This window comes from Carcharodon carcharias, chromosome 10 (genome assembly GCF_017639515.1).
Source record: "Carcharodon carcharias isolate sCarCar2 chromosome 10, sCarCar2.pri, whole genome shotgun sequence".
Lineage (NCBI taxonomy): Eukaryota > Metazoa > Chordata > Chondrichthyes > Lamniformes > Lamnidae > Carcharodon > Carcharodon carcharias.
This window is the reverse complement of record NC_054476.1, coordinates 150,927,756-150,999,844: the sequence shown is the minus strand read 5'-3', so window position 1 is coordinate 150,999,844 and position 72,089 is coordinate 150,927,756. Positions and strand designations below refer to the sequence as shown.

Here is a 72,089-nt window from a genome sequence, read left to right as displayed (position 1 = left end):
CATGTTTTACTTTTATTTCCACAGGGTGCATCTCCTCAGTAGATGCAGTGATACTTGGAGCAATAAAAGTTCTGGTAGACTATATCTTTACCAATGACAAGTTAGTAAAAAAAAAACACCTTCTACAAGTATAAAACTTCTCAACAGACATTTACAAAATGGATTCAGAATCATGTGAAAGCTGTCTAATATCCCTCTTTTAATCTTCCAGAGAAATTGTTCATTTAGTTGCAGAAGTAATTCCATTATGTGCTGCTTTTCATTGGATTGATGCCTTGGGGGTGAGTATTTCCATATCTGTGATATCAGTACAGGTTTACAAGTGACATTTCTTTTGTTGCTATTTTTAAATATTAACTCCATTATTTTAAATTTATTCCACCATATCAATGAAGTCTTGCCTACAGCACAGATTCTGTCAGGTTCTGCATGTCACACTTCATAGTGTAGGGTTGTCAACCTTCCAGGATTGGCCTGGAGTCTCCAGGAATTGAAGATCAATCTCCAGGACACTGCTGTGTGCAAACCTGGAGAAAAATAATCAGGATGTTAAAGAAGACAGGTTTTTAAAAATTTTCTTTAAACATTTCACTTTACCAGATATAGAAATATTGGGGGAATAAAAGGCCGTTTAGCTGACAGTCCAGCATTGTCAAATTGGGTAATCAGTCTTTTGCTTTCCAATTGGTGTAGGAAGGCAGTACATCACAAGGATGGATGTTATGATATTAATGGCACACAAAAAATTGGATACTGTTCCACTAAATGTGATACACCTGTATTAAATCTTGAAGCAATAGTACATACTCACAATGACACTGGTTGCTTAGGAATCCCACATGCTCGGGTCCATCTCAGGTGGTCAGTCCTTCGACAGACCTCCAGGAGTGACTTCAGAATGGCTGACCAGGTCACTCTACCTACTGCAGTAACAATGTCCTTGAGGACTTTGTCTTTACATACCTCCCTGACCCTGGCCCTTGGTATATAAGGCAATATCTTAAATCAGATCCTCTGGGTTATTAATCCACCCTGGCCATCCAGGACCACCTCCCCCCATGGTCATATCCTGCCCTCAGGTGCATGCTAATAATGGGTGCGATTACTGTATCTTGGGGCAGGAAGAACACCATCCACACATTCCCGAGTGCCCATTGTCTAGTTCAGTTTCTATAGATCGAGTGTCTGTAGCTCACTGCCACCTCAGGGGCATGTCCTCACATCTCTTTGTGTGTGTCTGTTTTAGTTAAAACTGTCCCAGCAAGAATCTCCTTGGTCAGAATGGTACAGTGAGAATGGAGACAATGCTGTTGAGTTTTCCTTCCATTTCTACTCCTTTGTGGAATATTTCATCTTTATCAGATGACTGGTGTCAGCCTGCACGGAGCTACTGGTCCACATTTGGCCTCAGCACCCACTTCTGACTAACATCTAACAATCCGTGTTGGAAATGTGTCTTTGTGTCTCCCTTGGTAGCTCCATTTTCTTAGCACCATGAGACAAGCTCTGCCCACAGAACTCCATCACAACCATTAATAAGGAAAGAGATAAAAACATGGTTACATGATTAAAAGTGATTAATGCAATACAAAGGTTAATAATGCATTGGCTTATACCATCAATCCTCACTCTGTCCCATTAAATAGGGCACCTTCCCCAATGGCCATTTTTCACCTGTAATAGACATTGGAATATTGGCAGAAGCAGAGCATCACAGTTGAGCCAAGTCAAGGGTCTCACGCACATTCCACAAAGACACATTTCCAACACGGATTGTTAGATGTTAGTCAGAAGTGGGATCCCTGGCTGAATTCTTAATTCCAGAATCCATGGGTGCTGAGGCCAAATGTGGACCAGTAGCTCCGTGCAGGCTGACACCAGTCATCTGATAAAGATGAAATATTCCACAAAGGAGTAGAAATGGAAGGAAAACTCAACAGCATTGTCTCCATTCTCACTGTACCATTATTACAGAATCAACTGGAACGAAGCATCCAATGAGGTAAGAGCAGATCCTCTTCTTCTTCAGTTTCCTGTCCGAAGGCAGATCTGACCCACAGCATTGTGCCCTCCGACACAGGTTGGGCAAGGAAGCAGGTTCTGTTCCACCCCAGCCAGATTGGGGATCGAACCTAATGCTGTTGGCAGCGGTCTGATCCACACCAGCCATCCAGCCAATGGAGCCCCCCAAGAGTCCAAGTTGCTGTGGCAACATGTGTTTTTACATGCATGTTGTAGTCCAGAGTTGTGCATAATGATGTTAGATCTGTTGTGGTATACTTTTAAGGGTATGGATATGAATATGTACACATCACTAGAAGAGAAATGATGCAATGTATCATGTGATTCAGCCTTAGTCTCAGTCCCTGTATTCAGTGAGCAGACAACAGCTCAGGCGTGCTTTCAAGATCTGCAACAACCTAGGGCTGCTATCAACCATCTCATCCTTAATAAATGAAGCTAGGATAATGTGTTAACCAATCCCTTATGCTCTACCAGCTTATATTTCACCTCATTTCTCTATTCCCTTAGTTCTGATGAAGAGTCATATGGACTCAAAACGTCAACTGTATCCCTCTCCGCAGATGCTGTCAGACCTGCTGAGTTTTTGCAGGTATTTTTGTTTTTTTTTCAGATTTCCAGCAAAGCGACACTCATCCCAGGTACTACAGCAGTCGCTGGATGCAAACTGGCGAGCAGAGGAAGCTGGCAGGCAGCAATTTATTTAAAGCACTCACAGTCCTCAATTCACGTAACTACAACAGCAGCAATGTCTGTTCAAACATTGCAGCAGAACGAAGGTCCAGGGAATATTGCAAAAACACCTACAAAATCACCAAACTTGAATTGGAATGCAGCCGACCTACCCTCCGAGTTCAAAATATTTAACGAGTGGACAGAGCTATAGTTTCTCGAGTCGGGAGTTTCTGAAACTGACAAGCAAGCCAAAAAGGTTTGACTAGTGGTTGGAAATGAAGGTCTGCTTTGGCTAAACACACCTGGGCTAATGGAAGAAGAACAAAACAGATCCCAAAAGATTTGGACAACTTTGGAAGATCGATTCAGAGTCAGATTACATTTCCTTATCCATCACTTGGAATTCATGTCAAGTGGTGATTGCATCCAGTCCAATGGAAGCATCTCGGAAAAATCTGCTGATCAAAGCCAAAAGCTACAGCATCGATGAGATACTCAAGGATGGACAAATGTATGAAGTGTTCATCACAGGTCAACAAAGCTTGCATTGTCTTACATACAACCCCAACCATTGACATAATCACTAGAATATCCAAACCTGGGAAGACATTGGAAGATGCAGACATCTACATACGCCAAAGAAATGTCCAGTATTTCATGATTTCTGCAAGGCATGTCACAATAAGGGCCACTAGAGTGGTGGTGCAACAAAGCAAAGGCCAAACATGCTATGGAGTTGTCCAAATAGACCATAAACAGGTGGTTCCTTCGAGCAACAACAGTGACCATACCGTATCCCATAAGAAACACATACATGAGGTGGTTGATGAACCAGACAATGATGATGATGCAAAGTGCAGTAAGCATACATTTCACAGTGGCAATCTCACAGAACGTATAACTTCCATCACACCATCAGAAGTGTTTACTGAGATTCAGGTCATTGGTCCTCAAAGTCAGTAACTGCTTACTATTGGCAAAGACAGACATGGGGACAAGTGCCAACATACTACCCCTGAGAATTCTACAAGACATGTGTCGTTGTCTTTCAGAGTCTGCTGCCACCATATATGTTGAGGGTCTCGATGTAGGTCTCAAGGGGCCTGTCTCTATCTATGCTAAGCAAGATATTGAGACTGACAAGGGTTCTGGTTGAACACAATTACATGAAGTTTATTACTAGCAGCAACTACATACAGCTCTGCACAGGCCTTGATCCTAACAGCCTGGTTCCTAACAGTTACATAGACTGATTACTTGATTAAAAACAAAAAAACTGCGGATGCTGGAAATCCAAAACAAAAACAGAATTACCTGGAAAAACTCAGCAGGTCTGGCAGCATCGGCGGAGAAGAAAACAGTTGAAGTTTCAAGTCCTCATGACCCTTCAACAGAATTGGGATTCACCTAGTTCTGTTGAAGGGTCATGAGGACTCGAAACGTCAACTCTTTTCTTCTCCGCCGATGCTTCCAGACCTGCTGAGTTTTTCCAGGTAATTCTGTGATTACTTGATTATATGCCTGACTCATAAGGTGTGCATAAAGTCTTACTGATACAGAATCACAGACAGTAGTGAACATCTGCAGTAGAGATCACAGGTAATCGTAAACATCTAACATGGAGGCTGCACCTTTTATCCTCCAGCCTTACAGACGGTGATGTCATAGTGATGTCACTGTGCAGCTTCTTTAAAGAACATTTCATTGTCTGCATTGGCACGCACACAATATCACCTTTTCCCTTATGATAAAAGAAAGACTTTGTGAGAGCAGACATAACAGTGAATATCAAGCATAAGATTGAGTCACGGTTTTGAGCCTTTGCACATAAAGATAACGTTTGGGTGGACAAATGATGTGACTGTATCGTGTTCTCATGTAGTTTTCAAAGTGCTGTGTTACGTTCTGTGGTTGTGCATTCTTGGTTTGTGTTCCTTGGTTGTTCACTGCGGGATCATCTTGCCTTAGAGTGCTAGTACTTGTGTGGTCCTCAGCGACTGAAATAACACTCTCTGTGTCAGGGTTGTTGTCAGTCTGATCCGTCTGTGGTGCAGCACACGCGATGCGAATGTGCCGACAATTGCTTCTGAAGATATGTCCATTTGGCATCTCAACCTCGTATGACCGTGGCTGTGTGCACTTTCGCAGTACCTTTCCCTGTACCCATGTCTTTGTGTGGTGATCCGGTATGCGAACACTTTGACCTACATTTAACTGTGGTAACGGTTTTGCCCTCCAGTCATGCTGCTGGGACACCCTCTATCTCCACTCCAATAGAATATCATGAGCCTCCGCCTGGACTGGGAGTAAATGGGTTGGGAAAGCGGTACGGACTTGCCTCCCAAACATCAATTTGGGAGGTGAGGGTAGACCCTCTCCCTGTGCTATGGCACAAAGGTTGAGCATGGCAATTCGGAAACCGTGCTTGCTTGCCTTACACTTTAGAAGTGTTGCTTTGACCTTCTTGATGGTCCATTTGGCCAACCCGTTGGACTGAGGGTAGGGTGGGGAAGATGTGATGAATTTCACACCCCATTTTTTGCACATGTCCTGAAAGGGTTATCCAGTATATTGAAGACTGTTGCCTGAGATGATGGTTTCAGGCACACCAAACATGCTGAAAATCGCAGTGATTGTGTCAAACCTGTAAACCTTGTTGCATCCTCGATGTGGCGAGCAGAAGGGAATTTAGTAAAATAGTTCGTTACAAAGATGTAATCTTCACTGTCTAGATGGAATAAATCAGTAGCTGTTTTCAACCATGAGACAGAGGGGATTTCATGGGGTAACAATGATTCTCTGCCCTACTGTCCTGCAGGGGAGGCAGTGGCATAATGGTATTGTCACTGAACTGGTATTCCCGAGACACAGGGTAATGCTCTGGGGACCTGGGTTAAAATCCCACCATGGCAGATGATGAAATTGCAATTCAATTAAAATCTGATGCTGACCATGAAGCCACTATTGACTGTTTCTGTTAAAAACCCATCTGGTTAACTAATGCCCCATCTACCATCCCTGTAACTCCAGACCCACAGCAATGTGGCTGACTCTTAGCTGTCCTCTGAACAAGGGTAAGTAGGGCTGGGCAATAAATGCTGGCCTAGCCAGTGATGCCCACATCCAATGAATGAAAAAAAAGGTATGGGCATGTTTGTGTCAATGCCCTTGTTAATACCTAGCCAATAACTCGATTCTCTAGCGAGGCGTTTTGTTCATTCTGTGCCTCTGACCTGTAGATGACTTAACATAGTTTGACACATTGCCTGAGGTGTGAAGATTTGCTTGCCTTTGAATATGATGCCTCTGGAGATGCCCAGCTCATCTCTGTAGTGCCAAAATGATTGGATACTTTTGTGAACATCTTTGATATGATCGGGCCAACCTGTGATAATAATTTGCTTCGGTTGTTGTAGCTGTGTGTCTTCTTGGGTGGCCTGTTGCATCATTTCAGCTTGATCTTGCACAAAATGGACCAAGTCGACGTGGAGATTGTCTTCCACCTCATATTAGATATTGTCCATATGGAGGCCTAGAGGCACATCTGTGTTGTTGGCTGAGTTGGATAACCAACTCAGTGTGTCAGAAGTTACCATTGAGACAATGGTAAGATGTTAGCACTTGCACCAGTATCGCTTTTTGCACGTATGGTATACCGTCCATAGTGTTGAGGATACTTAATGTTTTCAGTGACAAATGCTTCAGCTCATCTGACACCGTCCACATGATGAGTGAGGTTGACGATATGTACTGTTCAGCTTGGATCTGTACTCTATGGTGACTTGGGGGGTCTTTCACTTCGTTGGTATGATTACATTTTGCAGGATGACCCCTGGAACTGTCACTTGTGTTGGATTTCTGTGCAATCCTTCTTTGTTGTGAGCTGCCCACTTTGGGCACGCCTGGTTTGTTGCAGTTGTGACACATTTCACCCAATGCCTTTTGGCGGAGCATAGTTGGCACATGTTGAAATATGTGGGGACATTGCCTGGGTAATCATGGACACCGCTTGTAGGTTTTGGGTTTCTGGTTACCGTGGCAATGGTAGATAGGTGATCAAGGGCTTGAAGATGCAGTTCACTAGCCACCAATGACTCAAATTTTCTACCTTCACCCAGTAGTACAGCTATTGAGCAACCTTTGGCTTTGCCTAGTAGGCCCTTCCTAAAAGACTTGATGGGCATTGAAGCAAGGACAAGCTCCATCAATCTCTCCACAAGGTCACTGGCAATGAAGTCACATTCGGCTCCTTGGAGCCAGCAACACTTTCACTTGGCTGTTGTCAATAGGAGATGAACACTAGCCTGTGAATTCCAAAGTTGGCTCAGACCTTTAGTTGATCTTCGATGAGTTTGAAGATTTTATCAGGGCCCTTTTGGTCTTTATCAGATAGGCCTGATGAGTTTGCATGCATTAGCCTGTCGTTTCCCAGAGCAATTAGTAATTTGGCAGCTTTTTTCTCTTGGTCCTATACCTGCTGGTCTACAAAGCGTAAGCGCATCTCCATCTAAAGAGTTGAAATTCTGCAAGAAGATCTCCTGCTTGCCAGTTCATAGTCAAATCTCTTTTTGCCATTGTGATGTTCTTGGATAAAAGCAAAAACCTGCAGATGCTGGAAATCCGAAACAAAATCAAAAATACCTGGAAAAACTCAGCAGCATCTGCGGAGAGGAACACAGTTAACATTTCGAGTCCGTATGACTCTTCACCAGAGCAGATGTTCTTGGATATTGGCTGCACTGGGTGCTACACAAATGTAGTTGCTGAGTGCTGTGTCTCTCGGATGAGATTTTGCACTTGCTCCCTGTCTGTTGTCCCTGTGCTTTTGGACAACAGATGCTGCAACAACATATCACTTTTGACTCATAATAGTGTGCTGCTCAAGGACCATACAAGCATACAAAATCAGAGCATGAGTAGGCCATTCGGCCCCTCAAGCCTGCCCCGACATTAATTAAGATCATGGCTGATCTGTTTGCGTTTCAAATTCCACATTCCCATCTACCCCTGATAACTTTTGATTCCCTGGCCTACCAAGGATCTATCTACCGCCGCCTTAAAAGTATTCAATGACCCCGCCTCCACTGCCTCCTAAGGCAGAGTGGCACTACCCTCTGGGAGAAAATGGGGTGGGGGGGTGAGGGGTGTCATTGACAAAGCCAGCATTTGTTGGTCATCCCCAATTGCCCTTGAATTGAGCATTTCGAAGGACAGTTAAGAGTCAACCATAGTGGGTCTGGGGTCAGACTGGCTAAGGACGGCAGATTTTCTTCCCTAAAGGTCAAGAGTGAACCAGATTGGATTAAACCAATTGAACAAACTTCATAAAAATGAGGGACAAATTAAGAAGTTGTCCCTTAAAGGGATACAGCAAAAACAAAGGCAAAACCTTAAAGCTCAAATCCAAACATGATTAAAGGAGTCAATAAAGCACCCCAGTCCCAACCAGGGATAGAAGGCCTCGATTGTGCCAGTAGACATCACGTGACCCCTCTCCAAGGACACCAGCTGCGAACAAGGGGCAGACAGTCAGGATCAATGGTAGTTTCATGGGCACCATTACTGAGGCTAGCATTTTTATATTCCAGATTTATTAATTGAATTCAAATTCCTCCAGCTGCTGTAGTGGTATTTGAACCTATGTCCACAGAGCATACAACTGAGCTCCTGGATTACTGGTCCAGTGACATTACCACTTTGTAACCATGTCCTCCCATGTCAGTCAAACACCCCAAGATAAGGAAGATCTGCAAAGATCTTTGGGTCTCCTTAATTTCTTGTCTTCTTACATTCTCAATTCCCAAAATTATCATCTTTAAGGGAATTACTGAGAAGGAAGGTACCTTTTCCATGGCACGAGGACAACCAACATTACTTCAAAGCACTGAAACAGTCATTTTCAGGAGCATTGGGATTGCAATTTTACAATCCTAGGGAGATAACCACCCGAGGTGCATCACAGAAAAGTTTAGGAACTTGCATATCCCAAAAAGCTAAACCCATTTCATTTGCTTCGAAATCACTACATGTTGCACACTTCAATTACTCCAACACCGAGGAACATGTTTGGAGTTATGTGGTTTCACACCTACTTATTCAGCAAGATATTTGTATTAGAAACTGACCACAAGCCACTGAAGATGATTTGGAGGAAACCATTGACCAGTGCACTGCCAAGATTGCAGTGTCTCTTGATAAAGATCAAAGGTTCCACCTGTGAGATTAACTTGGTAACTTGATAGTCACATCACATACATTTAGCAGGTTGCCTAATCCAGTGATAACAGCAGATTTATCCTTAGATCTACAGGTTAACTTGATCAACATTGAACTTGAAGATGTTTCTACAAACTGACCTGATGCATTTTGCACAACGCAAATGTCAGCAACTCAACAGGAAACGGCGGAAGATTCTACACTCCAGGAAGTCTGGAAAACCATCATTGAAGAGTGGCCTGCCACTATTCAGCATATCCACGGACACGTGAGACCCTTTTTAACCTAATCAGGGTGAGCTAGGCATCTTCTGGGGAGTTATTTTTAAAGACAAGTCAGGTCATTGTACTGCAATCTTTGTGACATAATATACTGCAACAACTTCATCATTCACTTATGGGTGTAGATCAGATCACAAGAAAGACAGTCTATTGGCTGGGTTTAATCAATGACATTGAAGTCACCATCAAGAAGTGCAAGGCATGCCAAGAGAATTTGTCAATTCAACACAAGGAACCGCTTCTACCAAATGACGTTCCCACCCATCCTTGGCCCAATATTTTCCATGTCTACGGCACTGATTTCCTAGTTGTCATTGATTACTTTTAGAAATACTCTATCCTCCATCAATTGCACGATACATCAAGCGCAACTGTAGCACACATTCTAAATGATGGTTTCCGTTTATTTGGTGCATCCAGAGAGATCACCTCAGATAATGGCCTTAGTTTATTGGCAAGCCATTCCATAATATGTGTGAGAAGTGGAATATCAATTACACTACTTTTTCTCTTCACTACTCTAAATCTAACAGCCTGGCTGAAAGAATGATTCATACGGTGAAAACACTAATTCTCAGATGTAGACAACCAAACAAGATCTACACATTGCACAGTTACCCCTGAAAGCGACATCCTTCAGTGTAACCATTCCTTCACCATCTGAACTCCTGTTTGGCAGACCAATCTACCTAGTCTTATTCACTCTACTCTCTCAGAAGCTAGGGAACAGCTTTTAAAAACACGGTGGGGTTGACCAACGTGCACAACAGGAATGCAGGTGCAGGGTTGCCAAGCTTACAGCTGGGACAAGTTTGAATCCAAGATCCCACAGAAGGTATGTGGCAACCAGTCGAGGTGACAAGGGTCTGTTCGGTCGGATCCGAGGTCCATTGGAGTCATCGCACACAAAGCTGCAATGGCGAGGACAAATCAGAAACATAGCAACTCCTCAACCACTGTGCAATCCTATTGCATCCAGAACAAGGTCCCAAACACAGTCAGGAACAATACCCAAGAGTGACACTCCCTCAGTGCATGGTGAGAAGATAAAGAAATATCCAGATATTACAAGCACAAAATCGGGCATCCAAGCAGGCCACCTTTACACTTCAGAAGCTTATCAGTACACGAGTTTCTCAGATCACAAATCTGTCATGTGTAAATAAGCACACACACATGTACTGTAAATAGTTAGTTATTTGCAATGGGAATTATCTTAAAAAAATGAGTGGGGATGTTGTGATTTATCTTTAAGGGTATGAATATATATCTGTCTACATCACTAGAAAGGAAATGATGCAATGTATCGTGCGATTCAGCCTTAGTCTCGGTCTCTGTATTCAGTGAGCAGACAACAGCTCAGACATGTTTCCAGGCTCTACAACAATATAAGCCCACAATCAACCAACTGCCCCCAATAACTGAATTTACAAGTAATGTATTAGCTAATCCCTTCTGCATGATTGGTGCCGTGATATTTATATAGCATATAAGCTTCAGGATTTATTTTATAAGAATACGTCAAGAAGCTCCAGTTTCCTTTCCATCGCATGGCCGGCCAGGACTCTCTCCCACTCTTACCACCTGCCATTGCCGTTTCTTGGAAGGATTTACAAGGTGGTATTCAACTTGTTTGGCAGCATTATGAATGCACCTTTCTTGGCTGTAAAAGCAGATAATAAAGATTATTTTTACAGCAATATTTTGTGTAACTTTCTCTTTTCTTCCCAATCATCCACCCATCCCCCACCTCACCGCTCCCTCCCCAACAACCCCCCCCCTCCCCCCCCGCCGCCCCCCCCCCCCCCCCCACCACCCCCCCCCACCCCCCCCACCCCCCATACCATGCACTGTACGCAGTTGGAAGAGTGAACACTCAGAGTGTCTCTTGGTTATTTTGCCACCCAAAAGGAAAGTGTAAAATCTTTGATGTAAATTTCCAATCTGGATGGCTGGTGTAATCACCTTTAAGAGTTCACAAGTGCCCGCGTTTAAAAATGCATTAAAATGCAGACTGAAGATTGTTTTGTACAGAAAGTGTTTCCCCTGTTGAGCCCGTCTGTTGCTTTGATGATGGTTTTTGTGTTTTGCTTAAAGGCTCTGGTTAATGCTGGTGTGATGAGAGATGTGGACACCTCAAACAAAGCCTCTGGTGGTCAAACCCAATATAGGTCAACAGGTAAAAAAGGGTCGTACAGACTCGAAATGTCAACTGTATCCCTCTCCTCAGATGCTGTCAGACCTGCTGAGTTTTTCCAGGTATTTTTGTTTTTGTTCTAGATTTCCAGCATCTGCAGTATTATGCTTTTATCTTAGGTAAAAAAGAATGTTGTGCCGATTTAGATCATTCTCTAATTAACAAATAAGAGTTGAGTGAGAATCTTCTTTCATATATTTTCATTAAATTATTCAGTTATAATTTAGATCATCTAATTTCTATCACAGTGACTAGAAATGTAAAAGGACCAAAACAGACAGTGGAAATGGTGCAGGTTAATCCCCTGTTATGAGTTGTGTTGAGTGTGGCCCCTTAAACTTGTTGGGAAGGCTACACAGCCAACTCTATGAAGACCGTGATTGGAGAGCCACTTTAATGTGTAATCCAATCTAGGAGTCCAGTTGTAGGCTGATCACTGTGCTTTTGACAAGATGGATCTCCTGTATATAGATCATTTGGTATTGCCAATGGCTGCGGTCATGAGGAGATCATTGGTCTGATCACCAGCCTTCCTAATAACAATTGGATCAACTGGTACCATCGTTTACTTGCAACTTTTCAATTTAACTTTCCTTCACAGAGGATGCAGGAAACAGCGCAGTGAATCCGATTCCCAATGTCTGTCAATTGGAACAAAAGATAAACAAGGACCAGGTGACAGATGAGTCTTCCATTGTGGACACTGGAGTGACCACAGTTGGAGAAATCTTGTCCACAAAACAACAGATCATTCGTCGTGGCCTAGCCTTCCTTTCAGGACCACTTGTACTGGCAATTGGACTGGTGATACACTTCATTCTTGCAAAGGACAGGTAGACCCCAGTGAACAATGGAGAGACAGAGCAAGATTATTTTCTGCAGCATGAATAGTAAGACTGTGCCCAAAGGACAACAGAAGCCAAAGTTCACACAAAACCCGTTGCGACTGATGAACTCCAATAAATTTTCAAATAAGTAGTCAAGAAATAATTATTAACAATGATCAGTTGTGAACAGATTTCCATATATCTCATGTACTGTTGTCATCTCAGTTGAATGATTTAAAGGTTTGGGCTTGAAAAGACCATTTTCCTATTCAGAGTCTGAATGTGTAAGCTTCCACTGGTGTGACCAGAGGGTGCATGTCTTAGACTAGATAGCAAAGCCTGGCTTAGTTATTAAGCCATGCCCCAGCCTCTTCCATCACACTCCCTGGATTTATTTCGTCACACCAGAAGGCTTGATCCTCCAGAAGTGGGGGTACAATCAGTGGAGGGGTGATTATTCAACAAAGGACCAGGCACAATGTCATCTTATTGCTTCAGATCATGTATAAGCAAGGAAACCTCCTGCCAATTATCATGTACCATTTAGCATCAAGTGATGAATCAGGATTGCTCCATGGTGACAGCACGTGGAGGAAGCACTGAGGGTAGAAAGGGCACAGAATGTTCTTTGTTGGGAGGTTTCTATGTCCAAACCAAGAGTGACTTGGCAGTAGCACCATGGTTAAAAGCATGGATGCTTAAGAGGATTGGAGGAGCGGTGATATCTTAGAGGGTTGTAGGGATGGAGCAAGTCTCTAGGGTAAATGGAAACAATGATGGGAGTTTTAAAATCAAGACATTGCTTAAATGAGAGCCAGTGTAGGACACTGCGCACAGGGGTAATGGATAAACTGGGCATGGCGTGAGTTAAGATATGAGCAGCAGGGACTTTGATAACCTGAAATTTACAGAGGGTAAAACATTGGAGGCCAACTGGATGACAGATTTAAAAGACAGAGTGGCACCATCTGAAGACAGAGAATGGTTTACAATATCGGCTAACATAAGGACCAGGAGGGGAGTTGGGTGGTCAGCAGTTTAGTGATAATAGGATTGAGAAAGCAGAAAATGGGGTCGTGGACAAGATGAGCTCAGAGAGGGCATGAGGGGAAATAGGAGAAAAACTAGAGAAAGAAGTGAGTTCAATGTTTGGGCAGCAGAGACCTTTTGAGGAGCTTGTAGTATAATTCAATGGCTAATTTCAACTCAGTTGCTGACTATCCAACTTCCTTTCCTGGCTCCCATTTCAGCTGATATTGTTTCTCCTTCCTCAGGTACCATTCTCCTCTCCTTCAAACCTGTCGCTATCACCCTCTCCTCAAAAATACAACCATTGCCAACTCCATCCTTGCAAATTACTGCCCCATCTCCACCTCCCTTTCTTCCCCAGAACTTCAACATGTTGTCATCTCCCAAATCCATGTCCATCTGTCCTGAAATTCCTAGTTTGAATCCCTCCAGTCAGGTTTCATCCATAACCTGTACCAAAATGGATCTCATCAGAGTCACAAACGACATCCATTGTGATATGATAAAGGTAAACTATCACTTCTTGTCCTTTTCAGTTGACACACTTGATCACACTGTCCTTCTCCAATACCATCCCATTGTTGTTCAGTTGGGTGAAACTGTACACACCTGGTCCCATTCTTATGCATCCAGCCATACCAAGAGAAGCACCTGCAATGGCCCCTCTTCCAGTTCCTGCACTGTTACCTCAGGTATTGCCCAAGGATTTATCCTTAGTCCCTTCTATTTCTCATCCACAAGCTGCACCTTGGTGACATCATTCAAAAACTGTGTCACTTTTTCCATGTACACTTACGACGGCCAGCTCTAACTCATCACGATCTCTCTGGACCCATACACTGTCTCTAAATTGTCAGACTGCTTCTCCACCATCCAATACTGGAAGAGCAGAAATTTCCCCAAATTAAATACTCAGAAAACTGAAGCCACTGTCTACAGGCCCATCACAATCTTCATCCCCCAACCACCAACTCCATCCCTCTCACTGGCAACTGCCTGAGGATGAAACAGTCTGTTCACAACTTTGGTGTCATATTTGACTCTGAGATGAGCTTTTCATCACATATCCGCACCATCCCTAAGACCGCTCTTTCTACCTCTGTAACATTGTCCAACACTGTCCTTGCCTCAGCCCATCTGCAATAGAAACCCTCATCCATTCCTTTGTTAGCTCTCGACTTGAATATTACAGCACACTTCTGGTTGTCCTCCGATGTTCTGCACTCCTTAAACTTCAGGTTATCAAAGGCTCTGCTGCCCATGCCCTAACTCACACCAAGCCCAGTTTATCACCCCTGTGCTCAGTGACCTATACATTGGCAGCCAGTTAAGCAGTGCCTTTATTTTAAAACTCTCATTGTTGTTTTAATTTCTCCCCAAGGACTTGTTCCACCACCCAACCCCCACAACCCCCTAGGATATCTTTCAATTGTAGCCTCTTAAGCATCCCTGATTTTAATCATGGTGCCACTAACCAAGTCACTCTTGGTCATGTACATGGAAACCTCCCAAACAAAGAACACTCTGTGCCCTTTCTACCCTCAATGCCAAAACCATTCCCTTTAAAGGTGCAATCAAGAAAGCCAGACAGAAAGGCAGACTAGACAGTGCAATAAGCAAATCTGAAAAATGTTTTGAAAACCATATAAAGGAGATGTCCTTATGTAAATCATCTTGTAAACTCAATTTGCAAGTAGGCAGTCCTCAGGGTTTGTTACAAGTCAGGTTTTTCTGCTCATTGTTATTTTGATACGATCAGTGTGTTTTATGTGTCAGACCACAACGCACCTTCTAAAAACCTTTCTGATGATAATCGTGAAACAAAGTGATTCAGGTAAGGTTCTAACAAACAATTATTTAGAAGCAAAAACAGAATTACCTGGAAAAACTCAGCAGGTCTGGCAGCATCGGCGGAGAAGAAAAGAGTTGATGTTTCGAGTCCTCATGACCCTTCGACAGAACTTGCGTTCGAGTCCAAGAAAGAGTTGAAATATAAGCTGGTTTAAGGTGTGTGTGTGGGGGGGCGGAGAGATAGAGAGACAAAGAGGTGGAGCGGGGGGGCGGGGGTGTGGTTGTAGGGACAAACAAGCAGTGATAGAAGCAGCTCATCAAAAGATGTCAACGACAATAGTACAATAGAACACATAGGTGTTAAAATTAAAGTTGGTGATATTATCTAAACGAATGTGCTAATTAAGAATGGATGGTAGGGCACTCAAGGTATAGCTCTAGTGGGGTTTTTTTTTTATTTATATAATGGAAATAGGTGGGAAAAGGAAAATCTTTATAATTTATTGGGAAAAAAAAAAAGGGAAGGGGGAAACAGAAAGGGGGTGGGGATGGGGGAGGGAGCTTACGACCTAAAGTTGTTGAATTCAATATTCAGTCCGGAAGGCTGTAAAGTCCCTAGTCGGAAGATGAGGTGTTGTTCCTCCAGTTTGCGTTGGGCTTCACTGGAACAATGCAGCAAGCCAAGGACAGACATGTGGGCAAGAGAGCAGGGTGGAGTGTTGAAATGGCAAGCGACAGGGAGGTTTGGGTCATTCTTGCGGACAGACCGCAGGTGTTCTGCAAAGCGGTCGCCCAGTTTACGTTTGGTCTCTCCAATGTAGAGGAGACCACATTGGGAGCAACGAATGCAGTAGAAGCATTATTTAGAAGCATTTGGAAGATTTTTATGTTATAATGTAATTCAGCTATGCAAATCAAACTTACCCTGTAACATGAGGCATTAACAATAGAAACTTCACTCACTGACCCAGGCTGTCAATGCTAGGTGGTAGTGTATAACAACTTGTTTGATGCCCTTGATGTAGGACTATATCACAAGGTGCTTCAAATGGTGTAATCAGATTAACACATGCCCACAATGTGGGTCAGTGAGCACAGGGGTGACGGGTGAATGGGATTTGGTGCAAGTTAGGATATGAGATGCAGAGTTTTGGGTGAGCACAAGTTTATGGAGGTTGCGAGTGAGTGGTCTTTCTGGAAGGAAGAGCAGAGCAGTGCAGTGACTATGTCTGTCGATAGAGGTGAGTTGGTTAGTGAGGTGAGTAGCATAGGAAGACAGTCGGTGAGACTAATCCACAGTGGGTGTGAAGAAGTAAGGTGGAGCAGTTGGGATTGCTGCTCTTGATGAGGCTACAATGGGTTCATCGGAAGATGTCGAGAAAGATACAAAGGGTAGCCTTGAACGTGCTCAAGATTCATTCAAATCTGGGTTGGCATCGAAGGAAGGAAAGCTGAGGCACAGTGATATGCTGGGACTAGGGTTAGAAGAGGGGACAGGGATGCAAAATATCTTAGGGGACAGGAATTACTTTATTTCCATTGTACCTAAAATTCTAGGCTTAAATGTACACTCATTTTGAACTAGCATAAGCATAGGAAATTTGTGGATAACTCTCTAGCCTGGCAGTTTTATGGCAAATGAACTGAATGCAAAGAAATTAAAATTATGTGAAAGGAAAAAGAGTGAATTGAAGTATATGGTAAATATGGAAAAATTATTCAACTCAGTGTGTCTCTGGCCAGTCTGTTCCATATATTCACCAGCCTCTATGCAATATGTAACTTTATCCAAATTCACTATCAATCTTCCTCAATTTCATTTAAGTCTCTGCTCCCTTATTGTAAAGCTTGCCATTTTATCTAACCTACTTTTTCTCCAAAAAATATTCTTATAAGTATACAACATAACAGTTCAAATTTGACATTCCACAAAGTACAATTCAGTTCAATTTCTTTCAATACAATGTGTGGCATTTTGATGTGCCTCACTATATTTACAGTTACAGGTTATGTTTACAATATATATTTCATGTCAAACATACAGCCCGAGGGATTTTACACTGGTTCCAGCCAAAGAGTCCTCAACTTAGCATCTCATCCACAAGACGACACTTCCAACTTTGGCTGCGGGTGCAATCACCACGAAACCTGACCTTCCTCACACTTGCCAGCAGGGTTTACTGCATAATGATCAGGAGCAGGAATCCAGGTTCACTACCAAACTGTACGACCTCTACCTCCACCCCAGCTGAGATGAGATAATTCAACACAATCAGATTTTCAGGAGGGGAAAAGGGGGCCAAATATGGACAATGCTGGCTTGCAGGTTAGGTAAAGTAAAATGCGGCAGCAGATCCCATAGCCAAGGGAAAAGTTTTCCCCCAGTTGTGGGGGTGGTGGGGGTGGGTGGGGGGTGTTGTGCGGGGTCAGGCACAGACCAGATCGGTGCTCCTAAACAGGGCCACGCTGCCATTTTACGTGGGCAGGCCAATTAAGGCTCACCCATCATGACGCTCGCCCGGAAGTGCTGTGCGGGCAGTGGGGGGGATTCCCTGAGTCGTTCCCTGCTCACTTTCACGCATGTGCACGGAAGAGCGCAGAAATCTCCCTGAGGCACAGAGGAGTTTGACATGTGTAAATTTAAATAAAGGAGAAAAGAACTTTTAAAACATGTCCCCTCATGTGACACTGTCACATGAGCTGGGACATGTCAAAGAAGTAAAGTAAAAAATTTTCTTACATCTTAAAACACTTCATGCAAAGTTATTCTGCCCGTGGATGAGGTTTCATGAAAAATATGAAAGCTCTTTGCCTGCCCGCCACCCTTAAGGTTGGACAGGCAGCTCATTTAATTGAGTTAATTAGGTGTTAAATGGCCTTAATAGGCCTCTGACAGGTCGGCGGGTGTGCAGCTGAGTCGGCTGCGCGCCCGCCAAACTGAAAATCTAAATGATGCGCAGAAACGTTGGGACACCCGCCCGACGTCACCGCGGGTCATTTTATGCATCGGCGATCAGCCCCCCCGCACCCCCCACCCACCACCCCCCCCCACCCCACCCTCCCCAGCCACCCCCCCAACCCCGCTCACCAACTGGAGAATTCAGCCCCAATTGTTTGTTTTTAAAGTTTATGTAACAATATGTTTGAAAGGTGTTCTTGATCTGCCCAAAACTTGTTGGTCTTCGTGTGCTAAAAGCCACCCGTGACCAAGTGTTAGAGGCTGGCCCCCTCTAAGGTCCAGTATAACGTGCTGAGGAATGAGTTTAATCTTGGGGCAGCTGCGTAATGAAACTGTATCTAAATTCCCTGTTGACCTTCCTCATGTACAAGAACACCTAGATCCCTTTGCGCCTCAGAATTATGCAGCCGTTCTCCATTTAAGTAACACTCTGCTTTTTGTTCTTCCTGCCAGAGTGAACAACTTCACATTTTCCCACATTAAACTCCATTACACCAACATTTACCCCTTTTGTTTTGTTCCTTCATTCAAAGGTACGGATGTTGCCGTCAAAGCCAGCATTTATTGACTGAACAGCGAGGGACTTCTCCCAGAGCTGAATTTTTTGGGCCCAGTTTAACTCGGTCATCCCGCAGATCTTTACCAGCCATCGGGGAGGTGAGCTGGGCAGATGCTCAGAGCGACACCACTGGCATAGTGCCCAATTTTACAGCCCCCCCACCAACACCACCACCAATTGAGTGACAGTGGGGAGTTAATAGTGGTTAATAAGAAAACGGCGGAAGAAATGAACAAATATTTCGCTTCTATGTTCACTATAGAGGATACAAAAAACATTCCAATAATAGCTGCATTTCAGGAGGTGAACGGGAGAAAGGAACTTGGTGAAATTGAAATCACTAGGGAAACGGCACTGAGTAAATTGATAGAGCTGCAGGCTGGCAAGTCTCCGGGTCCGGATGGACTACATCCTCGGGTCTTAAAAGAGGCGGCTAATGAGGTAGTTGATGGCGCTGGTGTTAATTTTCCAAAATTTGCTAGATTCTGGAAAGGTTCCATCAGATTGGAAAGTAGCAAATATAACCCCTCTATTCAAGAAGGGAGGGAGGCAGAAAACAGGAAACTATCGGCCAGTTAGCTTGATATCTGTTATGGGGATGTTAGTGGAATCCATCATTAAGGAGGTTATAGCTGGGCACTTAGCAGAGCTCAATGCAATAGGGAAGAGTCAGCAAGGTTTTGTGAAAGGAAAATCATGTTTAACCAATTTATTGGAGTTTTTTGAAGGCGAAACATGTGCAGTGAATAAAGGGGAGCTTGTAGATGTACTGTACTTGGATTTCCAGAAAGCATTTGATAAGGTGCCACCTCAAAGATTATTATGGAAAATAAAAGCTCATGGTGTAGTGCATAACTTATTAGTATGGATAGCAGATTGGCTGGCTGGTAGATAGCAGAGAGTATGCATAAATCGGTCTTTTTCTGATTGGCAGGGTGTGGTGGGTGGTGTCCCACAGCGGCCTGTACTTGGACCTCAACTTTTTATGATTTACATCAATGACTTAGATGAGGGGAGTGAAGACATTGTAGCTAAATTTGCAGATGACACAAAGATAGGTAAGAAAGTATGTTGTGAAGAGGACTTGAGGAGGTTGCAGATGGATATAGATAGGTTGAGTGAGCGGGCAAAGATCTGGCAAATGGAGTTTAATGTGGGAAAATGTGAAGTTGTTCACTCTGGCAGGAAAAACAAAAGCAGAGTATTACTTAAATGGAGAACGGCTGCATAATTCTGAGGTGCAACGGGGTCTAGGTGTTCTTATACATGAGTCACAAAAGTTGGTGTGCAGGTACAGCAAGTAATTAATGGAATGCTATCCTTTATTACAAGAGGGATTGAACATAAAAGTAAGGATGTTATGCTTCAGTTATACAGGACATTGGTGAGACCGCATCTTGAATACTGTGTGCAGTTTTGGTCTCCTTATTTAAGGAAGGATGTAAATGTGTTGGAGGCGGTTCAAAGGAGGTTTACTAGATTGGTACCTGGAAGGAGTGGGCTGTCTTATGAGGAAAGTTTGGACTAACTGGGCTTGTTTCCACTGGAGTTTAGAAGAGTGAGAGGTGACTTGGTTGAAGTACAATGTTCCTGAACGGCCTTGATAAGGTGGACGTCGAAAGGATGTTTCCTCTTGTGGGTGAGTCCAGAACTAGGAGGCACTGTTTTAAAATTAGAGGTCGCCCTTTTAGGACAGAGATAAGGAGAATTTTTTTCTCCCAGAGGGTTGTGCGACTCTGGAACTCTCTGCCTCAGAAAGTGGTGGAGGCGGGGTCATGGAATATTTTTAAGGCAGAGGTAGATAGATTGTTGTTAGGCAAGGGAATCAAAGGTTATCGGAGTTAGACAGGAATATGGAAATTGAAACACAAGAAGATCAGCCATGATCTTATTGAATGGCGGAGCAGACTCGAGGGGCCGAATGGTCTACTCCCATTCCTTTTTCTTATGTTCTCATGTTCAATAATCACAAACCTGGGATGGCCCACAAAATTCCAGCTCCCATGTTCTGACCACCATATATCCTTCAACCAATACATAAAACACACTGTGTGTTACATCACCACATTACTCTTTGTGGGAGCTTGCTGTGCATAAATTTGTTGCTGTGTTTTCCATACCACAACAATGTCTAAGCTTCAAAAGTATTTCATTGGCTGGAAAGCATTTTTAGATGTCCTGAGGCTGTACAAGGTGCTATATAAATGCGTCTTTGTTTTCCTTTCTTTCTTTATGGTTCTCTGTGAAGTACATCAATGTTAACATCCATGCCATGTCCTTTAACGACACACTGATTTCCTCATAAAATGTCATTAATCCAATCGCGCTGACCAGGAATCCATTTCAAGCCCATCTGGGCTGTCCATGGTCAGTTAATGATTTTCTCAATGTTCATTTATCCCAATGAGATGATTTGCATCAAAACTTATCATCGACTACAGAACAGCAGCACCTCGGTTTTTGTGTCACTTTAAATGACATCGCGCGACCACTAACTTGACTGTAAATTGGATGAGCTGAGGTCTGGCAAACCCAATGAGAATCAAATTGCCCTTTCTGTTGCATGATCGTTGCGTGCAGTCCGAGCTGTGGGGTTGTGGTTTGTCATGAGTTCAAACCGTCTAGAGATCTAAAGTGAATATTTCACCTTTCCCCCACTTCACCACGGAAATTGACTTAAAATTGTAACCATATATTACATCAAAAAGTAAGGGTGGGGGGGCGGCTGTGGAACACAGTGGAGAGGGGTAACGTGCTTGGGGTGGTTGGTGTTCAGGGTGTCGGGGAGGGGGTATCCAAATGAGAAAAGTGAAATGACTGGTTTATTTTTCTTTAGCAGCGAAGGATTGGAAAGATGGGGAATTCAAAGGAACCGAGCTCTGACAATGTTGCCCAGACATGTGGAACCTGTGGTAACCTGTTCATGAGGAAAATAAGGGGATTGATACCCATCAACTTCTGGCAGGAAGTGAAACGTATTTCCAGACTGGCTGGGCCAGTGGTGAGTTTACACCCACCTAATATCCTATCACACTCCACTCTCTCCAAAAGCATATCTATTTGTCTACCAAACCCATTTACCTCCTTTCCCTCAATTAACTAATTGGACTGAATTTTCTCAGGAGCACCATTCCTTCCATCGGAAGCATAATAATGCACTGTAATGTTCTTCATCTGTTCAATGTGAACGTACCAGGGTTGGTGAAACAATAATGTGGTTCTTTATTTGAAGATAAAACTATATAAATATTATATTCACTGGGAGGCTTTAAGGCACATGTCTGACCTCGACCAGTGCTGCTTGCAGACTGCAAGTCATGGGGACTAATACATTGCGTCCTGTTGAGGTGCTATTGATTGACAGTAGTGGTCGAGGTCAGACATGTGCCTTACAGCCTCCCAGTGAACATGCTATAACAGAGCCCCCTGTGCAAACAGGGAGGTTCTTCATCACAACCCTAACTTTCCTGCCCAACTCCATTACCATGAATACAAAAATTATAGAAAGTGCAAATGTGACATGGTATTTTTCAAATATATATTTGATTTATAAATATTTCACATTACATTGATTTCACATTATTTATCTATGCATCACTGTTGTTTGTTGGTACTAGCTTAGTGAGAGATCTAAATGTACTGGCACACATCATGGTTGGCACACATTGACGCTTACAGGACAGTTAGGGATATTTCCTTTATTGTGGAAGAAACAGTATTGTGTTTTTTGTTCACTGTTTGTTGAATGTTCATATTAGCATCCAGAGTTGTACTCATCACTGGCTGATTTGGCTGATCGCTCTCAGCGGTGATAATTCAAATGTTGTGGATGAAGTCAAAGACCTGTAAGGACCCTGCTAGTCAAAACCCTAAGATGGACCCATATTTAGAAAGGACTTACATGACCCTTTGGTGCCACAATTTCGTACCTTGACTTCCCACCAACCCCCACCACACCCAGGATGCCAGGCCCTTTCCACTTCACACTTCCATGCCCGCAACACCACCCGCTGTCCTCCCTTGGATTCCTCTTGCACTCCTTCTCACTCCTGACCCCACCCTACCCAACCCCCTGACCCCTGACTCACCCTTCCTGGTCCCAGGTCTCCATTCAAGCTGCCATTTTCCTGCTCCCCTCCCCTGTGCCACAAGATTCAATAAGGAAAACTGCTGACCTCAGACACAACTGCACAAAGCCAACTGGTGCATGTCACATTTAAACAAACGTGAACTGGTTGAGATGAGATTCTCTTGGGCTACTCATTTTATCTTGAAAGTAGGATTTTATTCAAAAGAATGCTACAAATACACTACTAACACCCCGCTCTGCATCTCAACCTGCCATCGGGAAATCAAGATTTCCCATCCCGCTTAACTCAGTCACCCCACACGCTATGTTTCCCGTTCTTGTGGGCTCCATAAAATTGGCCCATTTATATAATTCCCTTTACAGTGCCATATTTATGGTCCTCTTCAATGCGTCCATTATAAAATCACGTTCACTGAGCATATTGATCAAAGTCTCTTCACTCACTGCATTTATACAATTCAACTTATTGAGCCCATTTAGAAAATCCACCTCATTAAGTTGCCTGTTAACTTATTCCTCAGTTCCCTACCTTAAAAGTAAAAATTTTCTGCTTGGCTTTGTTTATTACTTCAAAAACCATAATTCCCAATTTTTGTAACCTGACATCTGAAACCTTTACACAGCAAATGATTTACCTGCATCAACATTTCTACTTTCCTTCATAATCTTGAAAATCTCAGTGAAATCATTTGAAAAGTGCAAAATTTATTGAGAAGGAAAAAGGACAATTACATTCAGTAAGGAATATTATTAGTTTAATTCAATTTTTTAGATATAAAACAGCTTGATTAAAATTGTGGCCAGTGTATATTATTTATCATTCATTTTCCTTTGACAGTTTTTATCACAGCTGATGATAGCTCTCACAATTATTGTCAACTCCACATTCTGTGGACATTTAGGAAAAATTGAATTGGACGCAGTTAGTCTTGCCTCAGCGGTGAGTTTATGTTCAGAATGTGCACATTTATTCATCATAATGTATCCTCTATAAAATAGTGATGGAATTGCATTGCTTCCGATCAGTTTGAAGCTTAGTGCCTTTACCTGAAATGCTCCTTGTGAAAAAGCCTGGGCGTTACCTGCTGTTCTCAATGGAAGGACAGTGAGAGAGCAGCAGTTGCTTCAGTGGCCCTAGGCTAAAGGACAGAAACACCAGCTAGGAATCCCAATTCATCACCATCATCAATGAGCCATCCTGGAAGTCCAATGTGTGTGGACATTGGGTGAGAATGAGATTGGGCTCAGTCTGACCGCTCTTCATGGGCAGATAATCCTCTGGCAGCCACTTGGATCACACATGGGGACTGGTCACTTGTGCAAGGTATTCATGGGCTGCTGAGGAACTGTACCAACATCAACAATAGTGTTTATGTGCCGTATTAACATAATAAACATCCCAAGGAGCTTTTCAGGAGCGTAATCAGACAACGAATCTTGAGACTAAAGTAAAGGAGGAGACATTAGGGTCAGTGACCAAAAGGTTCATCAAGGAAGTAGGTTTTAAGGAAAGTCTGAAAAGAAGCAGAGAGAAGTGACAAGCCTGAGACAGTTAGGGTGGAAATTCTAGAGGTCAGGGTCCAGATAGCTGAAGGCACGGCTGCCAATGGCAGGGGAATGAAAGTTGGGGATGTACCACAGGCCAGAATTGGAGGAACACAGAGTTCGCAGAGGGAGGAATAGGGAATGGCAAGATCATGGAGTCATTTGAACACAGGATTAAGAATTCTAACTGGAGGCATAGATTGGCTTCAATGGAGCCAACATAGGTCAGTGTGTATAGGAGTCATGTAGAAAGAGGACCTGGCATGAATTAGGACATGGGTAGCTGAGTTTTGGGTGAGCTCAAGGTTAGGGAGGGTGGAAGTTGGATGCTGGTCAGAAAACCACTGAGCAGTTGAGTCTGGAGCAACCAAAAGATTAGCAACAATTGGGATTTGCCAGGAAAAAGAGAAGGAGAAAGAATGAGGAATAAAAAAACAAAAAAATCACAATTGCCAGGATTTTCCAGCCCCACCCACCACTGAGGTCTTCCAGTCCCGCCGAACGTCAATGGACTTTAGGCTAGCTAGCCCACCACATCCCCGCAGGAGATCCCACCAAGGCAGGACTGGAAGATCCTGGCCTATGTTTGTGTAAAAGAGATCATATTTTGTACTGTTGTAGCATATTGTTGGCATCTATGACAATATTGCTAAATGCTTCCTTTTCTTTAATCCTTTTTGACAGGTAATAATTATATTGGGTGCCTCCATAGGTATTGGGTTGTCTACAGCATGTGACACACTCATATCTCAGGTAGGTGCAGCTAACTCCAGGCTGTGTTAGGAGCAGGGATGTCCGCTTAATGCAGCAAAAATGATTTTTTTATATCAGACAAGAGAAAGCCTTTAACCTCAGGCCTTGAGACACACATTTCCCCCTGTGAATTTGAGCCAGACAGGCCAGGGATGTACCAGATACAATTCCTGGACTGTCCTGAATGAGCTGATTTCAGCTGCTCCAAGGCTTCTGTAATTGGCCTTCTGTAATTGCACTCTGGGTCTATACTCGATGGAGTTTAGAAGGTTGAGGGGGGGATCTGATTGAAACTTACAGAATACTGAAAGGCCTGGATAGAGTGGACATGGGGAAGATGTTTCCATTAGTAGGAGAGACTAGGAGCTGAGGGCACAGCCTCAGCGTAAAGGGAAGACCTTTTAGAACAGAGATGAGGAGAAACTTCTTTAGCCAGAGAGTGGTGAATCTATGGAATTCATTACCACAGCAGGCTGTGGAGGCCAGGTCATTGAGTGTATTTAAGACCGAGATAAATAGGTTCTTGATTGGTAAGGGGATCAAAGGTTACGGGGTGAAGGCGGGAGAATCGGGTTGAGAAACTTATCAGCCATGATTGAATGGCGGAGCAGACTCGATGGGCCGATTGGCCTAATTTCTGCTCCTATATTTTATGGTCTTATGGTCTAAACACTCTTGAGCTGTGAGTAGGAAAACGATGCAGAGAATCTGAACCAACAAGTAAGGATATTGGAGCGAAGTTCATCTTGAAGCAGGGTGCAGAATGGTCAAGAACAAATCAGTGTCCCATTTCATACTCTGCCCAGTTACACTGCAGAAAGCAAAACAGGCTGGTTATTCACGAGTGCTCGCTTTATGTTACTGCACAAAGTGAACTGCACCCTATTGAGCGTCTTAGGGCAGAATTTTCCATAAATGGAGCTAAATGTGGTGGTGGGCATTTTTGGCAGCGCCCATCCCGCTCTCTGTAATGGCGAGAACTCGTGCCCGATTCTGCACTTGGAGCTTCATGAATTATGCAAAGGCGCATTTCTCTCCGAATCATCTGACAGGTCGGGAGTTGATTCATGTGGTTGCTGTCAGCTGGCAGGTTCAAAGGTCTGGGTGCCATATTTAAAGGCTAGTCCAACACACAATCTCAATCTCTCCAGCCCACCAGAGATGTCTAGCAGGCAGAAGAGGAAGGCCGAAAGCCTCAAGAAGAAGGCAGCACCCACCAGGCCCTCCAGGCCTTAATCAGAGGGGTACAGGCACAAAGGCACACACTCAATCCCAGGGATGGCTGCAGGAAGCACAGCTTATCAGTGCGGCACAGCTGTAGATTAGGCTCAGGCTCCCTTTCTGGGGAACACCTCGCTGGCGTGTCCCCACAGCAGTCAGAGGCAGGGACAGCCCAAGCCTCCAATTCTTGGAGGGCTGCTGGAGACCAGCCACTCGCTCAGTCCATGTCAGATGATGAGCTTCTGGAAGCGGCCGCCAAATCTATGCTGGAGATGCAACGACAGGCAGCGGAATATCAGGCAGAGATTCGACAGTCACTCAGCAGACATGAGCGAGCAATGGAGGGGTCCATCCGTGTCCTGTCTGATGTCATGTCTCCAACAGGCGAGTGCCTCAAGGTCACCATGGGAAGGTTGGCCATGGAGACCTTGGTCCAACAGGTCTTACCAGATTTGTGCTCGAACCTGCACTCCATGGTCACACATCCTTATGGGCACCATCAAGATGTAGGTGACATGGGGACGAAGCATCTTGACCTGCCTCCAGGTGAACCATCTCCTGCAGGAGCCTGGGTGGGGTCCTCAGGCACCCACAGAGAGGATGAGCATCAGCCAGACACCCCAGGGCCTCCTCTCAGGACACTCCAAGGGTGTGCAGCCACTCACAGCCTGTGACCCCATTCACTCCAGCTTCTCAGGCCGCCAAGGGTGCTTCTGGTCCTGAGCCTTGGGCCACCAGAGGATGTCTACCAAGGTCATCACAGACATCAGGATGTAACACTCAACAGGCTGCCTCCACCTCTGCTGCAGATGTTGGGGCAGCACCCAGGCGTAGCGCTAAAGTTAAGAAAATTAAGAAAAATTGATGTTACTTTTGGGTCATGTAAAGAAATTGCACTTTTGTTAATACATTTGATGGCTATGTGAATCTTCCTGTCAACTGAAGGTGTTAGTTTGTGGACAGGTGTTATTTTGTAGACAACTGAAGGTGTTGTCATTTCAATGTTATGACAAAGCCAATAGTAAATGCTGAGCTGTTCAAATCCCAGAGGGAAACTTGAAACAACTGTCACAACTAATTTTAAATTTGTATGTTTCGAGATGCTGGCTATGAATTCAATAATAATAAGACCACCGAGTCTTAGGAGGTTTTTATAAAACTAAATTAAACATTTATTAATAAGGGAAATACATTTTAAATACATACAAAGATCTACAAATTACTACAGTGATAACTTTTAAATCCTCTAATCAATCTAACTCCCAGTTACACGTTTAAGGAAACAGTAAGACACACAGATTTTAAAAGACCCGGCAAAGAAACATGATACCCTGAACAAATCGAACTCAAAGTGAGTTTTCTTAACTTCAGCTCTTTGAAGACAGCAGCTTGAGACATAGATGCTGTAGACTTTTCACACTTGTTGAATCTCAGACTGTTTACCCTTACACATAGCCTTCGCTCCTTATACATATTTTCCCCTTTGAATGCAGATTCCCATTGTTTCACTATGTCTTTTGACTTTATCTTTTTGATAATAAAAATCTCTATAGTACTAAGTTTTACCAATAATCTTTGAGAAAAATAAACACACTGTTTCTAAACTTCACCTGGCTAGGTGACACATTTCACTCCCTCTTTTGAAAACAATCTAGTCTGGTTTATTTTAAAATGCAAATGTTCCCCTGACACCTATGTTTCTAAACATCCCCATATTTACCAAATTAACATTTCAAACCTAACTTCTCTTCTTACATCAAAGCATCCAGACCAGCTGCCTCTAATTCAATTAAGTCTCACGCACAGACACATATAAACATATAGACACATCCCACTATTACTCTATTTTACAATAAATTCCAATAACATTATGAGAATTTTTATATCTTCCTAACAATAGTGATAGTGTGCTACTGTGTGAATCACATTCTTGTGATTCAACCTCAGTTGAACTAGTCTCCACAGCCTTGTGTGATGTCAGAGAGCTCTGTTGAAATCTTTATTGGAAATGTGTGATGTAAGCATTTCTAACCCTTCTTCCTCAAGTGAGAGCAGCTCATCAGCTTTGATATTCTAGCAGCATTTGTGTCTCCTCAGTGGCAGTGGCAGAAGAGAAGACTTGCACGGGGGGAGGAGATCCCTAAGCGTATCCACATCTCAGCAATGTTTGCAAAATTAGATGGCGGTGAAGGCTTCAAGTCTTCTCTCGCATCGGTCTTGTTCCTAAGTGGACTCTCAGTTCCCAGAGTGAGCTCACTCACAGGGCCCCACCAACCAAAGCAATGATCATAGTCTGGTGATTCATGAGGTCAGAACAGGCAACTGTGAATGTGGGACTCGTTCCTGCTGCAATTGGGTGGACATCCCCTGAATTGAAAGAAAATGACATTGAGGGCTAGGAGAGATGTGGATATATCCCCTTACTTGTCTTTACTCTTCATGGAAACTGTCAGCAATTAACGTATCATGGGCATGTCTCCCATGCCTTCCTTCCTCCATGGCATGATTGCGATCACACTGACCCTTAGCAACCTCCAGATATTCCTCGGCCTCCGGATCTTCATCCTCCGATGAGCTCTGATCCTCCTCCACTTCACCCTCTGACAGGGGGTCACCTCTTTGCATTGCCAGATTGTGAAGGACACAACACACTGCGATGATGCGGGAAACCTGGTCGGGAGTGTATTGGAGTGAACCACCTGAGTGATCCAAGCATCTGAAACGCACCTTCAGAAGTCCTATGGTCTGCTCTATGAGGGAGCGTGTGGAGCTGTGAGCAGTGTTGTAGCCCTCCTCAGAACGACTCTGAGGCCAGCACATCAGTGTCATCAGCCAGCGATTCAGTGGGTTCCCCTTATCCCCAAGCAGATATCCCTGCGGACATAATGGCCCCTCCAAAATCTCATGCAACTGGGAGTGATTCAGGATGTAGGAGTCATGGCAACTCCCAGGGTACCCCGTACAAATATACAGTATGTGCTTCCAGTGATCACACAGCAGTTGTACATTGATGAATGGTAGCCCTTGGGGTTTATAAACATTAGGACCTGCTGCCATGGAGCCTGTATAGCCACATGGGTGCAGTCTATTGCACCCTGCACTCTCGGGAAGCCTGAGATGACAAGGAAGCCAGTGAATCTCACATCCTGGCTACCTTCATCCAGAGCAAACCTGACATAACAATGAGTCTTCCTGTAAAGGGCATCTGTGACTTCCTTTATGCATCAATGTGTTGTAGACTGAGAGATGCCACACAGGTTGCCTGTTAATCCTTGGAAAGAACCAGAGGCCAAGAAATTTAGTGCAGCGGTCACCTTCAATGCCACTGGCAGGGGGTATCCATGTGGCATCAGGTCTTCATGAAAAATGTGGTATATGTGATGTACCAGAGATCAGGACAAATGCAGATGTGCACGGCATTGCCTCTCACTCATTTGTAAATAGGAGACTCTTGGACGATAAACCCTAGGTCTGGTGAATCGCCCCACTTGTCTGGGTCTCTCCTCCTGAACCCCCTGTTCATGCTCGGGCTCCGACCATGTCCTTCCTGCTGGAGCTGCGAATGGATTCTCTCTCCTTCGCCTCCTCCATTTCATTTGGACCCTGACAAAGGCAGCAATGAGCCCTGGATCCATTTCTGCTTTTGCCATTGAAGACATTAATGATTCAAGGGGCAAGAAAACAAAGCTCAGAGGATGGCACATTTGGAGACTGTAAGGATCCAAAGCTTTTCCTGCCCTACTTGCATGCTGGCTGATGCTGCCTGATGTCCCTGAGATACTAGCGCACACATCGAGATGATCAAGATGGCATTGTTAATTTGTAACATCTTTAGTCCTGCATGGGATGCTAAAATTTCAGTGAGATGAGTGAACCTAGCTCTGTGCTTCAATCTCCAATGTGGCATATTAATGACCAATCCGTTGCTCATGGTCAATGAGTGGATGCCCTTTGGCCCATTGGGAGTGTCAATTCTGTGAACATGTGACAAGCCTTCATTGATGGAATGTCATTTATGATACAGCTGTGTCTCCCTCACTATTGTCTGCATTCCCAACTTCTACATTCCTATGTGTTACTCTTGAGATGCAGTGACTCTGATGTGTAGCCACTCAGTTCTGAGCAGCCCTTTAACGGTGCTAATGAAGGTATTGGTTTTAAGTGGCTTTTAAGTGGCTTTCATCGCAAGGAGGTCATCCTCCTTTCTTTCTAAGCAGACTCCTGCTCACTCCTGCAGCAATGAGAGGTTAGAGAGTGACCCCAGAAAGACCCTCCTCGTATTGACCCTTCCCCCTCACTGCCTTTCCACAGCCTTCCCTCCCTCGGGTTCATCAACCCCACCTTCGCCTCATAGCCCACCGCCAGTTGAAGCGCTAGTTTCTGAAAGTGGAGGCCTGCATGAGTGCCACAGCACCGTGGTGTTCCTCGGGACAATGTAGGCCAAGAGCAAGAGCAGACCAACCCTACGTCCCCAACAGAGTGGCCTTCATCGCAACAAGACCGGCGCAGCGCTATGGCAGGTATGTTCCACTCACCTCAAAGTTAGCAACGAACTGAGGTCTGACTTGCGCTCACCACCCCTTTTCATAGGGATTTGAGGCTGACGTAAATTCCCGCTGGTGCGATGCAAGATTGGAAGGTGTGGCAAGATTCCAGCGAGCAGCTGCTTTAATGAGCATTCATGACATGTTGGCGAGATAACCGACCCGTCATAAACACACCATTGGGAGAATTGTAACCTATTTTAACAATGGCAGATTTGCAAGTTTTTGCCTGCCGCTCTATTCTCCACTCCCACCCACCACAACACCCACCGTGGACCGGATGGGAAAATTCCACTCTTAGTCACAGCATATAGCTCTATTGCCATTCTAAGCACCACCAATTGTATAGAGCTGTTCATGTCTTCAGGGCATTTGAAAGCACTTTACGGGCAATGAAGTGCTTCTGAAGCATCATCACTATCGTAATGTACAAAACGCAGCAGCAAATGTGTGCACAGCAAGCTCCCACTGTTACGATGTGGTTAGAGAGAAGTAACTTTTTGTTTAAAGTAGACAAAATGTGAAATCCAAGTTACCCACTAGGAGAATAAAGCCACAAATTTCCATGGTGTTAAACAAACAAAATAAATTTTACTATAAGATGTCAGAAAAGCAAAACAATCTCCAATATCTGTCTCAACGCTAACATTCAGAACTACCATGTGGTAAATACGAATTAACTGGCAAACTGTGGTCGAACACACCACGCTGCATTTTAAAAGACTGGTGTGACCAAGACAGATGCCACAGATTTCTCAACAATTCACCCAGACATCAGTGACCACTGTGAGTCACAAAATCGTATTACAACTCTGTCTATCTGTGTGGGATTTAAACTCTTCACTTTCCAAGATCTAGTCTCTGAATTTCCTTAAAAGCTGCACTGACTCAGACTGCCTCTACAGCTGCTCACTCTCGGTTGTTCTCTCTACTCTCCTGAGACTGTGCTGCACAGGATTCACAAAGCTGCACTCCCGATTCTAATTACCAGCACATTTCCAATCCTTTCACAGGCCACTAGCTTCATTAAGCTGGCACTGCCCCATGGTTTTACCAAATTCCAGTCTCCTAGCTTCACAGGGCTAAAAATGACTTCCAGAGATTCTCTGAGCCCCAGCTGCCCGGGAGGGAAACTGTGACCATCTGCCACCTTCTCAGCTCCCTGGGAATTCTCTGAGCCCTAACTGTACCAAACAGCTCCCAGGGCTTCTCTGTGAGCTGCAAACCACACAAGGTCCAAACTGCAACCAACAGCTGCACCAAACTGCTCCCAGACCTGCTATCAGCAGCAGCTTTTCTGTATCCAGCCTCTTTGTCTGCTGCAGAACACTGAGATCAATTGAAACCAGAGCACCTTCTTAAGCTCCACCCATCTCCATGATGACACAGTATTTCAGGGTTCATTGACTGCTTTTAAACAAATTTAGCTTTCCCTCCTAAAATAAAATATCTCTCCGGACTGCACTTCTTTGCAAGCAGTGTAGACATCTCATCTCCTGGTCCCCAGCTAAGTAAGCCCACCTGCTCTTTCATGGCTCCATCTCTTCAATTCTGACTCTATTAAACAAACAAGGGTAACCTTGTGAAATGCCATTTTCTTTGAGGTGTTTTGGCAATCTCTAAAGCCCAGCATTTTAGTTACCTTACCTTCACAACAACTTCCCAGAATTAAATATAACCTCTAAAATATTGACATGAACCATGGACTAGATATTTGACAGATCACAAACTGCAATATAATGATGACCAGATAATCTATTTCTTTGTCCAGGACATCCAGGATAACTCCCCAGCTTTTCTTCAAAGGTGCCATAGAATCTTTGACATCAGTACTGCACTAGAGTGCCAGGCTTGATTTTTGTTCTATAAATCTTTGGTGTAGGACCTGAACTAACAACTTTCAGATTCAAAGGCACTAGTGCTGTTCAATGAGCCACAGTTGATGTGGTATGAAATATATGAGGAACTTTCAACATTCTAAACATTGATAACTACAGGCACCATCTCTTACTCCCAAGGTGGATCACGATGAAAGAAAAAGCATTAGATAAATATTCCTGAGATTTGTTGTCTCTGCTTTTGGGAACATTGAGAAATATTGCAGAAGCTTTCCTTATGCACTAAGATAGAAACCTTTATGGAGAAGATGATTTACAGACAGGATTGATGAAATGCTCTTTTATTACCTATTCTTATCCTGTATCTTCAACATCTCCCTTTTTTTTTATTAAATGGATGTGGGTGTCGCTGGCTAGGCCTGTGGTTGATTCTTAAATTACCAGATAAGGACAGCAGATTTCCTTCCCTAAAGGACATTAGTGAACCAGATGGGTTTTTATAACAATTGACAATGGTCAGGATTTCCCCATTGGCGATTTGGGGGCGGGGCCCACTTGGCGACGGGAAAATGGTGCGGGATAACATCGGGAGGAACCCCTGACATCATCCCGTTTACATTAAAATTTTCAGGAAGGCGGGCAGACAGCGAAATCAGCTGTCCGCCCGCCGACCTGTCAATGGCCAATTGAGGCCATTGACAGGATCGTTAAGCTCATTGAAAGACCTGCCCGTCCAACCTTAAGGCTGGCGGGCAGGCCAGGAGCCCCGGCGGGCTTCCGAAAAAAGATAAAGCCCCATCCACTGGCGGGATGAGGTATCATCTCAGAATTTAAAAAGTTTATTAAAGTTTCACTCATATTTATTAACATGTCCCATCTCATGTGACCGTGTCACATGAGGGGGACATGTTGATAATGTTTTTCTTTCTCTATTATTAAAGTTTTTTAAACATTCAGCGCTCTCCCTGAGACAGCACTTAGTCTCAGGGAGCAGTGCGCTCTTTCACACGCACGTGCGAAAGAGCGCACTCTGACAGATGGGGAATCCTTCCACCCCCTGTCGGGCAGGTCGCTGGGCGGGCCTTAATTGACCCATCCGCTCAAAATGGCGGCTGGACCCGTTTCGGCAGCGGAGTTCAGCTGCCCGCCCGCCGCCAAGCAGGTGGGGCCCGCCCGCCCATCAAGGTCACAATTCTGGCTAATGGTTTCATAGTCATCATTAGACTTCCAGATTTTTATTGGATTCAAATTTTGGATTCGAATCCAGGTCCCCAGAGGATCCCCCTCGGTCTCTGGATTACCAGTCAGTGACAATACGCCTCCCCTTGTAATTTCTCTCCATTGTGGAGTAAGTAAAAATATTCAGATGCAGTTTTCACTCCTGTGCTTGTGGCCTGAACCAAGCTGGAACATGAAATCCTTAACAAAAATAAAATTCAATCATCATGCTTTTGGTTAAGTGAAGCAAATATTTTAATATTCTAATTTTTATGTTATTGTATTTAGCACTTATACAGAAAAATTTAGAATGTGATTTAACAGTCAACATTGATACAATTTGCTTGAACAATGCTTTTTGTTCTGATTTTCAGACATACGGCAGCAAGAACTGGAAGCGAATAGGAGTGATTCTCCAAAGAGGGATTCTCATTCTCATGATAGCCTGCTTTCCCTGCTGGGCTATCTTCATAAACACCGAGCACATTTTAGTGGCTTTAAAACAGTCTCCTACAGTTGCCAGGTGACAGTCTAACCTATGTTTTATTACAAAAGAGAACAAAATAACAGTATTTGAGTAAAAGAAAGGAGGCTGTCCACTGGCCCAATGACAGAGTGTGTTAGTGAACACAGAAGTGTTGGGTCAAGGAATGATGGGATGGAGGTTCCAAATTGCACATTTACATATAGTGAGGGGTTAATCTCAGCTGAATCAGTGTCAAGCAGAGGCCACTTGGTCTCCTCAATAGAGAGGGAGTCAATGAAATGGTGAGTCAACCAAATGAAATGGTGAGTCAACCAAATGAAATGGTGAGTCGACCATGTTACAGTGAACACCGCCTGGCATCCAGAGCAGCAGCAGCGATAGGGAATAGCAACAAGGCACATGATGTCTGCATAGTTGACTTGGTGGGAGTGCAAACTATTTTAAAATTCAAAAGGAAAAATAATGCAACAAAATGGGTCCTCTTGTAGTGTGAAAGATGGAGCTGCAGGCTGCCTCAAACTGCTCCATTAACCTGTCAAGCCCAGAGATAGGCCTTTGGGGTTAGATGATGGGTAGTGGGATGAGCCATTCACATCTATCTTGCTAACAGCATCCTTCCTTGTATGTTAGCTGTGGCTCAGTTGGTGGCACTCTTGCCTCTGAATTGCTTTGCTCTGAGTTCAAATCCCACTCTGGGGCTTGAGCACAAAAATCAAGGCTATTACTCCTGAAGAGGTTATAATCCTAGCCCCTTTTTGGGACTATTCTGGATCAGGCGTACTCCTCGGATGATCATTCTCCCTTTATGTTGAGAAAAACAGGCCTTAAAGGCACTGATCTGACTCTCCCCAAAGGAAAGGAACCACCAGAGAATATTGTCATCCTCCAAATATCCCTTTTAACAAGTTTTAGCTAGATTATAACAACCCGGATATTATAAGGGTCCAGGCATCTCTCCTCAACAACGTATCTCTCCAATAAAAATTATACAGAGACGGGTTTCAAGTTTGGACACAGGAGACTATATGAGACAATATATTTTCTAAATTATAGAAAGGTTTATTAAAGCACCAATCATGCAATTCGCTTTTGATGGTAATTCAATCACAACATTGACAGTTCTAGGAAAGGTTAGTATAATATTGTTTCTATTGGAGGATTCAAGCCTTATTAATGTTACAGAGAGATATTTAAGATATCCATCAATATTTAAAGTAGCATTTACCTTAAATCCCTGAGTAGAAAGGTACTAACTCCAGCAAGATACTTCTATCCCAATTAAGGGGAGAACTATCATCACTATGCTACAGCAGCTCCATTTACCTTGAGAGACGCTGGAGTGAATCCAACGAATCTAAAAGTCCTACTATGTAGTTCAATATTTAAATCCTAAAAGAACTAAACCTGCATGGAGCATGTTAAGCACTCATGCTGGACAACATTGTTTGCTTTTCATAAACATCCTTCCAACAAACAGGACACTGAGAGGTGCAGATAGTGGTCACTTCCTTGCAAAACCCAGTTTTGAGGATTCAGTTTGACAAGTTATTTAGGGCCATCCTTAATGTTACCTATTGTTAGATTGGAGTATCTTACAATTTATCAATACCATGCTGAGGTAATGTAAAGGCCAGTTCCTGTTTGTTCAGAACTGCCTTATGTTAGATAATGTGCAGTGTTCTGTGCTGCAGGATGTTGTTGGCCTTGAGCACACAATTATGTCTAGGCATGTTTATAATTTTTTTAACTCTTCACCCTTTGTCCTGCAGGTAAACTTTGCTTTTAATTTGAACTGATTTTAATTTTTAATCCCTACTTCATACGAGAATCACTCTTTTTAATCTTATAGCTCCTTAGTTATAGATGGATTATCTTAAAGCTTTATATTTCAGGCAGCATTCCTTCACACTCTAATGCAGTACTGAGGGAACACTGCACTGTTGGAGGTGCTGCCTTTTGCATGAAATGTTAAACCGAGGTCTCATCTGCCTGCTCGGGTTGCAAAAAGATCCCATGGCATTATTTCAAAGGGGTGTTATCTCTGGTGTCCTTGCCAATATTTATCCCTCAATCAACAACAGAAGAAAGCCCCTGATTATCTGGTTATTATCACATTGCTGCAAATGGGAGTTCACTCAGTGCAAGTTGGCTGCTGCATTTCCTACATCACAGCAATGACTACAAATCAAAAGTACTTCATTTGTTATAAAGTACTTTGCGACATTCGGTTGCTGTGAAATGTGTTACATAAATGCAAGTCTTTCTTTTTAACTGAACAAAATAGACTTCGGCCCTGGGAGTTCTGAGGATTTCGGGAGAGTTCCTCTATCAATCCATCCATCCTCCCCACAAACTCAGTCAGTGTCACTGTGTAACAGGCTGTCTGGAGGGGAGGTTTAGTCAAACTGAGTCAATTTTTACTCCCCAGAATCCTTTGCAGCCACATGGAACTGCCCGACTGAAAACTGAGAAAGTGAGACTGAGTGCTCCTGTGATTCAAACTCGTGTCTTATTGGGAGTTTGATACAATTTGGTTTAAACACCGGAACAACTGCTTGTTGGTTCTTTGGAAAATAAATAGAATCAGGGTAGCAGAGCACAGAAGGACGGAATTCGAGCCATGAAGTCTGTGTTGGATCTTTCAAGAAGCATTCTAGTTAATCTCACTCAGCATCTATCCAGGTATCCCTGTAATTTTTCCTTTTCAAGCATTTGTCCAACACCCTTCTGAAGGTCACTATTGAACCTGTTTCCACCCTATGCAGCAAGGGATGAAGGAATGTCACACCCCAAGTTCGGACGTTCGTAAAACTTCAGAGTTTCCTGGGGTAACCTCTCCATACCTTGTTTTCCCTCTTTTACTGTGTCTCGCAAAGAATCCTGGCTGTGACTGGTGTGTACCAGGTTGAACTTCCTACCTTCAGTGCCAAGGCACCGCATGTTGGTACTTCACTGCGCTGCATGACTTTGCTACTGCAGCTTGAGCTTGCCTTTTGTTATAGATGGTGATCTTCTATGGTTTTCCTATTAACAACATTTTCAACTTTTCTTACAGGTTGGCACAACGCTATGTGCAGATATTTATTCCTGGCCTCCCCGTAAGTAATTAATTAACACTAACGCAGTCTAACACATACACGCAACACAAAGACACACGCACAGACACACACGCGCACAAACTGAACTTAGTCATTACTTGAAAGTTGGAGCTCAGCAAATTCACAAATTATATCTCCCTGTCACTAACTGGGTAATTTCAGCATTTATTCAGCCATATTTAGCAAGATGACGTAAAAGCAAAATATGGCAGACACTGGAATTTGAAATAGAAGCAGAAAGTGCTCAGCATGTCAGGCAGTATCTGTGGAGAGAGAAACTGAGTTAACAGTTCAAGTCAATTCCCTTTTACCAGCACTGTCCTCAGTCACACGGCATAAGCACCAGACTAGATTTCTCCACAGTGGGATTTGAACCCACAATCTTCTGACTCTGACCTCAGAGAGCTGTGAACTGAGAAATGGCTAGCACAGTAAAGCAGCATTTTCAAGATCTAGGCAGCTACAGCATTAACCATGCAGGACCCATGTAAATAGGCTACAGTCAGGTTGAACAGAATCCCAAGACAGGTCCGGCTGAAACTTTGAAAGAATGTCTGAATGTAACTTTCTTTTCTATTTCAATAGTGATCGGTACGCGGTCTGCTGCTAATTATTTTCAATATTCTTTCTTAGGCAACATTTCTTTATCTGTTGGAGATCAGATACCTTCAAAATCAGGTAAAGTAACTGAATTTTGAAGCGTGCATGCAATTACTTCAATAATTATCGCAGTGAGATATATCTGGGAGTCATCAGTTTCATATTGCTTATTTCGATGATCAATCGCAAACAGGGAGAAGATTCATAATATTTCAGGAACTAATTTGGAAGATGTTGCCACAATCATAGAGTATTATATAGTATTAACAGCGCAGAAACAGGCCATTCTGCCCAATAAATCCATGCTGGTGTTAGTGCTCCACACGACCCTCCTCCCACCCTATCCCAACTAACCTGATCAACATATCCTCCCCTTCCTTTCTCCCTAGTGTGTTTATCTAGTTTCCCCCTAAATATGTCATTTCATCTCAACTATTCCTTGTGACTAAAGAAATGAAACTAGTTTCTCAGCCCAAAGGGATCAAGTGGGGATCATTTCCCCCTTCAATGCCTGGTCAGTAATCGGGTGGAGTCGATCGCTAATGTAAAACTCGTCCAATTTTCATGTCACTGAAATCAAAGGCATAAAATCGGGTGGCTTCTACAGTGGGCATTATCGCCCAGACTGTGAATGTGAAAATTACCATAGCGTCTTTTTGTTTTTAATGTCAGTCTATTGCTCTCCAGCCAAATGCTAGGAGGCAGCACCTTAGTGTTCGCATTTTGATTCTCAATTCCCCCAGTGGGACGATGTCCTGCCTTCTTTCAGTCTGTCCTCAGTTTGTGGGCAGTGCTGGCAAAGCCACATTTATTGTTCAAAACAAAAACAGAATTACCTGGAAAAACTCAGCAGGTCTGGCAGCATTGGAAGAGAAGAACAAAGTTGACATTTCGAGTCCTCATGACCCTTCAACAGAACTCATTATTGTTTATTGTTCATCCTTATTTATGATGAGATGGTGATGGTGAGCCTATGTGGACCACTGCAGTTCATATAGGCTGGTGAACACCAACTGCTGTTAGGCAAGGAATTCTAGGATTTTCACCCAGCACAATGTAGGAGCAGCTACACTGGCTCAAATCAGGATGGGGGACAGGAGGGAACCTGCACAAGATAGAGTTCCCATGACTTTGTTGTTCTGGTAGTTTTTTGGTGGTAAATGGTTTGGTGGGGAGATGTACTGTCAAATGTAAACTCGGTGAGAATCTGCAGTACATCCTGTAAGCAGTAGATACTGCAGCCAGAGCCACATTGGTAGAGGCGGTAGAGACTTTGTCTAGGGAAACCAATTAAACAAGTCAAGCAGTTATGATGAAGTTATTTCTGACCAGGTGAGTGGTCAGCATTCCACTAGATCCATCATTTTCAGATGGTAGAGAAACTCTAAGGGTTTACAAGATGAGTCACTCACTGCAGAGTACTCAGTATCCAACCTGCATCGTAGCCACAGTGATGATATGGCTGCCTCGTTATGCTCCTGGGTAGTAGTGGCCTCATAAGCATTGTGTACACACATCCACACACATTATAGAGCAAGATATCAAAGGAGAAACCCATACATTTAGTTATTTGTTGATTGTTCCATTGTTAAATCCAACACAGAGAGCGTGGAATGTCAGAATCAGGGAAATAATTGAATGAGTTGCCTATCAGAAAGATAGCAGGCTGTTGGATAAGCCAGCATATTCAAATCTCCTGCACTCTGCACCATGATAAATAGTGCAGCTCCCTGGAGCACAGGGAATTTGAATTTGATGATCTAACTGCAAATGTGGGCACGTCAACCACACCTACAATCAGAGAAATTCCAGCAATAAACCTGATCCAAGTGAGGGAAAAGTGCTCCTCCTAGATCAGGGGCACATTGTACCCCAAACATGGACATTGAGTTAGCAGTTGCACAGGGCGGAATCTTCCACTCTGAAGTCTAAATTTGGTGGCAGGTGCAGAAGTGGGAGTGATTCCCATTGGTGGGTGGGATGGTTAAACGCACACCATCTTGCGCTATTCATCTCATTTACCTCTCATCTGTGAGGACCATGGTGAATCGTGTGAAAGGGGTGGGCCATAAGTCACCGTACCCACCATTACCTCACGGGGTCAAAGGTCGGGGTGCCGTGGTTAAAGGGCACCCGGACAGCCATTCACTCATTGCAGGCCAGGAGCTCTGGATCTGTGTGAACAAACATGTCCATGAAAGCTGTGGCCCCATGGTACAGCGGTGCCTCATTGGAGACTCTCCCCCAGGCCATGCTGGAAAGGTAGGAGCTGATGTTTCCCTGAGATGACAACAGGACGCCTCCTGTCTGCCCATGGTAGCCTGGACAGAGGTCACAGCGAATGGGGTCCACCCAGCAGTTTAGGAAGAGAATGAATGATCTGCGGCACTCTGTCAGGGTAAGTGCACCTTGTACTCACTGCAAACTGACACTCTGATCAGGGCATCAGGCAGTCTAAGTGTGCGAGTGCAGAGGGATGTCACACAGGAGTTTGGGTTGCAGCACTCGCCAGCAGACGGGACACCTGCACTGATTGTGTGCCAGCCACTCTTCATGTTCTCAATCTTATATCAGTTGCAGGACAAATGGCTTCTTAATCCCTTAGCAGGGACGGCTCGTCAGCTGCCATTGGCATGCATGCTCCTGAACTGCTCATGCAACCATTGGGATCACAATCCATCCTTCTATCTTTCTGCAGGAGGAGAATGCCCAAAACAAGCATGAATGGGCCAAGAGCAGAAGGGAATGGCTGACATTAAAGTCCTGAACCAGTATGAGGAGATGGCAGACAAGTTAGCTGGGGAGGAGCAGGACCATGCCTGTGTTGAAGGTGAGATAGGACTTTCACAGGAAGTTAGTGAGGACACCCCCAGTCTGCAGCTGCCAGTCATGCCCACTGACTGGGAGGTGTCTTTAATGCGCGAGCCTTTTTAGTCAATCATTAAATCTTTCTTTTCTCTATTTCAGTTACCAGCCACAAATGGGGAGCACTGCAACCCCGGCCAGCCATGGGCCCAGACCCAAACCCACCTCTGAGGAGGATGCCTCAGAATCCTTAGCGGATGCACCATCACGGTGTTCAGCTGCACCCTCCGCCAGTGCAGATACACTCGCCTTGATGGGTCCAAGTTCTAGAGCAAGCCTGGGGTCACAATCTGATGAGTGCACTGGTCCGCAGCTGGCAGAGACAGTAACAGCCAAGGTCTCTGACGCTGGAGGACTGCTGGAGGCTAGGCCACTGCTGAGTCTCAAGCAGATGACAAGTCTCTGGACTCGGCCCTAAGAGACCGGACGGAGATGCAGAGACAGACAGGGCAACGTCAGGCAGAGATGCCGGGTGCCATGCGCAGACTGGATCAAAGGCTGGAGGACTCCATCCATGTTCTGTCTGCTGTTGTGGCTCCATCGTACGAGAGCTTTTCTGTGTCCATGGAGAGGGTGGCAGGCGCCTTGGAAACCCAGGTCCAGCAAATCGTACAGTGGCTGCCAAATATGCACTCGGACCTGCACTCCATCGCTCTAGGCATTGGTGCAGTGCAGCAGTGGCTGGTTGAGATGGGGACAGGGCACCATGACCTCCCTCCAGGCGCCCCTTCGCCTCGAGGAGCCAGGGAAATGCCATCCTGCACCCACAGCGTGAAGGAGCGCCAGCCAGGCATTCCGGGGGATTTATCCCAGTACACTCCAAGGGTGTGCTGCCGCTCCACCTCTGCTCTGCCAGTGACCCCATCACCTCCAACAGGTCAGGCTGAGGAGGATGCATCAGTGTCTGAGCAGGAAACCCTTAGTAAATCAGGGTCCTCGAGGCCTTACGCTACCAGTGAGCGGCTGCCAAAGTCCTCACAATCAACAGGGCACAGCAATCAGCAGGCTGCTTCCACCTCAATTGTGGATGCAGGCCTGCACCTCGACAGGATCACAGGGCTACAGAATTATTAGGGTGCAGAAGGAGGCCATTCAGCCCATCGTGTCTGCATCAACTCTCTAAATGAGCATTATGACTTAGTGCCATTCTCCTGCCTTTTCCCCGTACCCTTACACATTGTTTCTATTCAAATAATCATCTAATGTCCCCTTGAATTAATGCCTCAATTGAACCTGCCTCCACCACACTTCCAGGCAGTGCATTCCAGACCCGAACCACTCGCTGTGTGAAGCAGTTTTTTCTCACATCACATTTGCTTCTTTTGCAAATCACTTTGAATCTGTGCCCTCTCATTCTCAATCCTTTTATGAGCGGGAAAAGTTTCTCCCTATCTATTCTATCCAGCCCCCTCATGACTTTGAACACCTCTATCAAAACTCCTCTTAGCCTTCTTCTCTCCAATCTATCTTCATAACTGAAGTTTCTCATCCCTGGAATCAATCGTGTAAACCTCTTCTGCACTCTCTCCAGTGCATTCACATCCACCCTATAGTGTGGCGGCCAGAACTGTACACAATACTCCAGCTGAAGTCTAACTAGTGTAGAATATAAGATAATCATACCTCCTTGCTCTTGTACTCTATTCCCCTATTAATAAAGCCCAGGATACTGTATGCTTTACTAGCTGCTCTCTCCAGCTGTCCTGCCATCTTCGATGATCTATGCACATAAATACCCAGGTCCCACTGCTCCCTTAAGAATTGTACCCCTTATTTTATATTGTCTCTCCATGTTCTTCCTACCAAAATACATCAGCTTGCATTTCTCCACATTGAACTTCATCTACCACCTATCTGCCTACTCCAACCTGTCTATGTCTTTTTGAAGTTCTATATTGTCCTCCTCACAGTTTACAATGCTTCCAAGTTTCGTGTCATCTGCAAATTTTGAAATTATGCCCTGCGCACCAAGGTCTAGATCATTAATATATATCAGGAAAAGCAAGGGTCCCAATACCAATGCCTAAAGAACTCCACCACAAACCTTCCTCCAGCCCAAAAAATGTCCATTGACCATTACCCTCTGTTTCCTATTACTCAGCCAATTCTTTATCCATGTTCCTACTGCCCCTTTAATTCCATGAGCTATAATTTTTCTCACAAGTCTGTTGGCACTATATCAAATGCCTTTTGAAGGTCCATGTACACCGCATCAACAGCATTACCCTCATCAACCCTCTCTGTTACAGCTTCAAAAACCTCCAGCAAGTTACTTAAACACGATTTCCCCTTTAGAAATCCATGCTGGCTCTTCCTAATCAACCCACATTTTTCCATGTGGCTACTAATTCTATCCCAAATAATTGTTTCTAGAAGTAGTGACAGGGTAAGAAAAATTAAGAAGTATTCAAGGCACACAGGTGGCACAGTGTACACTCATTGTGCATAGTTTGTACACTTATGAACATATGTTCTCTTTGACTGTTTCGAAGTCTCCTGGATTCCCTCTTGCTGTGAGTTGCTTCAATGGCCGCGGGCATTAAAGGGTCTGGAATATGGGCCTTGATCAGAATCCGATCATGAACTCCCGTAGATTCAGTTCTCCCATAATATCAATTTAGTGATTACTCAAAAATCCCACATGCATGATTAAGCACTGGCTATCAGTTGTGAGTGTGCTGTTAGCCACTCCTCGTGCAAGCCATTACTGGCAACTCAGCATGTTCTGACCTCTGAAAATGTGTTCGTTGAGGTCATTGCTGCTCCAGCTGCTGTTGCCCTAATGCCAGTTGTGAGTGGATAACATGAGTACTCGAGGGGTGTTAAGTTTGCTATGTGAGTAGCAAAGACAACTGTAGATGCAGTTTCAGAGCTGAGAGAGTGAAGCTCTACACCGTCTTTTTAACTGTAGAAAACCAGAGGATGCCCTACATGCCTGGAGGAAGCTGTGGTGGGCATGTCCAACCATTAATGGCCTTCCTTTGGTGATTTGTCATTTTGAGCTAACATGCCGGTGACGGCAGCAAGTAAGGAGGCTACAAGCACATTAGCCTTGACTGCAAGAGGGATTTGAGTGTAGGATTTAAGAGGTGTGTGTGTGTAGTTGCCTGAAGCCTTTGTCAGACCTCACATGGAGATTTGTGTGTCATGCTCATCTCCTTACCAAGGGTGACTCACATAGAGGGTTAGCAAACAAAGTGCATTGGACATCAATGAAGGACCTGGGTTTTAGCCCATGAGGTGAGAGAGTAGAATGGGCCTGTGTGCTGGACCGTGCCAAGGACAGTGAGGCCATCCAAGTGAAGTATCAGCAGCTCTAACAGACCTCTGCATGGTCCATGCAGGAAAGAATAATGAAGTTTATCTTGGCTGGGGTGTCCACAATGACAGATCATGGTCTTGCACTAATGCCAAAGCCATTTGGAATGACACTTGCAGGAGTCTCTCTGATTGGAGGGTCTGGAGTGATTGCACCTCAGCAACCCATAGTGTGGGTGAGGTGGTCTCAGTGAGTGGAATCCAGAGTTACTTCGAAAACTTTTGGCATGATAAAGATGTCAAGGGATATGGGTTCACTCTGGGCGGGTGGTGATCGGGGAGCAGGAACACGATCTTCCCTCAACAATATGTATGAAGAAGCGATTTCAAGGTGCCAAATGGTGTTCTCCTGCTGGTCCTCGCAGTGGACCCATCGATCGGATTCTGGCTGAAAGACCTGGGCCAAGTCAGCCCCCCTTTGGGAGCAGGTGTGAGTGACATGAGTGCATCCCTGGTGAGGTTAGATTTGATATTGCTCCCAAGTTGCGTGGTGCATGGACTTTGTGAGACCATAGGTGAAATTACAATTCTATTTACAGGTGCCTGAGGCTGCGGTAGAACAGAGTGCTGTGCAGGCTCTAGTACATGCATTTAGTGCCAGGGCTCTGCAGTTTCGCATAGTTTGGCACATGCAAAGGATCAAACCAACAGTAGGCATGACGGTAACTCGTGCAATTTAAGTTGGCTATCATAAATAAAGATAAATTAGAGAAAAATAATGACTGTAACCAAAAAGATGCTGGGGCCTCCCAGCCAGCAGAGGATAGAAAACCAAACGGTTCAACAAATGTGTCAACAGCTTACTCTGCCTGGAATCTAGTAGCTATTAGATTGGCACAGCCTCTCTGCTATGCCATACTCCTACTATGACCTCTGCATGTGGCTTGGCAACACCCTAACCCTTGTCAGCTCCATTCCCTTCACCGTCCTTCTCGTCAGAGGAGATATCTCATTCCTCCATGTCTCCCTCAGGCAAGATATCTCCCCCTTATAGTGCTAGGTTGCGCAGGCTGCAGAACACAATGATGACCCGGGACACACTCTGTGGTGAATCTTGGAGAACCCTGCCTGAGCGCCCCAAACATCTGAACTTCATCTGTATGGGGCCTATCATCTACTCAACCAGGAACCTGGCAGAGGCATGTGCACCACTGTAGCTCCTCTCAGCAGCACTCTGCGAACAGCAAACTGATGCCATCAGCCACGTCTTTTAGAGGTATCCCTTGTCCCTGAGGAGCCAACCCTCCAATCCTTGAGGCCTGGGAGTGGCTCAGAACATATGTAACATGAGAGCTCCCTGGGAAACAAGCACAAACGTGCAGCATTTGCCTTGACATGCCTGGGGGAGCTTAGCTTCCTTCCCCAGACACCCCTCTAAACATGCCCCACACACTCTGTCTTCCTTCTCCAGATAGCCTCCCTCCCTCCCCCGGACAGTCCGTCTTCCTTTCCTGATCAGCCTCCCACCCTTCCCCGCTGGTCCTACCTCCGCTCCGCCCTTCTCCTCTTCCCAGCTGGTCCTGCTTCCTGTGTCCAACTTGGCACAGCTTTCGATGGCAGCACTCGGCATGAATGAAGTTCTGAGCGGCCTCCAAGAAGGCGAAAGCGGCATCTGCTGACCTCAAAGTCGTGCAAGAAGTGAAGCTCGCCTGGTGCATATATACAGTTGTAAAACTGAACAATCTAAATTCTCGCCGGCAGGGAACTTAATTTGGAAGGGGAAATAATTGCGGTGAGGTGCCTCTTAATGGGCATGCATGAGATGCTCATGCGAAAGGCCTTCCCAGCGTTGTTCGTCAGGAAGCTCAACCCACCTTGCACGTCCTGAGAACAAAATTCCTACAGTTCGTCCTGAGGTTGGGAAACAGGTTTTTGGCCTCATGCCAAATTACGATCCCCTGCCCACCACACTTGCTGCTGTTGGCAGGACCGGGAGATTCCGCCCATCCTTTATCCTGGCTATCTGGGCACCATACCCGACACCCTGTCGGTTTATTGAAGGGCAATTCCAGGAATGACTTTATTGTTTTGTTCCCACCTCAGGGGATCATCATGCCTCAGCTTTTCACTGGTCTCATAGCCAACATCCTCAACGCTGTCACCAATTATCTCTTCCTCTTTGTGCTGAAGCTGGGAATGCCGTAAGTAGCAAATAAATATAAAAATGTAAATGTCAAATATATATTCGAATCTCAGTCCTGATCAATTAATCTTTCAGTGAACAATGAGCTGATCTTTATTTGAAGCTGCCTTTAATATGTGAACTTGTTCCTCAGAGGCTCGGCTGCTGCTAATGTTCTCTCTCAGTACTGTCAGGCTATTCTCCTGTTTGTGTACATTCGATGGAAAAAGTTGCATGTTAAGACCTGGGCAGGTAAGTTTCAGGGAGGGTAATTTACACTTTGATGTGAAATGGACAATATCCAGTTTGGAGCCTCGTTGTGCACCCTGTTTAACATGGGATGTATTTAACAAGGCAAATACATAGGGCAGAATTTTCTGCTCATCAGGCGGGTGTGCGCCCGACTCGAACGAGCGGTGACATCGGGCGAGCATCCCGAAGTCATTGCGCACTCGTACGATATTTCGGTTGGTGGGTGCACGCGGGAGTCGGCAGCGAGCCCACGGACAATTAACAGGCCTATTAAGACCATTGAAGTGCCAATCGAATTTAAATTAAAACTTGCGCGCTCGCCCTCCGCCCGCCCCCAACACAGGCAGCGCTCAGTGCTGTAGCGCGCATTTCACGCTGGCCGGGCCTCAATTGGCCAGTCAGCGTGAAATCGCGGCCGTGGCCCGATCACGGGCTGCGGTCAGCTTCCCGATCGCTCCCACTCACCCCCAGAGAGCCCGCCTGATGAGGGCAGAAGTCTGCCCATAGAGATAAGCCCAGAGTCAACTTGAATGCTGACATGACCTGGATGTTACAAATGATTTTCTCTCGCCCTACTTCATACTGTGTTACTAACTCCATTTTCTTTATGTAGGATGGTCTACTGACTGCCTGCAAGAGTGGGGCCATTTTACACGGTTGGCAATTCCTAGCATGTTTATGATATGTATTGAATGGTCAGTGTTTCAGACTGGAACTTTACTTGTAGGTAAATAAACAACTTCACTGCTTAAAAAAAACCTTCCATTATTGTGAAGTGGGTGAGACAGTGACATATATCCGTCACTAAAATGTGGAGCAAATCGACACTCTGGAAGGAGAGAAGCAAGGCGAATCTTCCCCCTGAGGGCAGTGAGGTTTACAAGGGTTCACTAACACACACAATATGAAATGAGTGAGGGAGAATTTTACTTTGACTGGGATTGGGAAACAGTCGAGAGCCAATTCCTGAAAGAAGAGAAACCATCTTCCAGCAAATTCTAATCTCCAGTTACCCCCCCCAAGGATCCAGATTGTGAAACTTCTCAAAAGCAATGGCACTTGGAGCTGAACCAGATTCCTGAGGAGGACCTTTCCCCAAAATAAAACAACAATTTAACCAGATACTCATTGGCTTCACTACCTTCCCTGTTTATTTTGTGTAGCAGTTTAGAGGAGACAGCGAGTCCCACTCTGTCCCGATGGCCTGTGGGTATATGTCAGACTCACAAAGAAAGACTTACATCCATCCAGAATCTTTCATAACCTCAGGATGTCCCAAAGTCTTTTACAACCATTGAAGTGTTTAAAGCCTTCAGGCCCCTCCAATTCCTCACTGCGCCCTATCAGTTTAACCTCCTCCAGTCCCATGATCCTTTGTAATCTCTGAGCTCCTCCGTATCTGGCTTCTTATGCATCCCTGATATTAGTTGCTCCATCACTGATGTCCATGCTTCAATGGGCTCAGCCCTAACATCTGGAATTTCCTCCTTAAAGTCTCCTCCTCCCTCCTCCTTTAAGATGCCCTTTTGCCAGGCTTTTAGTTATCTCTCCTGACATTGCCTTCAGTGACCCGGTGCGAAAAAAAAATTTTGTTAACAATACCCTTGTTGAACCTGGGACGTTTCACTATGTTAAGTGTGCTTTATGAATGTAAGTTGTTATTGTCTGTGCTGTAACATACGGAATGTGAAGGGAGTTTCATTCATGATTTGCTGATTTTGAAAAGCTTATTTGAGAACCCAAAAGCCTTTGAGTCAAAAAAATACAAGGAACGCCGGGGACACCGAGCTAAGGCACTGCGTAACGACACAATGGATATTTGACACAGAGAGTCTTGTTCAGTTCTATTCATCATCAGTATGAGGAAGGAGTTCACCTTCAGCAAATGTTGTAAAGTATTGTATTTGTGTGGATCTACATTGTCAATTCTATTTCATTGTTGACCATTATACCAATTTTTATACTAAATGAAGATGAACAAAGTTAGAGAAGAGTAGGGGAGTTCTGACTTCTCCATTACAGAGTTGGGGATGGTGGGAGTCAGCAGGGGAAGCGTTTGCAAACACAGGCTTGGAGCAGTCGGCCCTTCAGGAGAGTATCCTGTCTTTTTTGGCTTTGAACAATCAATTTAAATTTTTAATTTTAATATTTAGGAGGCCATATCATTGCCCATTTTGCCCCTGCAGTTTGTGAGAGATTATATGGGGCAGCTGTATCAAAGAATCAGCAGAGGCACAATGGGCTGAATGGCCTCCTTCTGTGATGTAACATTCTCTGATTCTACATCCTCTCAATCCCATGTTCCTGCTCTATCACAACTCAGACTTCACCTAAAATCCTGTATTAAATCACACAGATCCAAAATAAACTATCTTTTTTTAGCAGTGGCACTAGGGAGTGAGGGTCTATCTTATACTTTGCTGTGTTGTTGATCTCCTGGGGGATAACAACTTGGAGATCAAACACTGCTGCTCAGGGAAGGAGGATTTTTCCCCCCATTCACAGCTAGGGCAGCATTTGTTGCCTATCCCTAATTGCCCTTGTTCAGGGGGCATTTAAGAGTCAACCACATTATTGTGGACCTGGAGTCACATGTAGGCCAGACCAGGTAAGGAGACCAAATGGTTTCATGGTCATCATTAGACTTTTAATTCCAGGTTTTTCCATCTGCCATGGGTGGGATATGAACCTGGGTCCCCAGAGCATTATCCTGCTATTACTAGTCAAGTGACAATGTCACTACACCACCACCCTCCCCTGGGGGAGGGAATTGGAGGGAAAAGCATTATCAGACCATTTTTATATTTTCCTCTCTTAAATTGCTTCAATTGCTATATTTTCCTTTCCTGTTCACAGGGACAATCGATAAAGTTCAACTTGGATCTCAGGCCATCATAGATTATATTATATACATAACATACAGGGTAAGCATGAGGATTCTGCACAAGTACAGTACTTACATGCCGAATGCGTGTTTGACTAAAGAATAACAATTTTAATATAAGAGGGAACAAAATCACTCTTAGTATCAGGAAAAAAACTCAAGTTTTTTGGCTGTTATTTGTAGCTACAGCCTCTCATTCCTCCCATCATCCCAGTGAACCTGCAATGCCCTTTTTGTGGCTCTAATACGAGGTGTCCAGACTGCATGCAATATTTCAGTTGTGACCTATCCAATATCTTGTAGAAATTGGACACCAATCCCCAGCTTTTATGTAAAAATCTTATTTGCCTTTTTATGGCCGTTTCTCACTTTAGGCCCTCATTTTAAAGAACAAAGAACAAAGAAAAGTACAGCACAGGAACAGGCCCTTCGGCCCTCCAAGCCTGCACCGATCATATTGCCCGTCAACTAAAACTTTTTGCACTTCCGGGGTCCATATCCCTCTGTTCCCATCCTATTCATGTATTTGTCAAGCTGCCTCTTAAACACCACTATCATACCTGCTTCCACCACCTCCTCTGGTGGCGAATTCCAGACACTCACTACCCTCTGCGTAAAAAACTTGCCCCGCTCATCTCCTCTATAGTTTTCTCCTCTCACCTTAAATCTATGTCCCCTAGTAATTGACTCTTCCATCCTGGGAAAAAGCTTCTGACTATCTACTCTGTCCATGCCACTCATAATTTTGTAAACTTCTATCAGGTCGCCCCTCAATCTCCGTCGCACTAGTGAGAACAATCCAAGTTTCTCCAACCTCTCCTCATAGCTACTAACCTCCAGACCAGGCAGCATCCTGGTAAATCTCCTCTGCACCCTTTCCAATGCCTCCATATCCTTCTGGTAATGTGGTGACCGGAATTGCACACAATATTCCAAGTGTGGCCTAACCAAGGTTCTATACAGCTGCAGCATGACTTCCCAGCTTTTATACCCAATACCCCTGCGAATGAAGGCAAGCATGCCATATGCCTTCCTGACTACCTTATCCACCTGCGTTGCCCCTTTCAGTGACCTGTGGACCTGTACACCCAGATCCCTCTGCCCGTCGATGCACTTAAGCGTTCTGCCATTTACTGTATAATTCCTGCCTGTATTAGACCTTCCAAAATGCATTATCTCGCATTTGTCCAGATTAAACTCCATCTGCCATTTCTCCACCCAAGTCTCCAACTGATCTATATCCCATTGTATCCTTTGACAATCTTCTTCACTATCTGCAACTCCTCCAACCTTAGTGTCATCTGCAAACTTACTAATTAACCCAGTTACATTTTCCTCCAAATCACTTATGTATACCACAAACAGCAAAGGTCCCAGCACTGATCCCTGCGGAACTCCACTAGTCACAGCTCTCCATGCAGAAAAGCACCCTTCCACTGCTACCCTCTGTCTTCTACAATCAAGCCAATTCTGTATCCATCTTGCCAGCTCACCTCTGATCCCGTGCGACTTTACCTTCTGTACCAGACTGCCATGAGGGACCTTGTCAAAGGCCTAACTGAAATCCATGTATATAACGTCCACTGCCCTTCCATCATCAATCGTATTTGTCATTTCCTCAAAAAACTTGATCAAGTTAGTGAGACACGACCTCCCCTTCACAAAACCATGCTGCCTCTCACTAATACGCCCATTTGCTTCCAATTTGTAGTAAATCCTGTCACGAAGAATCTTCTCCAATAATTTCCCTACCACTGACCTAAGGCTCACCGGCTTGTAATTTCCTGGATTATCCCTGCTACTCTTCTTAAACAATGGAACAACGTTGGCCATTCTCCAGTCCTCTGGGACCTCACCCGTAGTCAGTGAGGATACAAAGATTTCTATCAAGGCCCCAGCAATCTCCTCCCTTGCCTCCCTCAGTACTCTGGGGTAGATCCCATCTGGCCCTGGGGACTTATACACCTTAATATTCTTCAAGACGCCTAACACCTCCTTTTTTGATCTCAACATGATCCAGGCTATCTTCACACTCTTCCCTAGACAAATCGACCGCTAAGTCCTTCTCTTTGGTGAATACTGATGAGAAGTATTCATTTAGTATCTCTCCCATTTCCACTGGCTCCACACACAGATTCCCACCTCTATCCCTGAGTGGGCTTACCCTTTCCCTGGCTACCCTCTTGCTTTTTACATATGTATAAAAGGCCTTGGGATTTTCCTTAATCCTGGTTGCCAGTGACTTTTCATGACCCCCTTTAGCCCTCCTGACTCTTTGCTAAGTTTCTTCCTATTTTCTTTATTTTCTCCAGGCCTTCATCTGTTCCCAGCTTTCTTGCCCTTACGAATGCTTCCCTTTTCTTTTTGACCAATCTCACAATATCCTTCGTTATCCAAGGTTCCTGAAACTTGCCATGCTTATCCTTCATCCTAGCAGGAACATACTGAATTCTTATCAACTGACGTTTGAAAGCCCCCCACATGTCAGTTATTGATTTGCCTCCAGTCTAGATTCCTCAGTTCCTGCCTAATATTGTTATAATTAGCCTTCCCCCAATTAAGCACCTTAACCCGAGGACTCCTGTTATCCTTATCCACCAGTACCTTGAAACTTACTGAATTATGGTCACTTTTCCCGAAATGCTCCCCTACTGAAACTTCGACTGCCTGGCCGGGTTCATTCCCTAATACCAGGTCCAGTATTGCCCCTTCCCTAGTTGGACTATCTACATATTGTCTCAGGAAGCCCTCCTGGATGCACCTTACAGATTCTGCACCATCCAAACCCCTAGCACTAAGTGATTCCCAGTCAATATAGGGAAAGTTAAAATCACCCACCACAACAACCCTATTGCTTTTACATCTTTCCAAAATCTGCCTACATAACCATTCTTCAATCTCCCGCCAGCAATTGGGAGGCCTATAGTAAACCCCCAACGTTATGACTGCACCCTTCCTATTCCGGAGCTCTACCCATATTGCCTCTCTGCATGAGCCCACCGAGGTGTCCTCCTGTCGTACAGCACCCCGAGACCTCTCAGTTCCTCCAACGTGTTAACAATTTGACCATATAGTATTTTTAAAAATTATTATTCATTCATGGGATGTGGGCATCGCTGTCTACGCCAGCATTTATTGCCCACCCCTAACTGCCCTTGTTTAGAGGGCATTTAAGAGTCAACCACATTGCTGTGGGTCTGGAGTCACATGTAGGCCAGACCAGGTAAGAACAGCAGATTTCCTTCCCTAAAGGACATTAGTAATATAGTAGCATAAAGGACTTTCACTGATGATTTTGCAAAATGGACTTACCATCAGGTTTCTTGGTATTAAGCTGCATTTCCCACCTATCTATCACTCACTAACCTGCTTACATACCTCATGCTGTTCGAGTGATGAAAATCGAGGGTGAGAAACCAGCCAGAATTAGAGGAGCACAGAGATCTGGGAGGGTTATGGAGCTGGAGATAGGATACTGAGATAGGGAGGGGTGATGCCATGAAGGGATTGTATTGAGTATCAGAAGGCAATTTGGTGGCAGGGATAGAGATCGAGGGAAAAGAAGGAATTAATGTAATTAGGAACAGAAACTTTCATTCATAATATTCCTTCCAGAGAGCCGGAGGGTGATGAAGGGGGTGGGGTTGGGGGGTGGTGAATAACGAGGTTAATTGTAAAACCAACCACTTCCCAACTGAGATCAGGTAACTCAGCACAAAGGAGGGACTGAACTTCTGACCTTCATGCTCGGTTTGGCGATATATCCACCCACAGCTATGTTGATGGAGCAGTTACTTTCAGTAAGAGATTAATTTGAGACAGTGTTTATCTTCTTTCTCCTGCAGGTTCCTCTGGGATACAGTGTGGCTGCATCTGTTCTTGTGGGTAATGCACTGGGTGCCAGTAGTCCAGAGCAGGCTCTAAACTCTGCTAAAGCTGCCCTGTGTTGCATTGGTGAGTCCAATAGTTTAAGCTCATTGACTAAAACTGTAGTTATTTAAACAATGTGTCCCTCACAACCTCTCCAAGGTTCTCCCCTTTTAAACCCTCCTGAGGGGTTTGACTCCGTATTAGGATACAACTTCCTGGGTCACAACATCCTCCATAAAATTCCCAATTGGTCATTCTTTGTTAATGAGCCTGGACAGTAATTGTTGACAGGTTATTTGGCCACATGAGATACGTCACATAAGAACATAACTTAAGAAATAGGAGCACGAGTAGGCCATTCGGCCCCTCGAGCCTGCTCCATGGCTGATTTGATTGTGGCCTTGACTCCACTTTCTTGCCTTCCTTCTCCCCACCCTCCACCTTCCCCCCCCCCGCCGCCCCCCACCCCCACCCCAACTCCCCATTACCCTTGACTTTCTTGTGGATCAAAACCCTGTCTAACTCAGCCTTGAATACATTCAATAACCCAGGCTCAACTGCTCACTGGGGGAGGGAATTCTAAATATTAATGACCCTCAGAGGAGAAATCCCTCCTTTTAAATGTCTTAAATGGGAGACCCCTACTTTGAAACTGTAACCCCCTAGTTCCAGGTTTTTCTAAGAGGGGAAATATCCTCTCAGCATCCACCCTGTCTACTTCCCTATTATAGCAGAAGGATAGCAAATGCCAAGCTGCCCAAATCCCAGAGGGAAACTTGAAGCAGCTGCCACAACTGTTTGCAATTTATATTTATTTTGAGACACGGGCTTTGAATTCAGTAAAAAGAAGGCCATCAAGTCTTATAGGTTTCTTACAAAACTAAATTAAATCTTTATTAAATAAAAAAATTATTTCAAGCACATAATGATGTATACAAATTACTACTACAATAACCTCTAGTTCCTCTTATTAATCTAACTCCCAGTTACACGTCCGTTAAGACACATAGATTTTAAAAGACCAAGACAAAGTAACACGATTCTCTGGCCAGTCGAATTCAAAGTGAGATTTTCTCAGCTTCGGCTCCTTGTAGACAGCAGCTTGAGGCTTAGATGCTGGAGCCTTTTCACACTTGTTTTAGATTTTAGAAGGCCTTTCCTTGCACACAGCCTTCTCTCCATTACACATATTCCCACCTTTGAATGCAAATTCCCATTGTTTCACTATGTCTTTGGATTTTGCCTCTCTAATAATAAAAATCTATCATGGTACCAATTTTACTAGTAATCTTTGGGAAAAATAAACACACTGTTTCTTAACTTCTCCTGGCTAAGAGAAACATTTCACCCCCTCTTTTGAATTCAAGCTAGTCTGGTTTATTTAAACATGCAAATGTTCCCTTTACACCTCACATTCTAAAACTTCCCCCATGTTTACCTACTTAACATTTCAAACCTAGTTTATCTTCTGATACATCAAAGCCTTCAGACCAGCTGCCTTTAATTCAATTAAGTCCCACACACAAACAGACCCATAGACACAGACCCCGCTATTACTCTACTTTATAGTAAATTCCAATAACATTATGAAAAGTATTATATCTTCCTGACATCTCCCTCCTTATTAAAAAAAGAACCGTCATGCTTTAAAAAGATGGCTTCATTTTCTGAATTCATCTTACATTACCTCCCATACTTGTTACACTATTACATTACCAGATGCATGTATTAACAAAACAACATATATATATCATTGGTATCAACAGAAGTCATTCCAGTCCAGTGTGCAAGCTTTAAATGTCCAATTTTTCTTTTAAGCTTCAAACTCTTGACAATGCATCTGCAATCAGATTTTTTCATCCCATCATATATATAATCAGTAGATTAAATAGTTACAGTAATAAACTTAATCTGAATAACCTTGCACTTCTGTCTTGAAATTTGTCCAGAAACTTTAAAGGATTGTGATATAAGCTATTGTTTCTGACGAATTGTTTGCCACATAAATCTCAAAATGCTGCAACACTAGCACCAAACCCAAAGTTTCCTTTTCGATCATTGAATGTCTTCTCTGTTGTACACTCATCTTCCATGAAAAATACCCTATTGGTCTTTCAATTCCAGCGTCATCTTCTTATACCACCCCAATGCCTATGCCGCTTACGTCAACTGCCAACTCAAATTGCTTGGCATACTTGGGTACTGCCATATCTGATGTCATAGTTAATACAGTTTTCAAACTGTCAAATGCCTTCTGACATTCCTATGTCCATTGAACATCATGTTCTTTTTTAATAGTTCAGTGAATGGAGCAACCACACTATTAACATTTGATACAAATTTCTGATAAAACCCACTCATGCCCAGAAATCTCAAAACTTCTCATTTTGTTGTAGGCTTGGGGAAATCCACGATAACCTTGACTTTCACATCACTCGGAGCCACCTTACCATGTACAATGATATGGCCTAGATACATAATTTGCACTTTTACAAATTCACTTTTAGCCAAGTTCACCGCCAAATTAGTTTCTTGTAATTGAGGAAATAATTCTTCCAGCTGTTGTAAATGCTCCTCTCACATCTGACTGAAAACTATCAAGTTGTCAATATAAACAGCACAATTGCTCAGACCTACAATTACATTGTTTGCCAGTCGTTGAAAAGTGGCAGATGCATTTTTCATTCCAAATAGCATGGCAGGGTAGGGAGCGAGCCAAATTCTTAAGTTGAATCCAGGAGAACTGTTTTAGCCAGTACATAGAAAGCCCAACAAAGGAGGGGGCAGTCCTGGACCTAATATTCAGAAATGAGCCCAGGCAGGTGGAAGGTGTATCAGGAGGGGAGCATTTTGGAGATAGTGACCATAACTCAGTTAGATTTAGGATAGTTATAGAAAAGGATAAGGTTGGGCCAGGAATAAAAGCTCTAAACTGGGGAAAGGCTAATTTAATTAAGATAAAATATGATTTGGCGTAAGTGGACTGGGAGCAGCTACTTGCAGATAAAACTGTATCAGAGCAGTGGGAGGCATTCAAGGAGGAAATAGCGAGAGTACAGGGCAAATATGTTCCCATAAAGACAAAGGGGGGGTTTCAAGTGAGGAAAATCCTGGACATAAAGGTTAGGATTAAGAAAGAAAATGAAGCTTATGGCAGATACTGAGGGCTCAAAAAGGCAGAGTCCCTAGAGAAGTATAAAAAGTGCAGGGAGGAACTTAAATTAGGAAAGCTAAGAGAGTACATGAGAAAGCATTGGTGGGTAGAGGGTGGTGAGAGTTTGGACCTCATTGCCTGAAATGGTAGTTGAGTCAAAAACCCTTGTAACATTTAAGAAGTATTTAGATATTCACTTGCATTGCCATAGCCTCCAGGGCTATGGGCCAAGCATTGGAAAATGGGATTAGTGCAGTCAGATCTTTGTTGACCAGCGAGGACATGATGGGCCGAATGGTCTCCTTCTGTGCTCTATGAATCAAGGTTTAACATCTGAGTGACATGAGCGTTGCTGATCATAACAAGGGGCCATAGGCAAGGACACATTCTTGGGAGTTTATTTACTGTAGTGAACGTTATGTATAAGTGACCAACACCCATGCCCACGCTGTGCAACTGTACCTTCCTAACTCTACCGCCAAACCTTGGTGCTCCCCAGATATCTACAGCAGAGGTAGAGGCAGCCTGCTGACTGCTACACCCTGTTGTCTATAATGACTTCAGAGGGTGTCTTCTGGAAGGCCGAGGCCCGGAGGGCTGCATTGGGTGTCCTGCTGTGGCCCAGCTCCACCCTCCTTGACCTGTGGAGCTGGAGCAGCTGGGGTCACAGGAAGAGGGAATTTGGATCGGCCAGACATTCCCAAAGTCAGCTGGCTGGATGGCCCCAGGATGTTGAGCTGCTGGTCCTCCCCACTGTGGGTGCCCGATGGCCCCGAGTTGACTCCTTGAGGAGAAGGGGAAGCTGGAACGAGATTGAACAGCCCAGCACCCCTCTTACATTGACACTGTTGGAAGCCAACTATGGAGACAGCAATGGAGTTCGGCCCACGCAGCAGTGCAGGACCAATGTCCTGGAGCAAGGTCACCATGGCAGCTGCCATCCTCCCAGTGTTGATCCTGGTGCATCGGCTTGCCAACGCTATCAACTCAGACTGAAGGTGGACGGACTCCTCCATTGCCCCTTGCAATTGAAGGAATGCACCAGACATCCCTTCCTGATGATCCCGTGATTGGCTTTGCAGCTTCACCAATTGACTGAGAATCGAGTCCAGAGGCTCATCAGCTGACTCGGACTCAGCAGATTCCTTGCCTCCAGCAGTCCTCCGAGTGCCGGTGACCAAGGATGTCCCTGCCTCCGCCTGTTGTGGGACAGTCCATGTGCTACGCTCAACAGCTTGTGATCCCGAGACTGCTCTGCATCTAGGTCCCATTGAAGTGTGTGTCACCACACTGATGGAGTGTGTGGGTGAGCGCCATGATGGGTCTTCAATGGTGCTGCCTTCAGGGTCCTCATCCGAGGTGCTCTCGGCACTGGGGTCATGGACAAGGTTGCCTGAGGGTGATGTGTCAGATGTGCCTAGGACAGAAAGTGGAGATTATTAGTGCCTGGTAGCCACGTTGAACACAGAACAGGACTCAGAGTAGCATTGAGAGAGGGATGATCTGGCGTAGGATCCTCACATGGGTGTTCTCTGTTGACTTCACCATCGACACAGGAACGGTCCATGTCCTCTCCGGCCACCTCCAATGCGCGACTCTCAAACGGAGTTAGGACCTTGATGTTCAGCACTCCACTCCAGGCCTGGGACCTCTCCTGTTGATTGTACGTGATCTTGTGCATAAAGACAGATGGATAGAGTGTGAGCAAGGTACATGCCAGGCCAAATGAGAAGGATGTCAGGCTTGCGTGTTTACTGAATGGAGCCATGGGATGAGGAGGCAGTCTCCAGAGGAGATGAGGTCGGATGGAGATGTGAGGGCGTGTGTGAGAGAGTGAGCGGTGATGTCCCTTGAGCTGGCAGTGAGTGAGATGCCAGTGAATGTGTGATAGCCTGGTGAGTGGATGAGTTGAGATTGATGAGATGGTTGACTTACCCTGGCGGCACGGATGAGATCATTCATCTGTTTTCTGCACTGGATAGCCAACCTCTTGTGTGCAGCATTGGCACTGACCACCTCTTCCTCCACCTCCCAAGCCGGAGTGGTGAGACTGATGGCCCTCCTGCAGCCAGGGCAGGGGGTAGAGGACATCACAGCAGGCCTTCATGGCATCCAGAAGGCATCCCGGGGTGTGTCACTGAATTGGGGGAGGCTGCACTCTTCTTGGCTTTCGGGGCATGTCTTCACCAAAGCAGTCCTGGGCTGCAAGCATTGAGAAGGACTGCGCACGGCTGCAGTTTAAATTTGGTGCCTGGCACAATGAAGTGGTGGGATAACAACGTGGCAGGCCAGTCAGAGGCCGACCACCAGCAATCTGGCAGGTTTCCCGTTTCTGCATAATTTATGAGGCGGGAAGGGGGTGATACTGCGTGCGGTGGCTACAATGTCTTTTCTCACAGAGAAAAAAACAAAAAAACTGCGGATGCTGGAAATCCAAAACAAAAACAGAATTACCTGGAAAAACTCAGCAGGTCTGGCAGCATCGGCGGAGAAGAAAAGAGTTGACGTTTCGAGTCCTCATGACCCTTCGACAGAACTTGCGTTTGAGTCTTGGACTCGAACGCAAGTTCTGTCGAAGGGTCATGAGGACTCGAAACGTCAACTCTTTTCTTCTCCGCCGATGCTGCCAGACCTGCTGACTTTTTCCAGGTAATTCTGTTTTTGTTTACGTCTTTTCTCACGCCCGCTACCGCAATTAGTGCAAATCTGGGGTGATTGCGCCATAAACGTCCTGCTATTACCTTCTTAATAAAGGATTCTAGCATTTTCCGAATGACAGATGTCCGGCTAACTGGCCTAGAGTTTCCTGCTTTCTGTCCCACTCCTTTCTTGAACCGTGGTCTTACATTTACAGTTTTCCACTTCACTGGGACCTTTCCAGCATCCAAGAAGATTACAACCAATGTATCCACCATCTCTGCAGCCATTTCTTTTAAGACCCGAGGATGCAGAGCATCTAGTCCAGGGGGCTTGTTAGCCTCACGTTCCATTAGTTTTCCCATTACTTCTTAACTAGTGAAAGTGATTGTCTTATGCTCCCCCCCCTCACTTTTGCCCTTGCTTTTCTGCTATTCCTAGGGTATTTTTTGCGACTCCTAGTCCTGTGAAGACAGATACAAAATACTTGTTCAAAGTGTCTGCCTCTTGTTTTCCCATTATTAACTGCCGGTCTAATCCTCTAAGGGACCAATGCTCAGTTTAGCTACTCTTTTCCCTTTTATATACTTGTAGGTGCTTTTACTGTCTGTTTTTATATTTCTTGCTGGTTTTCTCTTATACTCCAATTTTACTCTCTTTATTGCTTTTTTAGCTATCCTTTGCTGGTTTCTAAAATCTTCCTAATCTTCTGGCCCACCACTAATCTTCATAGCATTGCGTATCTTTTCCTTCAATTTGATACTGCCCTTATTGTTCTTAGTTAGTCACAGTTGGTGCATCCTTCTGTAGATTCTTTCTTCCTCAAAAGAATATATCTTTGCTGAGAGTTATGGAATATCTCCTTAAATATCTGTCACTGCTTCTCTTCCATCTTCCCTTTCAATCTATTTATTCTGCCACTTTAACCAACTCTGTTTTCACACCCTTGTAATTGCCTTTATTTAAGTTTATGATACTAGACATGGGCCCCATTTCTAAACCTCTAACTGAATGTGAAATTCCATCATGTTATGATCACTCTTGCCTGGAGGATCCTTTACTATGAGGTCTTGAATTAATCATGTCTCAGTGCACATTATTAAGTGCAAACTCATTATCCCAGTTGAGCTTGATTCTGTTCTAACTTGATGTCTACACACAAGACACTTGGCACTAGTGTTTTTAAAATTCCATTAGTTTTTGGGATGTGATGGTCCCAGAAATGTTGTATTATTGCGTATGCCTAGTAGCCCTGAGAAGGTGATGGTGATGGGTCTCCTTCAAGATTCTCTGTTACCGTCACGGTGCTGGTACTTCCGCTCTGGTGTTAGCCAGGAATTCCAGGGGAAGAATTTTCTGCCTGTTGGGTGGGCGATGTGGGAGCGGGCAAGGGTGGGCCCGGACCCAATCGCCACCCGCAATCGGTCCACACCACCGTTTTACATGAGTGGGCCAATTAAGGCCTGCCCAGCGTGAATCGCGGCTCCCGAGGACAGCGGAAGTGGGCGGGCGGCGGTGGGACTGCAATGACCACCGAGTCCAATGGCAACCCAGCGGCCAGTTTTAAAAAGTTGCTGCAGCCTTTCAAAGGCTGCGAATCATGGCCAGTGGAAGGGCTCCCCAGAGCGCTGTTGGTGAGCAGGCCAGGCAGGAGGGTAGGGCAGGGGGCACTGTGCCCCTCGTTTTTCTGATGAATGCCTTGCTGCCCTCCTCAAGGAGATGGCAGCACAGTGGGAGGTCCCGGTACCCCAGGACAGGAGGAGGAGGCCCCACCCCCACCCCAACATAACCAAACGTGCCTGGGAGGAGGTGGCGGAGGTGCTGCATCCAGTGTCGCAAGCACTTCAACACTGTTGCGCTCAGGAAGGGTGTGTACCAGGTCGGCATTGGTTACTTAACCCAACAGGTAGGCTTTCCCCGGTGGTGCCTCCCAACCCCTCAACAACCCCCCCCAAACACCACCAAGTCTGAGTGTAGTGACTGCATTGAATCATTGACGACATGTGTCCTTCATTGGGTGGGCCAGCAGATATTGCTCATGCCACGGTCACCCTTGAGAGGGTGGTGATAAGATGGGTTCTGCCCCCGCAGCACGTGGTACACAGACCCACATGACTGTTTTGGGGTAACCTGGAGGAGCTGCACCTGGGCGCAGTGCTGGAACTCCAGGACATGTCCAAGTCAGGGTGATGAGATGCTGGGAGGGGAGCATCCAGGTGGCGGGGCACTGATCGATCGGCTGCCCTCTATGCTCCACGTGCTTGCGCCTCCTCGTTATGGAAGGTTGGACCATGTGGTGCCGAATGTGATGTAGGCAGCATTAGGCCAAGGAGGTGGGGGCTTGGGGGGACAGGCCTAGCATCTTTGTATGAATGTTCGGCAGCAGTGGGGTGAGGAGGCACTGGAACCCTTCAATGTCCCACTCTGGTTGGGGTGGGCCGTCTGCGAAGAGAGTCCAGGTACAAGTAGCACAAATCAATGCTCTTCTCTCCTTTTCAGGAGAATACACATGATGCTGCCGAGTGGGTGAGGACTGGTGGCAGCCTGGCACAGTTAGCCATTCCCAAGCAGGAGGCCCTAGATCTGGAGAGGTGCCATGTGCCCAGGTCCACCGGTGTCAGTGAGGCTGGGGTGCCACGGTCAGGTATGTTTGCCCAGCAGTGAGGTCACCATTGTTCTCCCAACAGCCAGGCCAGTGCTGAATGTTCAGTGATTGAAGTTTGCAACATGGCTTGACCATTGTTTATGGAAGGATGAGCGCATAATGATCCGGGGGACAGGGATGCACATTGACATTGTCTCCACGTTAACTGATCCAATGTCCTTGTTCTTCCTTTCAGCATCAGTGGAGCAGGGCTGGGAGGAGGAGCAGCTGAGGCCCCCTCTCACACCTGAGGGCCCTGAAGCCTCACCAGTGTCACACTATCTCTGCTAGGCAGGCACCAGCACAGATACTAGCACCTCGGTGGGAATTAGACCATCAGCTAGTGTCCCTGGGCACAGTGGTGAGGGCACATCACAGTCACTGGAGGAGCTGGCAGAGACAGAGAGTGCCTATGGCAACAGCAGTCAGAGGACTGCAGGAGACCAGGCACATGCTCAGTTGGTGGTTAACGATGTGCCTCTGGAGTTGTCCGCAATGCAGCAAACACTGGAAAAGCGGCCAAGTGTGCGGGAGCATCTGCTGGAGATACATGAGGCTATGCTTGGCTTGGTGTCCATGGTGGAGGAGTCTACGCGGACGCTTGCCAAAGCAATGAGCCTCATGGACGAGCGCCATGTGTCCTCCACGGAGAGAGTGGCGACTCTCGTGGAGAGGCTTCTCCAGGAGACCCATCAGAACTTCCTGGGAATGCACTCTGACCAGGAAGCCCTCACATCGGCATTGACCTCAGCTGGTCATTGCCAATGTGGGAGATGGTCTGGGCACCAAGTTTACCAGCTCAGTGCCCATCCATCCACAGTGAGCAGGGAGGTCCGAAATGACCTCACGTTGGCACAGCAGCTGCCTGTTGTCTCTGTGGGCTCTTCTCAGGGCGCTCCAGATGAGGGCGGCAGATCCTCCGCCCCTATCCCAGTGACCGTATCACCCAGTGAGGCTGCGGTGACTGGGGAGATGGCAGCTGTAGAACTGGCAGTTCCCTCCTAGGCGGGGTCAGCACAGTCTCCAAGGGTCAGAGGACGACCGCCAAGGTCATTGAGGCCAACAGGACAGCAGAATGGGCAGGCTGTCTCAGATGCCACTCCCAGTGAGGGGTCAGCACCAAGACGTAGCACCCGAAAACATAAACGTAAGGCACCTTAGGCACACCACGGGTTTATTGCTGGTGCTCTTGTGTTGACCCGAGATGAGGTCTTTGTGAGATGGTGTGATTTTTAACACCTTTGTCATTTTGTTTTCTTAAGTTCCTTTGGTTGTAATATTAAATTCAGACATGACACCATGGCTGAGGGTCCCTCTTTTCTTCTGCAGTTGGACAGTTTATTGACAAGGCCCTTAGTTAACGTTCCTATCCAGGCAGATTTTACACTTAGGTATTGAGCATGGAGCCTACAGCCCAGGCTTGTCCTGAAGGTCCATATGTGGTATGCTACCTGAAGGTTCATTGGATTAAAGCATCCTGGGTGTCCCTGCCTCCCTGGAGTATGCCCAGGTCAGTGTCTACCCTCTCAGCATTTCCCTGTGTGTGCTCATCCTCAGATTCACCACTGGACTCATTGTGTGCAGCCGCAGCCACTGCGTCTACGTCTTCATCGTCCACTGTGTCCCCCCTTTCCAACGCAAGATTGTGGAGAGCACAGCATGCAACCACTATCACTGAGACACGATCTGGGGGGTACTGGAGTGCGCCCTGAGCAGTCCAGGCATTGGAAGCGCATCTTGAGAAGACTGGAGGCTCTCTCCACCACAGCCCTTGTGGTGCCCTGGCTCCTATTGTAGCGCTCCTTAGCTTCTGTTCTTGGATGGTGGAGAGGCGTCATGAGCCACCTTCTGAGGGAATAGCCCTTGTCACCCGACAGCCATCTACCCAGCCTTGCTGGAGCACTGAAGAGCTCTGACATCTGGGAGTGTCTGAGGATGTAGACATCGTGGGAGCTGCCTGGGTACCTTGCACAGACTTCTAGAATCAGCATCCTGTGATCACACACTATCTGCATGTTCATGGAGTGGAAGCCCTTCATGGTGACGAAAGCACTGGGCTCACCTGCTGGTGCCTTGATGGCCACATGTGCACAGTCTATTGCACCCTGGACGCAGGGGAAGCCAGCAATGGCTGCGAAGCCTCTGGCTCGCTGTGTCTGGCTTGCCTGGTCCCAACAGAAGTGGATGAAGGTCAATGCCCGTCTGAACAGAGCGTCTGTAACCTGCTTGACATAAGTGTGGACAGCTGATTGGGAGACACTGTAAAGATCACCCACCGAGCCCTGGAAGGGGCCAGAGGCTTAGAAATTGAGGGCAGCTGTGACCTTCAGAACCACTGGCATGGGGTGTCCACCCACACAGTTAAGGGAGATCTCAGGCCCAATCATCTGACAGATATAGTTGACTGTCTCCCTTGAGAGACGGAGCCTCCTTCGGCACTGCATCTCAAACATATTGAGGTAGCTGCTTCACTGCCTGTATACCCTGACAGCAGGATAGTGGCGTCTTCTGCAGCCCCTTCCACCTTGGACAACCTCTTGGCCCTGCACCCCTTGTGCCTGCGCCTGTCCTCCCAAAGGTGGCTCCCCTGGAGGCTGAATGTGCACTCCTGACCTCCTTCCCCTTCTAGCCCTCCCTTCCTCCTCAGAGGAGCTGCCTGCAGGGGAGAGTTCAGCTCCCATCCCCAGGCTAAGGGAAAGCTTCCTGAAACCTGCAGGCTCAAAAACTTTTGAAAAAACAACACTTGACAGAGCACACTCGCGACCCCATTGAGCCCTCTTATCCCACCCGTGGAGGAGGCTTATACCCGCCTGCCCATTGCACCTGTGTGCCGAGCCGAAGATTGCACAGGCGCCAAAAAATCGGCATCGGTTGGCACCTCCAGGGCCTTCAGAGACCCGTTAATTCATGGCGGACGTGCCGTGAAGTGCCATTAAGTGGCCCGTTAATTCACCATCGCGCACCCGCCCAATGAAATATCGCGATGGCGTGCAGTGTCGTTGGGACGCTCGCCCGACATCACCATGCGTCATGGACCCGCACACCAACAGGAAAATTCTGGCCCAAGATTCCGACAGATTGAAGGAATTATATCACACACTCGATGGGGCTGAGTGTTATTGCAGCTATGCCAGGTGAATGGTGAGTATTCTATCACACCATCTAAATCCTGTCCACATCCCTAACAGGACAGTGAGTTCAGATGTGTCCAATTAGGAGGCAGCGTCTAAGTCGGTCTTGCTGCCAGCAAGTGTGGGCTCGGGATCCCATTTGGTTCTAACTTCGGGTTTCTGAATCCCACAGTAAAATCATGCCCATTAATTCTGTTTCACTCCTCACAGAGGCTGCCTGACCTGCTGAGACTTTCCAGCCTTTTCTGTTTTTATTGTATATTTTATAGATAGGAAAATCCCCATGATTGATGCCTGATGTGTGCTGAATTCGCTGATCTCAGCTGGGGTACCAGTTCGAGCTTAGTCTCAACAATCTGAATTAGGGAGAGGAAAATCGGCCACTGTTGCTGCTCCTGATGGTTGTCCTAGAGTGTCGGTGCGGACACTGAATGAGGACTGGAACAGAGTCGACGGCGATGACTCCTCCACCACAGTCAAATAGGCTGACACTCGCTGACTGGGATTAACTGGGAAGTGGGGAGGGAGAGAGTCCATCAAACTGTACCCAGGCAGGGAATTGACACCCAGTACAACAGAGGAGGGGTGGGGATGTCATGTCTTGGAAATAGAGAAGGTAAACGGAAGCAGTGAACTGCAACTTCCTTTAAAAAAACGTTATCTGGAACTTCAGCTAGAGTATTTAATAAGAATCCCTCATGTTTTACTCTTATTTCCACAGGGTGCATCTCCTTAGTAACTGCAGTGATACTTGGATCAATAAAAGATGTGGTGGGTTATATCTTTACCAATGACAAGTTAAGTAAAAAAAAAATCCTTCTACAAGTATCAAACTGATCGACACACATTTACAAAATGGATTCAGAATCATGTGAAAGCTCTCTAATATCCCTTTTTTCATTTTCCAGAGAAATTGTTCATTTAGTTTCAGAAGTAGTTCCATTGTGTGCTGCTTTTCATTGGTTTCAATCCATAGCAGTAAGTATTTCAATATCTGTGATATTAATACAGGATTACATCTATTACTGTTGTTCTTTATTTATAAGTTAAGGTTTTTCATTTTAAATTTATTCTGTCCTACCAATAAATCTTATCTACAGACAGGGTTCAAAACACATGAGGGCAGTGGGAAAATTCACCCAACAAAAGCCCCAAAAAATTTAAGAAAATTTAATCTGGAGGGAATTGACCAATTGAGGGAAATGACAGAATCTGAGGAGCTCTTCCTCCAATCACAGGCTGTTTCTCTCCCCTGTTGGCTGCTGATAGAGTTATTTGCACCTCACTAGCGCCCAGCTGACCCTATCAGTGGCAAACGTGAGAGAGAAACAGCCTGTGATTGGAGGAACAGCGAGCAATAGAAGTGGCAGCGCATCAGCATGAGCACCAGAGCAATGGTGGTGTGAGGCAGCGAAGGGAAGAGGGGCTGAGGAGTTTTATACCTGTCAGCAAAAAAATACTCAGCTAACTGGGAGCCAGGAAAACTTGCAGTCACTGAGATAATGAATTCCTTGCAAATGAAGGTGGAGCCTCTAGCTTGAGACTGCATACGTTCAGGAGCTACTGTCTATGAGTGTGCTTCGATCTTAAATTCAGAAAATAAGTTTCATTTTTTACCTTTATCGACAACAATATACATTGACCACATGAGCTATTCCTACACATAACATCAGTGTCTGCGTTCAAACTGTAATGCATTGGTTCTGAATTATTTGAGGACATGTTAAGTCACTAGGTTTTGTTTCCTTCCTGTAGAAACCAAAGCAAGTTGTTGTGTAATCACTGTAATATATTCTGTTTGTTTATTCTACAGACTGTAAGTGGTGGAGTGTTAAGGGGAGCCGGGAACCAAAAACTGGGAGCTATTGGAAATCTAGTTGCATACTACCTAATTGGGCTTCCAATTGGAATCTCACTGTTTGTTGCAAAGCTTGGTGTATTTGGTAGGCATTTAAATTGTTTCTCTCTTTGTCCTTTCCTGACAAATACCACCTTCCACTCACTATCTTTAATGTACTGAGGGACATTGTTTTATCCCAAGATCAGTACTGGAGGGTGTAGTTAGGTTGAAGACCAGACCCTGTGAAGTCTCATGGCAGCAGGTCAAACACGATCAAGGAAACTTTCTGCTGGTGACCACCTACTGCACCCCCCCCCCCCCCGCCTGTGTTCATGTTTTCTTTATTCATTCACAAGATGTGGGCTTCACTGGCTGGGCCAGCATTTATTGCCCATCTCTAGTTGCCCTTGAGAAGGTGGTGGTGAGCTGCCTTCTTGAACTGCTGCAGTCCATGTGGTGTAGGTACACCCACAGTGCTGTTAGGGAGGGAGCTCCAGGATTTTGACCCAGCGACTGTGAAGCAAAAGCAATAAATTTCCAAGTCAGGACAGTAACTTGGAGGGGAACTTCCAGGTGGTGGTGTTCCCATCTATCTGCTGCCCTTGTCCTTCTAGATGGTAGTGGTCTTGGGTTTGGAAGGTACTGCCTAAGGAAACTTGGTGAATTCCTGCAGTGCACCTTGTAAATGGTACACTGCTGCTACTGTGCATCAGTGGTGGAGGGAGTGAATATTTGTGGATGTGGTGCCAATCAAGTGGGCTGCTTTGTCCTGGACAGTATCAAGCTTCTTGAGTGTTGTGGAAACTGCACTCATCCAGACAAGTGGGATGTATTCCATCACACTCCTGACTTGTGCCTTGTAGATGGTGGACAGGCTTCGGGCAGTCAGGAGGTGAGTTACTCGTCGCAGGATTCCTAGCCTCTGACTTGCTCTTGTAGCCGTAGAGTTTATGTGGCTAGTCCATTTCAGTTTCTGGTCAATGGTAACCTGCAGGATGTTGATACTGGGGGATTCAGTGATGGTAATGCCATTGAACATCAAGGGGTGATGGTTGGATTCTCTCTTGTTGGAGATGGTCATTGCCTGGCATTTGTGTGCCCTGAATGTTACTTGTCACTTGTCAGCCCAAGGCTGGATATTGTCCAGGTCTTGCTGCTTTTGGTCATGGACTGCTTCAGTATCTGAGGAGTCACAAATGGCCATTGACAAAGTAATTAAAGTAATTAGTGGACCTGCCCGTTGGTGGGCATTGGAAAAAGTATGAAACCTCATCCACGGGCGTGATGAGGTTTCATGTAGGTTTTTAAATATTTAATAAAAGTGTATTTAAAAGTGATGGACATGTCCCCAACACATGTGACAGTGTCACATGAGGGGACATGTCAGGAATTTTTTTTTTCTGTTTTTAAGATCTTTTATTGTGCAGCCGATCTCCCTGAGGCAGCACTTAGCACAGGGAATCCCCCCACCTCACCCCCACCGCCCGCACAGGGAGCGCATAGACCCACCCAAGTAAAATGGCGGAGCGGCCCCAATAGAGGGCGCCGATTGGAGGCGCACCCACTCCTGAACTTCCGCCTGACGGAGGGAAAGTTCTGCCCATGGCCATTTTTCATCTGTAACCATAGACACTGGAATATTGACAGGAGGAGAGAATCACGGCTGAGCTGAGTCAAGGATCTCACCAACTTTCACGCCAAATGTGGACCAGTAGCTCCGTGCAGGCTGACACCAGCCATCTGATAAAGATGAAATATTCCATAAAGGAATGGAAGTAGGAAAACTCAACACCATTGTCTCCATACTCACTGTACCATTATTATTTTGCAGGTCTCTGGTCTGGAATGCTCATTTGTGGGTTTGTGCAATTAGTTTTCTTTCTGAACGCGATTTACAGAATCAACTGGAACAAAGCATCCGATGAGGTAAAAGCAAATAATAAAGCTTACATATTACACCAAGTTTTTGCGTAGCATTTTCTTTCCTTCCCACTGCACCCTGCCCCCATCCCCCCCTCTCTCCCCGTACCATGTACTGTACCCAGTTAGCAGATTGAACAGTCAGAGTCTCTCTTGGTTATTTTGCCACCCAATAGGAAAGTGTAGTCTCTTTGTTGTAAATTTTTAATCCGGATGACTGGTGTCATCACCTTTAAGAGTTCACAAGAACTCTCTTTTGAAAAGACATTAAAATACGGACTGGAGATTGCTTTGTATGGAAAGTTTACCTCTGTTGAGCCCGTCTGTTGCTTTGATGATGGTTTTTGTGTTTTGCTTAAAGGCTCTGGTTAATGCAGGTGTGATGAGAGATGTGGACACCTCAAACAGGACCTCTGGTGGTCAAACCCAATATAGGTCAACAGGTAAAAAACAGTGTTGTGCTGACTCTAAACCTTCTCCAGTTAACAAACAAGAGTAGAGTAAGAACCTTCTTTGGTATATTTTCATTACATTATTCAATATAATATTAGTTCATCTAATTTCTGTCACAGTGAGTAGAAATGCATGAGAACAAAAAAGGACTATATATATATATATATATATGTGCAGATTATTCTGCTGCTAAATCTTCTATTGTTGTGGCTCCTTAAACTTGTTGGGAAGGCTCCAGAACAAACCCTCTGTAGACCATGAATAGCGATCTTTATTGAACTAATTCAAAGCTAGGAGTCCAGGGATTAGGCTGGTCACTGTGCTTTTGACAGGACTGATCTCCATGCAGTATTGTGGATGATTGTTAGTCATGGAGGAGATCATTGGTCTGATCACCGGCCCTCCTGAAAACTATTGGATGAATTGGTACCATCACGTATTTACAACTTTTCAATTTAACTTTCCTTCACAGAAATGAACACAGGAAACAGTGCAGTGAATCCGATTCCCAATGTCTGTCAATTGGAACAAAAGATAAACAAGGACCAGGTGACAGATGAGTCTTCCATTGTGGACACTGGAGTGACCACGATTGGAGAAATCTTGTCCACAAAACAACTGATCATTCGTCGTGGCCTAGCCTTCCTTTCAGGACCACTTGTACTGGCAATTGGACTGGTGATACACTTCATTCTTGCAAAGGACAGGTAGACCCCAGTGAACAATGGAGAGACAGAGCAAGATTATTTTCTGCAGCATGAATAGTGAGACTGTGCCCAAAGGACAACAGAGGCCAAAGTTCACACAAAACCTGTTGCTACTGATGAACTCCAATCAACTGCCAAATATACAACAAAGAAATAATTATTAATAATGATCAGTTACAAACAGATTTCTAAATGTCTTTTTCATACCTTCAAACTTTGGAACTTCTTATTCTAATGAAGGAATATAAAGTTTATTTTTCAAGGGGACTGTTTAGCAGGAATTATGACCTTAGTGACATGTTTTAAAACCCAGTTATACGTCATACAACAAGATGTAACTTTTACAAGGGCTTTACACTGAGACCACAAATGGAAATTCTTTCTCAGTTCAATATGTAAATTATAGTGCTTTGGGGGATCAGGGGTACTGCGGAATTCAATAGTGCACCCTCCGGAGAAGTGTAGAATCACTGTGACAATTTTCAAATTTTTCTGTGTTTAGCTGTGCATGTATGGATTCCAGAAGCCGCTGTCACTTACTGGCGCAAAATCCAAATGAATATATTTGCATTGGTTGAGGATTGATTAATGGGCAGAAAAACAGGGAGTAGGAATAAATGGGTTATTTTCAGAATGGAAGGGTGTAACAAATGGAGTACCACAAGCATCAGTGCTTGGACCTCAGTTATTCTCAATCTATGTCAATGGCTTACACAATGGGACGAGTTTAATATATTAAAGATTGCAAATGATACTAAGCTAGGTGGAAATGTAAACTGTGAGGACATAGGCAGTTTAAGTAGTTGCACAAGGATATGGCAGATAGAATATAACATATGGCCTGAATTCAAAGTAATAAGACTACCATGACTTCAGAGGTCTTTAGAAAACTAAATTAAACATTTATTAACCAAAGAAAAGATTTCAAGCACTAACATAGGTCTACAAAATATAGTATAATAACTCGTAAAACCCCTAATTAATCTGGCTCCCAGTTACATCTCTGTTAAGGCAGCAGTAGAAACTAATAGATTTAAACAGATCCAAGCAAAGCACACAATACCCAGGACAGGACAATTCAAATTGAGTTTTCTTAGCTTCGGTTCCTCTAGACAGCAAGTTGATGCACAGAGGCTGGAGGCTTTTCACACTTGTTAGATCTTAGAATGCCTTCTCCTCTTACACATAGCCTCATCTCCTTTATGTTTCTCCCTTTTCAATGCAAATTCCATTGCTCAGATTCGTCTTTGGAACTTCACCTTTCTCATGATATAAATCTTTTCATAGTGTTCATATTATCAGTAACCTTTGCGAAAAATAAACACACTGTTTGACTTAGCTTCTTCTGGCTAAGTGTAACATCCCACCATCTCTTTGAAATTTAAGCTGACCTAACTTATCTAAAAATGCAAATTTTCTTTACACCTCACATTCTAAAACTTCAGCCATATTTACGTATTTAGCATTTCAAACTTAGCTTCTTTTTGATGACTCAATGCCTCCAAACTAGCTGTCTCCAATTCAATTTAAATCCCACACACACAGAGATTTACACAGAGAAACTAATCCAAACCCCACTATTAACCCACTTTTACAATAAATCAGAATAATATTATGAAAATTATTATATTTTCATGATGAGGCATCATTGTGAAACATAGTCCTGTCCGTGCGCAATATCCACAAGCCTGCGTATGGGCACAGACAACCAGTTGGAACCATTCCATTGGGATTAGGAGTGGGAATCTTGTCCAATTTCCTCTTCACCAATCCAGGGGTACAACCAATTTGAAATGATGCTGAATTCACACTCTCGCAAGCAGGTTATCCAGGTCCTACAACATTTATGAATAAAAATATTAAAGGAATTCCAAAATAGCGAAAAATCAGAGTGCCCAAACCATCCCTTTTACACCCAAGGAAGACGGGCAGAAAGACGGGCTGGATGATGGGCAGGAAGACAAATACACACACTGGACAGAGGGGGGCCATAAATAAACTGGAAACATTTTTAAAACCTGTATAAAAGAGCTGACTTAATGAAAAGCATTTTGCAAATTCAATTTGCAAATAGGCCAGACATTGGGGTTTGTTGCAAATCATCTGCTCATTGCAATTTTGACACGATCAGTGTGTTTTATGTGTCAGACCACAACGTATCTCCTGAAAACCTTTCTGATGATAATTGCATAACAAAGTGATCCAGGTAAGTTTCTAACAAACAACTATTTAGAAGCAAATATAAACAACAGAGATAAAAACAAAAAAACTGCGGATGCTGGAAATCCAAAACAAAAACAGAATTACCTGGAAAAACTCAGCAGGTCTGGCAGCATCGGCGG

The 72,089-nt window shown here is 44.9% G+C and overlaps 1 protein-coding gene across 1 annotated transcript; it reads left to right on the top strand.

Annotated features, from left to right (window-relative positions):
- Nucleotides 1–21,479: 21,479 nt before the first annotated feature.
- On the top strand, nucleotides 21,480–69,751 carry LOC121282897 (multidrug and toxin extrusion protein 1-like). Its single transcript, XM_041196707.1, has 17 exons — nucleotides 21,480–21,557; nucleotides 23,485–23,586; nucleotides 24,876–24,944; nucleotides 34,140–34,288; nucleotides 37,308–37,350; nucleotides 37,984–38,028; nucleotides 46,177–46,274; nucleotides 46,410–46,507; nucleotides 47,121–47,234; nucleotides 49,364–49,431; nucleotides 53,237–53,345; nucleotides 65,549–65,624; nucleotides 65,736–65,805; nucleotides 66,641–66,770; nucleotides 68,499–68,593; nucleotides 68,949–69,030; nucleotides 69,513–69,751. Exons 1-17 carry the CDS (start codon nucleotides 21,480–21,482, stop codon nucleotides 69,749–69,751), a joined length of 1,665 nt encoding a protein of 554 aa, XP_041052641.1.
- Nucleotides 69,752–72,089: the final 2,338 nt, after the last annotated feature.

Coding starts and splice junctions, on each gene's coding strand:
- LOC121282897 (XM_041196707.1), top strand. CDS start 21,480: ATGAGGAAAATAAGGGGATTGATACCCATCAACTTCTGGCAGGAAGTG. Junction 37,351..37,983: donor TATTTATTCCTGGCCTCCCC/GTAAGTAATTAA, acceptor ATTCTTTCTTAG/GCAACATTTCTTTATCTGTT. Junction 46,275..46,409: donor GTGCTGAAGCTGGGAATGCC/GTAAGTAGCAAA, acceptor CTTGTTCCTCAG/AGGCTCGGCTGCTGCTAATG.